The sequence below is a fragment of the Anas acuta genome, chromosome 1 (genome assembly GCF_963932015.1).
Source record: "Anas acuta chromosome 1, bAnaAcu1.1, whole genome shotgun sequence".
In the NCBI taxonomy this organism is placed as follows: Eukaryota; Metazoa; Chordata; class Aves; order Anseriformes; family Anatidae; genus Anas; species Anas acuta.
Genome location: NC_088979.1, coordinates 177,796,881 through 177,868,969, shown reverse-complemented (window position 1 = coordinate 177,868,969; position 72,089 = coordinate 177,796,881). Strand labels below are relative to the sequence as shown.

At 36.5% G+C, this 72,089-nt stretch overlaps 1 protein-coding gene across 3 annotated transcripts; it reads right to left on the bottom strand.

Moving 5' to 3' along the window:
- Window positions 1–18,903: 18,903 nt before the first annotated feature.
- MDFIC (MyoD family inhibitor domain containing) lies at window positions 18,904–69,540 on the bottom strand. Of its 3 annotated transcripts, none has more exons than XM_068669522.1 (5): window positions 69,405–69,540; window positions 67,201–67,356; window positions 56,261–56,392; window positions 33,083–33,358; window positions 18,904–22,474 (listed from the first exon to the last, which is right to left on the bottom strand). In XM_068669522.1, the coding sequence occupies exons 2-5, from the start codon at window positions 67,289–67,291 to the stop codon at window positions 22,227–22,229; spliced, it is 747 nt and encodes a 248-aa protein (XP_068525623.1). In that variant the 5' UTR covers window positions 67,292–67,356; window positions 69,405–69,540; the 3' UTR covers window positions 18,904–22,226. The 3 variants fall into 3 exon arrangements, with proteins under 3 accessions (XP_068525623.1, XP_068525624.1, XP_068525625.1); XM_068669523.1 differs by lacking the exon at window positions 69,405–69,540 and adding an exon at window positions 67,769–67,928; XM_068669524.1 differs by lacking the exon at window positions 56,261–56,392.
- Between the last annotated feature and the right edge of the window lie 2,549 nt (window positions 69,541–72,089).

Here is a 72,089-nt window from a genome sequence, read left to right as displayed (position 1 = left end):
TCTATTTACTGGCAATCGCTATGTAGGGTATTATATGGATTCCCGGATAGCATTAATGGTTCTGTTTTCTGCATGCCTCGGGCCACAGGGCTGTGATTACTTTTAATCAGTTTCAAGCCTCCCCACCCTAAGCTGTGCTTTGGTTATCTTCAGACTAGATCAGAACATTGCAGTCTACCTACCGTAACACTTGGACGTTTCCCTGAGGTTTTCAGGCAATGTAGCATGCAGCCAAAATGAAAGTTCAGGTCCTTTCCTTCCCCTTCCTCTCCCTACAGGAACTTCATTGGCTGTTCCCTGTTTCCCATTAGTAGTCCCAGGTACTACAATGGTCACTAGAAATCCTGTCCTTTCTTTTGTAATTCAATACCATAAGACAAAAAATAAAAATAAATACATATACATGTATATATATGTAAAAGTGATATAAAAACTTTTCCACAGGATCATACCACCTATAAGTTCCTTATGAATACTCCTGCAAATCTATGTAAATTTACTTTATATGCATTCCTGATAAAAATCAAGTCACAAATTGTCATTCTACATGATCAGGAATAAACTTTACCACTCTTCAAACCCCCAAATTCAGTTTAATATGTAAACGAGGAGAGGATCCTCAGTAGTCACCCATAAACAGGCAGAAACAGACTTGTCACTCATGCTCACACTTGTGTCTCTCTCTTTTGCTTTTTCCATTTCAGTGAAACTTATAAATTAAGTGTAACTTACCTCTGCCAAAATAACCAGCACACTTTCTGTTTCAAAAGATCTCTAATATAAGTTAAAAAAAAATGCTGTAACTTAACGCAAGACAGAATATTGTTGACAACAGCAAAATCATTTTTACTATCATGTGTTAACTATCATTAGCATAACAAACACCAAATTATCTACCAATGTGATAAAATCATGTCAGTGAAGGGGCTTGGAAGCAACTGGGAAGATGTAGTGACAGTACCCTGTGCATATGCAATTCTCATTATTCAGATAAAGAAAGAACAGAAAGTTAGAGGAAATGCATTTATGAAAATCCCTGGTGAATAATATATTAATTATCAAAACGGGCTCCGCCAAACACTCAGACAATTTATATAGCACATCAGACAAAATATGCCAACTATTCAAAAAAACAAGGCAGATGAGATTAGGCTTGTGCAGGTTGTCTCACTGACATGCAGTGTTCTAGACAAGCAAGTGAACATGCTACGAGACAAGCAAGTGAACATATTACACAAGGACCTACGCAAACTACAAAACGATCAAAGACTGCTTCAATATCATAATGTAAAATTGTAATGGGAAGGTAGACAGGATGATAAAAAGAAGCAGATCTCTTTGAAATGCAAGTCAAGGAAAAAAAAAAAAAAAGTGACAGGCTCATAGCATTTTCAGATGAGGATTTAAGATTATGGCACCTTACACAAGAGCAACATAGGAAGTGAACACCAAAACATGTAGCTTTTAAAACAACAAGACTAACACAATTTTTGCAAACTATTTAACTCCACTATTAGATAACTCAGCTAATTCCAGAAAGGAATTATCAAAGGAGAGGGGGACATGAGGTCTAATTAAATGGAGAAGTACGCTGCTAAATAAAGCCTAGGGTGTTTTTCTGCCTTCACTACAGAAACTGCAGTCTCCTATAGAACAACAGGAGTGGGTTCCACTGATTTCCCAGAAGATCTTCCAAAAGTAAGAAACTAAAAAAGTTATTTCTCTTTCAGTACCTTTGTGATGATCAGCCATTATCTCCAGTTTAACTGAAAAGAGAGTTTCACAGTTGCAAAACCAACAGCTGCAGTACCACCGCTTTTAAAAGCTGACACTTGCAGCACTAACTGCGGGAAGCCTACTGCAAGATTAAGACTCCAGCTGCAGGAAACCATGTGTTTTTATTTAATGTTGACTACAAAACTTCTCTTGCTTATTGTTGAAATACAGGTTTCAGGAAGAACAGTTTTGTCCTTCAACTGGAAAAGTACCCAAGTTCCAGTTAACTCCTGCTGGAGGGACTGACTGGCCAGCCATGCGGTGATGAAAAGAATAAAGGTAGAGGCTCTGTACAAATGGACAACAGACAGTCATGAACAGCCATAAAGAGACAGGCCAGAACACTTCACAGTGTGAGAAAGGGGAAAGAAAAAAAAATAAATAAATAAACAAGGACAAATAAGATAAAGAGGCACAGCCAAGTTACACTGAAAAAAAAAAAAGTGCAACAGCAATGTTAAACCTTCTGTGGGCAAAATGAGTTTGTGAATGATGGTGAAAAGCATATATGGCTGTCTCACAAGTCTTGTAATTTTTGTGTTTTCAAAATAGCACGATCTTCCTGTTAAAATCACCAGTAAAATCAAAGGAGAACTGGGGCAATTTCTCAAGTTTTGATAGATTCTCAGGTTGGCTACCACTTACCAAAGCAGTAGGAGGTTAAAATGCTTCTAGAAGTATCAGCCAACTTGGTCTTACACAGTTAAGACAGTCTGATAGATAAGCTAGATAAGCACAACACTATACAATGTAAATGGCAAAACAAGGTTTCAGGTTTTAAGATCTACTGATTTCATTGTTAGTAACAAACTCTTTTGGAGGTTTTTTTTAACTCTATTAAGCAGAAAAGCAAGTCAATAATCACTTGATGATCAAGCTCATGTAGACAGACCTGCAGAAAGACAGACATAAGCTTCTGAGAGTGGTCTGTTGTGTCCACAGACATGATTCAAATACTTCAGGAAGAACATTGGTTAAAGATGAAATATTCTTTGATAATATTTTTGTATATGTCTTTCTTGTCTTGCTCAAGCCCAAAATAGTTACAACAAGAAATCAAAGAAAAATAAAAAGCAAGTATTTATAAGCACAGGTATCAAGGAAGCTGAAGTGGGAGAAGATAAGATGCAGAAGACTTTCTCCTAGTGCCAGCTGGATGCATGCTGTAAGCCACATGAGGAGGCCAGCCACCTGGACCACAGGAGCTCCAGCATCCACATTTGTGATTATTGGCAGGAGCAAAACCCCAAGCAAATTAAAGAATATCAATTTCAGCAATTCATATATTACTAATAACTGAAAATTAGAGATAAAAATAATGATATTTTTAAAAAATGAATAATATTTTATTCCAGGGACAACAGCAATTAATTCTGGTGTGTGTTTGCTTTTTATGAAGGATGGTAGCTTGCTGCTGCATGGAGGGAGGGGTAGGAAAGAAAAGATTTCATGTTTTTAAAATTTATGTGTTTAGATTAATGATTGGTTTTGGCCTAACAGTCATTTTGTTTACTCATTCTGATTTTAATACAGTTCTAAGCAAAGTAGTTCCTACAGAAGAATGTTGCAACTCTACTGGGTAAGATTTGTATTTATTTGTTGACTTTTGCAGGAAAAGGGGAAAGGATTTTTGAATAACTGTGGGATTTTCATTTTTCCTCATTTTGATGTTTAAAAAGATAAATGTCATCATTCTTCATTTTTCTAGAATCCCTGGAAATGTTTTTCCTGCTGTTCAGCTGGTGCTGTGAATAATTCCTTAGCAGAGCTCCACAACCTGCTAGTAACAGAAGAACAAGTTAAGAAAATCATAACTGAAGTGCCTAGGGAAGAGAACACTGCACTGTATGTTCTAAAGATCAGAGGAAGCCCAGAAGCAGAAACAGAAAAAACTCTGTTCACAATATCGTATCGAAGAAACTCCCAGAAAATTCAAAAACCGTCATGGTCATTTTTGAAATCACAAAATCTGGAGGATAAAATATGCAGAATGGACTTGAGAAAACTACAAGCTAAAGAGTCACTATTATGGAAATATATATATATATATATATCAGTAATCTGAGATCCAATATATTAAGTTTTATTGAAATGATTTTACAGAATCACAGAATCACATAATTGTCTAGGTTGGAAGAGACCTCAAGATCATCGAGTCCAACCTCTGACCTAACACTAACAAGTCCTCCACTAAACCATATCACTAAATTCAGCATCTAAATGTCTTTTTAAGACCTCCAGGGATGGTGACTCCACCACTTCCCTGGGCAGCCCGTTCCAATGCCTAACAACCCTCTCGGTAAAGAAGTTCTTCCTAATATCCAACCTAAAACTCCCCTGGCACAACTTTAGCCCATTCCCCCTCGTCCTGTCACCAGGCACATGGGAGAACAGACCAACCCCCACCTCTCTACAGCCTCCTTTAAGGTACCTGTAGAGAGCAATAAGGTCGCCCCTGAGCCTCCTCTTCTCCAGGCTGAACAAGCCCAGCTCCCTCAGCCAGTCCTCATAGGACTTGTTCTCCAGGCCCCTCACCAGCTTCGTCACCCTTCTCTGGACTTGCTCGAGCACCTCGATGTCCTTCTTGTAGCGAGGGGCCCAAAACTGAACACAGTACTCGAGGTGCGGCCTCACCAGAGCCAAGTACAGGGGGATGATCACTTCCGTAGCCCTGCTGGCCACACTGCTTCTTATACAAGCCAGGATGCTCATGGCCTTCTTGGCCACCTGAGCACACTGCTGGCTCATATTCAGCTGACTATCAACCATCACTCCCAGGTCCTTCTCTGCCAGGCAGCTTTCCAACCACTCATCTCCCAGCCTCTAGCTCTTCTTGGGGTCGTGCGCCCCAAGTGCAGTAGTAATACTTTTAGTATTTTTAGTAATACTTCAAGATACTAATATTTTTAGTAATACTTCAAGATGAAACTTCTCTGAGTAGCATACCACAAGTTGGTTCATAAAGGTACAAAAGGATCCCCCCCAGAAGGTTGTGATCACTAAAACGACTGAAGTGAATCTACACCAATGCATGCAGCATGGAAAATGCATGCAGCTGGAGGAGCTAGATGTCATCGTGCAGCAGGAAAACTGTGATAGAGCTGCCATCACAGAAACATTCACACATGATGACTCACACAGCTGGAATGCTGCAATGGATGGCAATAAACTCTTCAGAGGGATAGGCTAGGAAAGAGAGGTGGTGGGCTAGCCCTGTATGTTAGGGAGTGTTTGGACTGTCCTGAGCTTAATGATGATGATGATAGGGTTGAGTGTTTATGGGTAAGAATTAGAGGGAAGGCCAGTGAGGCAGGTGTCATGGTGGGTTTCCTTTATAGACTTTCCAGACAGAATGAAGAGGCAGATGAAATATTCTGTAAACAGCTGGGAGAAGTCTTACAATTACTAGCCTTTGTTCTTATGGGGGTCTTCAACTTACCAGATGTCTACTGGCAATACAATACAGTAGAAAGGAAACAGTCTAGGAGGTTCCAGGACTGTGTGAAAATAACTTCCTGACACAGCTGGTGAGTGAGCCAACTAGGGACAGCACACTGCTGGATCTTTTGCTCATGAACAGAGAAGAGCTTGTGGGTGAAGTGAAGGTTGGAGGTTGTCTTGAACATAGCAATCATGAAATAATAATTTTTGACTCTTGGAAAAGGAGTGGGGTTATCAGAATTGCCACCTTGGTCTTCCAGAGGGCAGGCTTGGGCCTGTTTAGGAGCCTGATTGACAGAGTCCCTTGGGAGGCAGTCCTGAAGGGCAAAGGATGCCAGGAAGGCTGGACACTCTTCAAGAAGGAAATCTTAAAGGTGCAAGAGTAGTTTGTCCCTCCGTGCCAAAAAGTGAATCTGGTGTGGAAGATCAGACTGGTTTAGCTTTGGCTAGAACTCAGGAAGAAAAACAAAGTTGAAAAGTTTGAAAGAAGTGGTGGGCCACTCAGGAGGACTACAAAGATGTTGTGTGGCTGTGCAGGTAGAAAATTAGAAGGAGCAAAGCCCAGGTGGAGCTTAATCTGGTTATCACTATTAAAGACCAAAACAAAAACAAAACAAAACAACAAAATAACAACAAAAGGAGTAAAAAGGATCTCAATCAGTTATTTGATGTTGGGAAAAACAGTTTTGAAGTATGAGGAAAAGGCTGAAGACAAAGTCTTCTTTGTCTCACTCTTAAGCAATAAGACTAAACATTCTCTGGGTATACATCATCCTGAGCTGGAAGATAGGGACAAGGGGGCAGAATGAAGCCCTCATAATCCATGAGAAAATAGTGACTTGCTACACCCCTTAGACATGCACAAGCCTATGGGCATAGGTGGGATCTACCCAAGGGTACTGGCAGAAGTTCTCACCAAGCCTCCTAACCAAGGTGTTATTTAGCTTAGAGAAAAGGGTGCTAAAGGGGAGACCTTATCGTACTTTACAATTACATGAAAGGAGGTTGTGCTGTGTGGAGGGGTCAGTCTCTTCTCCCAAGCAACAAGTGATAACACATTCAAGTTGTGCCAGATAAAGTTTAGATTGGATATTAAGAAAAGTTTCTTCACTGACAAGGCTGTGAAGCATTGGAACAGGCTGTCCAGGGAAGTATTTGAGTCATCATTCCTGGAGGTATATAATGGATTTGTAGATGTGGTGATTAGGAACATGGTTTAGTGGTAAACTTGGCAGTGCTAGGTTGATGGTTGGACCGGATGATGTTGGAGGTCTCTTCCAACCTAGGTGATCCTATGATTCTGTGATTTTGTGGTAGGATTTACTCATCAGTGTACAAAGGAAAAGCAGTCCTCAGCTGGTGCAGGCACTGCAAATGAAATAAAGACAAACCTTTGTGCTGGTGGTTGGCACATCGTTGCAAATCATACATTCCAACTTGTATTGCCTTTTAAATGCCATTTATTTCTATATTAAAAAAAAAAAAAAAAAAAAAAAAAAACCAATCTAGACATCACCCTAATTTGCAATATTCTGCCATTTTATAGTTTTGAAGAAGGAAAAATAACCTAAGACCAAACAGCAATTGTGCTCTGGTTAAATTGGAATTACAAGGTCTACAAAAGGGGTGACAAATTCTATGTCTTAACTGCATCATTTGGGAAGCTCACATCAATGTAAATTTTGCTCTTTCCTGGATGGTTAGGTTTGTGATGTTACTATCATCCAGAGAAGTCCAACTTCTACATCCTTACATGTGATATTCCCCTGATGCAGTCTCTTCCACTAATCTTCTAAGTGTAGTATGTGATTCCTCCTGTGTGCAAAAGCTACAGGGCAAACTGCGATCAATGTGTAATTTGACTTGATGCCCTTTGAGTTTCCCAGTACTCTGAAACAGGCAAAATCACTTAAAGTAGCTGATTCAATTTGTCAGACAGCACTGTGTGTAACATGTGTATCAGCCCTAATTCAGCTGTAGCAGAATAGGGTGTCTTGTCAGTCATTCAGTACGTTCGGCTATTCACAAGAACATGGCAGAGAAGGATGTGAACCATAAACACTCCAAGCAAGAATATTTATTCAGAGTTATAAGATACACCTATAGGAATCAATGTGTGTGTACTATAACAGTATATTTTACAGAGATAAATTCAGCAAATGTAGATGTTGAAAGGAAAGTTCACAACACAGGGACTTTCCCAGCTCTCTCACCAAAGTTCTCTGAAGGAACAAAAGATTTCTCCCTTTGCCTGTTTTGGAACATGTTTTCCAGTTTTGCAGGCTGTCACCTTAGAAGGTTTTGTGGGGCTTTTGGCTTTGGGGCGTTGGGGAAGTTTGGGAGGTTGGGGTTGCTTGACACCATCTGTCCCAGCACTCTGAGGTACATTTCTGAGAAGGAAAAGGAAGAGACAGAGGGAGATTTCTCTGTTCAATAGTGGTTTCAGTGGTTCAAGCTTTTTGACACAAATCAATAAAGGTAGAAGCTCTGCTGTCAGACTTTTACATTTTTTTAAGTCACTTAACCATAGAAAAATATAATAGAACAAACAATGCATCTTTACTGGTTAACGTGTTGATATCAGGAAATAATCACTTACAGTAAGTGTATCTACATGCGAGCAAGCAGTTTGGTTGTTTACAGTTCAAAAGTCCTTTAAAGAAGACTACGTATTTAAAGAAGACTACATACATATCCTACCTTTGATTCCAAGGTTTACCTGAAGGCTATGGAAATATTCATGCATGTAGGCAGACAATGGACCTAGCAGATGCTGTTGGATATTTATAATTCTTTTTCATAAATAACAGTTTTTTATAATATACAAATGTGGTGTATGAGTTACATCCCAGGATTGGATCTTATCTTCTATTTGAAATGTGCTGGAACACCTTTGGCCTCTTGAAAATATAAGAAGATTTAACCTGAGAAAAAAAGTGAGATAGCTTACATTTAATTTAAGCCACACCACACTGAAGAATCTTTTATCAAAGATGCAGAAGCAGTACTTACTTTCTTGATACACTATTTCTTGAAATGTCAGGATCCTAGAGAATTACCATTAAGCCTCCAGACAGCGTGTGTTTTCCCTGATTGTCTTCTCTATTGTTTATCTGAGTTCAGAATTGGGTCCCAACAAAAGGATTCAACAAGCATATTAACCCAAGCAGCACTGGTTACAGTGTTCTGTATGTAATTAATAAAAAAAAAAAAAAAAGTATGCCTTTGAAATGCCATTACCACAGAAGACATCACAAACAAACAAAATGTGCGTTTGCCATTTTAGCTTTAATAGAAAGCTTCAACAATCATGCTTCAAAAAGTCTTTACGCTGTTGTGTAAATTGCATGTCCTTAGTGCATTAGCATCCTCACTGTGGGGCTGAGAGCCTACCCAGGGCACCTGCAGTCAACAGTGTCTTCCCTTTCACTACCCTGATTAACTAAGTAATGTTAACTTCTCTGGAATCCCCTATGGAGTAGCAGCATTCCTACATGCCTGGCCGTAGCTCCAGTAATGACTGGATTCTGAGAGAATTTGAAACCTCTCCTCAATACACTTATTCCTGTTTTTCAATCCATATTCAAAGCAATACTTCAGCATTGTTATGTGATTTTTGACAGGGTTACAGTATATTCATCATGCTAAACTGAAATGTTCCTGGCAGATGTCTACTCTGCAACAATCAAACTGTGTGTACAGTAATATGTGACAACCACAGTACCGCTTTTAGTTGTAAAAATTACACACATAATACTTTATTAATGCTAACTGGGAACACAAATATGCAGTATATTATTTATTTTTTCATTATAATTTTTGTTGCACAAAGTTGCTTCAGTATTATATATGGGATTAATTTTTTAAATTGAGTCTTGAGTCAAAAGTTGATATCAGTAAAAAGAAAATAGATATCAGCATATCCAAAAAAAATACAGTTTCTCTTTCAACCCTGGAGATTTTCTTAGTCCCTATCAAGTTATATTCTCAGCTCTTTCTAGTTTGGTACCTGAAGGCTACCCTGAAACGATGGATTTAGAAAGCAATTTGGTGGGGTGGGGGGGAAAAAAAAAAAAAAAAAAAAAAAGAATTAGAATGAGAGGAATACCATAACTTTTCCAAAAGCAACTGTTACAAAATGGGAGACTAAGAACTGGGATTTAGTTTGAAAGCAATTTAAACTATTCACATTTGTGGAGATCATGTTTAAATCACACAAAACAATTTGTTCCATGAGTAGCAGAATTAAGGAAACCTTGTTTCTTTCCATTGGTATGATTTAAGTCTCTCAGCTTAATTCCATTATATTTAATACAATGTGAGATTCAGGAGTAGGTTCCTCTACAATTACACATTTTTAGTTAAATCTCCCTTGTGCTGATTCTCTGACAGCTTATAAAAGCTGAGCAAATTCTGCAAGTTCCTCCTCAGTGGGGTAATAATAGGCCCACTGTCCTTTATCTAGTTACCTTTGTTATTTATTTATTTTTTTAATTGCTCTCATTTTTCATTTGGTTTAAATTGGACCAACAAGCTTAAATGGTATTAGTGGGGAATACGGAAATGAATGAACAAACATGCAAGCGTATATCTCACAGCAGAATATTAAGCCATTTTCACCCAGGAAATGAAGCTAAGAATAGGGAATTTTTATTTTGTTGTTGTTGTTGTTGTTTTTCTAATTGGAGAAATTCCATATGTCTCTAAACATAGTCTAACAAACTAATGATTTCCGTAGGGGTCAATATTCATTTTATTATTTGAGTAACTCAGGAATATCACAGAAGCAAAAAAAAAAGCAGCACAAAAACAAACAAACAAACAAACAAATAAATAAGATACAGTTTGTGAGTTAAATTTCTCCTGGAGTAGGGAAATACAAAACTCCTGCTGAATCAATGCAACAAAATATTGTATTAACCTCTAACTAAGGAGCAGGGAAGTGAAATATGCAGTAGTCTCTACACACTCCTGACCTTTCCACCTGCTCTATAATTTTCTGCGTTGCAACATGTGGAAGGATAATGTACAAAAAAAAAAAAAAAAGCCAGTACCCACTTCTTTTCACCAGCCCACAGGAATTAGAACTTTATTTTTGCTCTTTTAACATTTCAGAGTAGATTTGTGATTGTTATGATGAGCCTACTAACAGCTCACAACATTCCAGTCCCAGTGGCCCTTTTTTTAATATACTGGACTGCATTTTGTCTTGTAAATTTTCAGTAAGCTTCTATATCATAGATGAACATTCATGCTTTATTTCAGTGTGAGTGGACTATTTATCTTAACATTGCTGTTCATCTTCTTTTCACATTCCTATTTTATTAACTTTTTTATATTAAGTAAATTCACTCTTTATCTATGATGTTTGTTTTACAGGTAATTCATCTAATTTAAAGTATTTTCTTAGGGACTTCAATTTAGCTTTGCCCTTGAAATTAACATTTAATGTCTTACATTTTTTTTTGCAATAGAAATTAATCTTTATTTGAATTATTAGTCCAGAACTATAACCTACATTCACCATATTTTAATGTTGGTATTGAAAACATCAGTGACTGCCACATTATCCTAGACAGCTAGCAGGGAGGACATACGTCTTTCTGTTGTGGAGGTCTCAAACTAGTGAAAAAAGCAAATTATCAATCGAGTAGACATGTATCACATATAATAGTACTTCTCACACCCTCACCAATGAATGTGAGGAAGGAAAGAAAAGAAAAAAAGGAAAAGAAAAAAAGAAAAAGAAAAAGAAAAAGAAAAAGAAAAAGAAAAAGAAAAAGAAAAAGAAAAAGAAAAAGAAAAAGAAAAAGAAAAAGAAAAAGGAAAAGGAAAAGAAAAAGAAAGAGGGCAACAACAAAACACAGAGGCATTGTGGAAACTGTTATGGGAAGACAGTCAAGGAGCAATCGAACTTTTAGATCTATTTTTAAATCATTTTTTAAATCTATGCTTTATCTGATGAATGTATACTTGGAGAGCACGGGGCAGAAAACATCATGTCCTCATTAGACTGTATCTCTGAACAGAGGTGTGATAAGTAATCCAGAATAATGTTACTTTTATTCATAGAATCAGAGAATGATAGAACAGCTTGGCTTGGAGGGACCTTAAAGATCATCTAGCTTCACCTCCCCTGCCATGGGCAGAGACACCTCCCACTAGATCAGGTTGCCCAGGGCCTCATCCAGCCTGGTTCTGAACACCTCTGGGATGAGGCATCCACAACTTCTCTGGGCAGCCTGTTCCACTGCCTCACCACCTTACTTCTAATCTAAATCTCCCCTCTTTTAGTTTAAAACCATTCTCCCATGTCCTGTCATTGTCTACCCAATCAAAAAGTTGTTCTCCATCTTTTTTATAAGCCTTCTTTAAGTATTGAAAAGCTGCAATGAGGTCACCTCAGAGCCTTCTCTTCTTCAGGCTGAACATCCCTTGCCTTCTTAGCCTTTATTCATGGGATACGTGCACCAGCCCTCTGATCAACTCCATAGACCTCCTCTTGAACCGCTCTAACAGATCTACAGCCTTCTTGTGCTGGTGGCTCCAGACCTGGATGCAACGAGTGAGGCCTCAGAAAGGTAGAGTAGAGGGGGACAATCACCTCCCGTGGCCTGCTGGCCACTCCTCTGTTGATGCAGCCCAGGATGCATTGTGTACTGGTGGCTCATGTCAAGCTTTTCGTCCAGCAGAACTCTAATTCTTTTCAGCAGGGCTGCTCTCAATGAGTTCTACAGCAACTCTGTGTTAATGTCTAGGATTGCCCTGGACCAGGTACAGCACATTACACTTTGACTTTTTGAACCTTATTAGGTTCACATGGGCCCACGTCTCAAACTTGTCCAGGTCCCTTTGGGTGGCATCCTTTCCTTCTGCTGTATCAACTACACCGCTCAGCTTGGTGTCGTTTGCAAACTTGCTGAGGGTGCACTTAATTCCACTGTCTACATAACTGAAACAGTATTGGTCCCAAGAAAAACCCTTGAAGGACACCAGCTTCCACCTAGACATAGAGACATGGATTACCACTCTCTGGGTGTGACCTTCAAGACAGTTCCTTATCCACTGAATGGTCCATCCATCAAGTCCATCTTTCTCCAATTTGGAGACCAGGATGTCATGTGTTACTGTGTCAAAGGCCTTACAGAAGTCCAGGTAGATGACATGAGTTGGTTTTCCCTTGTCAACTGATGCAGTCATCACAGAAGGTTACCAGAAGGGCATGCTTTGCCCTTGATGAATCCATGCTGGCTGTCTCACCTCCTTGTCCTTCATGTGCCCTGACATTGCTTCCAGGAGGATCTGTTCCATGATCTTTCCAGGCACAGAGGTGAAGTTCACCGGTCTGTAGTTCCCTGGGTCCTCATTTCTACCCTTTTTAAAAATGGGAGTGATGTTTACTTTTTCCAGTCACCAGAGACTTCACCTGAAAGCCAGGACTTTTCAAATATGATGGAGAGAGTCTTGGCAACTCCATCAGCCATTTCCATGGGATGCATGTCATCAGGCCCCATAGACTTTTACCTGTTCGTTTTCATCAGGTGGTCTCAAACCTACTCTAGCTTACAGTGACTTTGCTCCCCGAGCCCTCATCTACAGGCTCAGGGAAATGAGAGCCACAGGAAGACTGACTGGCAGTGAAGACTGAGGCAAAGAAGTTGTTGAGTATCTCAGCCTTCTCTATGTCTGTTGTTACCAGTTCTCCCTTCTCATCCATCATAGGAGTTATGCTCTCCTTGGCCTTTCTTTTCTGAGCAATGTACCTGTAGAATCCCCTCGTTACTTTTTGCATCCCTTCCCAAGCTCAATTCTATCTGTGCCTTCGCTTTTCTGATCCCATCCCATTACAGACCTAGAATATGTCTATATTATGCCAATGATAGCTTTACAGAAAAACATTGTCTTCTATTCTTTGAAATGTCTGATGAAAGAAAGTCTACTCATTCGGCTGATTAAAATAATTTATTAGTGCTGCTAGACAACAAATACATGAGGTATTACTGCATCACCTCATCACCTCCAACATGAAAGGAAATTAAATTTCATCCAATTCAATACTTATTGCTTATATGTACTCTATATATTTTATGTATATATACATACATACATAAATGTATGTAAGTATGCATACACACACAGACTTTATAAGGTAAGCATATGTTCCAGAAAAACATTCACTTGTGTACTAAGACTGTCAGGAGGTAGGTAATCAAATGCTGAGTTTAGTAGTTTGCTCTGCTCATTACTATCTTCACAGTTACATTTAGGTATGAAATTGGACAAGTTTTGTTTGCCTTTGTATTTTAGTGTTTTCTGCTTCTCTCTGGTAGAATAAGAACAGCTTTAGAACACAGTAATCTTTGTCTGTGAAAACACCAGTACAGTGCGATAAATCCCATCTCAGTCTCCTGTCTGATCAACTGACTAGATTAAGCTCTGCAGTTCTCTCTTTTTAAAGCAATTTCATGACTCTAAATCATCTCTGTGGCTCTATTTTGAACTATTTCTGTTTTTCAAAAGGCAAAAGCCAAGCAAAAGTGATCTGAAACCAGTTTCCTAACCACACTCTCTTCCCTGCTCCCACTCACTGCATCGCCCATTTAGAAATATACCATATTTCTAAATATTTCTAAATATTTCATGTCACCATGAAAAGCTACAGCATTTCAACCAAAAACCATTGCTCAGTGCCTTCTTCATCGTGGTCCTCAATATTTTTCAAAGTGCTTAAAAATAATATTGTGAAGAATCTATGAAGAAAACTCTAAATATTTCTTTTATCTTTCTTGGAAAAAAAAAAATAGGTCCCACCTACTAGATCCAGATTGCTTATAACAAGGTACACATTTAATTCACTGTTCTGCCAGCTATTGATTCATCTATAAATTCTGCTAGAAATCTTTCCAGATTGTTGATGAAAATGTTGAATAGTGCCAGGCACAGTGCCAATCTCTGCAGAATCTTTCTAAATTTCTAAAATCACTGTTTTAACAATGACATCCTAGAAATTTTAAAAAGGATTCTACAAATCCCATTAAAAATTTTTTAAATTTTTCAATTTTTAAAAATTTTCATGTGTTGCATGCAGAAGATCAGGTTGATTCTTTATACTGTATCCGTTAGAGAAGTTAAGACGCAAATGAAATACTGTCAATTCTCTTGCCACAAAAATGCACACGTTAGAGACATGAATATATGTATTACCTCAACACTGCATGCAACAAGTATGTTTCTCATTTCCAGAGAAAGTCCCTGCACAAGTCGTTCCCTCAGTCTTGTGATACTTTGAAATAAAAAGTATAACTCATATAGTAGATAATGCTTTAAATGAAAGTTGTACTGAAACGCTGTACTGAAGAAGAAAGGTTGAAGAAATCAGACTGCATTTCTTTGGACTAGTTAAGAGAAAATTAGGCAGGAGTACACAAACTATATGAAAGGTTAATATATGAAAGGTTACGACAAGAGAATGGTGATTGTTCTACACATCCACCGGGAATAGAACATGGATACATCGGTCTTGCAGAAATGAAAATACGATTAAATGGGTTCTTCAGGAAAAAAAAAAAAAAAAAAAAAAGCTTTTTCTCTGAAGTCTACTATAGTGCTACTGTGGATCATTTCTACAGTGTCCAAAACTCTCTTTGGAGGTTTTCAAGATCATGTTTATAGACACTCTTACTCTTTCAGCTTAGGCTGCTGAACTAGAAGTTTTCTAGAAGTTCTTTCCAGCCATACACTCCTGCATTTCCACAGTATTTTTATGAGCATTTCGGAATAAATGTTTTGTGGTATTAGCTTTCTTTATACAAGTGATTATGGAAAGTAATTTGCAGCAAAAGTTAGAAGTTAGCATTTCTCAGAAAGACAATATATTTTTGTCCTTTCCAAACAATGTGTGAGATACAAGTTCAGTATTATGTAATGTTTCCATTAACATGTATGTACACTATAAAAAATATTACAGTTCTGGTTTCAGATGCTGTAAAAATTAATATGAGTTTTAAAAGGATTTGTAAAAATATCAATTTAACACCAAGAAAAATCATTTTCACCACAGGTCTTTGTAGCAATACTTGCATATGCAATACATGGAAAAATTTAAAAATCATTTTGATGCATTATGAATCACCTGTAAAAAAAATAAATAAGTGAAGACATTCTCAATTTTGGTAAATATTTATAGAGCCAAACAATATGAAGTATATGTAACAATCAAATTTCTAGTGAAAATGTGTGCAAGTAGGTTTATTTTGAAAGGAAAATTCCTACTCCCAGTGTCATACCCAATTAAATTCTCCAGGTAATGACCCCATTTGCATAGAGAGCTGAACCCACAAGTGGGAATTTTAATGGGCACACCACCTGAGTACATTAATTGAGAGTGACACTACTTGAACTAGTTTTGTGCTTACCCCACTGAAAATTCTACTCATATTATTTTTAATGTCAAGCTACAAGTCAAATTTCAAGATGATGGATTTGTTCTTTTTTAAGCATTGAATTTGAATAAAAGAAAGCTTTAATTCTGTTATGAATTGCATAGCTTTAACTAATATGTAGTTCTGATTCTCACCATTGCTTCATTTTTTTCAGTGATTGGAATTTAATTTTATTCATTAATTTGTGACGAAATAGATAGCAAATAATGCCTTCAGCAGCTAAATTGCTTTTGGATTGCTGTTGAATATACTTTTACTATGTGTTACAGTTAAACTGACATAATAGTTTACTAAAATGTAATTTTGTAAATATCTCTAATGATTCTTTCTGAAGAAACAAGACTGAATATAAAACTTCAGTCATGGCTGCCTTAATTTTCTTAAACTTAACCCCATGAAACCTTGGTAGTTGCAAAGCAGATTACTGTTGCAGAGACAGCAGTTGACAACAGCAGTAGAATCCTTGCAAGGTGTTGCCTTTTATGGTTCACATACTTAGAATGACCTTGAAGTTATTGTACATTCTAAACCATTGCTGTTAGTCTACATTAAATATGGAATCAAGGTGTTTCCTCAACACAGAAGAAATAGACAAATGCAGTTACATTTCCTAGGGAGGAAAGCAAACCCATCTTGCTTGATACACTTCTTTATCCAAGCTTGTTCCTATTAGTCTTCAATAACTGAAAATATCACAGAGTATAAAAGCTGGCACTTGTATGACATTGTAAAATCTATTAATATTAAAATAATGTACTGGTCTTAATCATATGAAGAGAACTATTTGAAGACTGCCAGTTTGCAGGATTCTGCAGAGTACATCTCAACTAACAAACTTTCAGTTCTTTATTTCAAAGAGCAAGACAGAATCACTGTATTTTGAAGTTCATATATTCAAATGTAAAATTCTTGAGTTACAGTAACGGATATATATTCCAAAGTTCCAAACATACACTTTCACAAGTCTTTTTGATTAGGAGTTGCAATGACCAATGAACACAGAAAAGATGAAGTAACTTACAACACAATATACATCTTAATATCGTCCTGTAATAAAAGCCCTTTCTGTGCTCTCCCTTGAACAAAGATTTAAAAACCAAACCAAACAAACATATAACAACAATACACTATGTCACAGTGGAAAAAGATTGCAATGTAAAAGGCATACAAACTGGAGTACAGCATATTCACAGTGTGGTCACTCTGCAACTTAGAGATGAGACAAATTGCACAAGCCTACACCACTGATTGAAGAGGAATTGTATAGTGCTTGGGCACCAATTACATACCCTACTGAGATGATATAAAGAGCCTCAATTACAGTTGAGTATTTCGTCAGTTAAAATAGCATATGCATATCAGAATAAAAATTAGTAAGATAATACTAAAAGGTGTAAAAGGTATTATACAATCTTTTATCTAACATCGCATTTTTATGAGTGCTGAATGGTAACATACTAACAATTGCTATAATAGACATATAAAATATACATGAAAAAAGGTAAACTGGATTGTATCTGGTGTTTTATTAAATTATTTTCAAGTGAGGTGAGCTGATACACTAAAACCTATATAGAGATTAAGATCACCTAATCAAACTCAACATCTGCTGTTTTGCAGAATGATAATTCAGAGAAATTCCTGTCTATCTACAATAGAAATAGTCCATCATATCACAGGTTTGTAAAGCAGAGAAAGGCTATCCTTTTATGTCACTAACACTGAATCACCGGTAAATAGCATAAGCATGTGCTTATGAGGAGGTTGAATTTGTACAAGCAATCAATTCATATTCCATTATAATGAGTACAGTGAACAAGTACATCATGGAAGTGGGTGCAGGGTACAATTTTTATTGAATTTCTTTCAAGACCCTGATGCTAAAATTGAGCCAAGGTCCCCCTGCTCTCTTTAGAAGAGAAAAAAAAAATTGGCAGAAGGATTAGAAGATTAAAAAATAATAAAGTAAGGTTAATGCCTGAAGGATTCAAATCTTTTATTGTCACCAACAACCTTAAGTCTTCCAACATATGGTGTGCACAGCCACGTAATTGGTAAAGATGGACAGAAGAAGTTGTCTTCTACAACATTACAGGGCTAATGATAAAAGGAGCTTTACTATGAAAATGCACCAATATAAATGGCAATGTGCTCCAAGAATGTACATCAATTATTGCAATCATTAAGATTAAAAAACAAACAAACAAACAAACAAACAAACAAAAAAAAAAAGCGAAGAGCTCAGAAATGTTTTTCATTCAGAAGATTACACCAAATGATTCAACAAAATTAAGAAGCAGTTCTTCACTAAAGTACTGTAGTTGAAATAGACATTATTCAATTCAGAAGTTCCTGTATGCTGATCACGGTCACTTTTCATATAAGTCTTTTCTTTCTAGAAACATTAGGTACTACAAACACTGCCTAGAGCACCTGTAGTAAGTCTCAGATAGTAATTGTCCATATTTTTGTTAGTGTTCTTACACAAACAATTATTTACAAAGAGAATTTTGGCACAGTCTCAACAGCAAGATCTCATGGTACACACTTGAGCACAGAATTTCTGTCAGTTTAAATACACTACCCGTGTAACATCCACAGGAGACAAAACAGCATTATTTTAAACCCTCTAAGAGCCCATGTTCCATGGATATAATTCAATATGCAATGTGTATATACATTACATAATTTTAAATTAGATGTAGGAAAGTTAGTGTAAAAGACAACAGTTTCTGTGTTTTTAAAGTAGCATAAGCTTTAAAATAGTGGTACATAGGCCACAAATAGGCCATAGGCCACAAATGCCATTTCATCTTTATCTATCTACTGCAGTGCTATGAACCAACTGAACACTCTGTTCAGCTTGCTTTTAGAAAACCAGACTGTTCCAACAGATGCATTGAAATTATTCTCATTTTGATCAAATTGAATAATGACTAGAGTTAATACAATTAATTAAAATTAATACAATACAGTAATTAATACAATTGCACTCAGACACAAATTTGTCTCCTTAATGATGAACTTTCCATTGTTGGGCTACATGGTGGAGATTCATGCTAGCCCAGATTCTGGCACCCAAAATGGCACAGATCCACCTGTAAGACAGCTCACCTACTCTGGCTCATGCTCTCTGTGCAGAGTACCTGAAGGTCAAAGCCTTCAGGAAGTGTTATAACAGAAAAATCACAAATAATACAAAAAATTACTATTCAGAACAGTAACAGGACAAAACTAGAAGATATACCGAAGTTTCAAAATAAAGATCTTTATTTCAAAATAGTGTTTGAGAATAGCACATCCAGTTAATAGAAAATACAAATAGCAAGTTACCATTTTTTCCAAAATGGGACAGTTTGCAGAGATATATACTGAAACACTGTACAAGTTCACAAGAACTCTTATAAAATACAATTAAGTTCTGATGTTTTAAACTATATTTTCACATTTGTCTCCTTCTAATTATGATTGTTTTAATGACACAAGGTGCATATAAGATTGTCTACAGAGTGAAAATTACAAAACAGAATTTAATAATATAAATATAAAAAGGAAATCCTTAAACTACATACTAATATTCTCTGCTACAAAGATACATTTTACAAAAGTGCTAATATCTCTATGACAAATAGTAGCAGATTACACTTAAATGTCAAACAAATCACATAATTTTTTTTTTGAACTGTAATAATTTTATAGTTCTAATCACTGTGTTAATAAACACAGTATTTTCACTTTCTTGTATTTCACAAATGAAATGGGAAAAGAAATATATCTCTGTGTGTGTGCACGTGTAGGAGAGTGTACACATATGCATAGGTGCATCAACAGAGCTCTTGTATCTAGAATTTGTACTGGACAGTACAATACTAGAAATATGTTCTTAATAGTAAATACATTCCTCAGATTTTCATAATTTCAAACAATCAAAACAAAATCTGAGTTCATGTAAGAAGAAACAAGGGATTGTATAAATTGTATAATTCTTTTACACAGACGATACTCCCTGGATTAACATTTTCGTTTTTTATACTATATCATCCTGTGGTAAAAGTAATTTTTACATCCAGTATTCACTGAAAGCTTGAAATGCAAATGTGCAGTTTTCCAAACACAAAGTTGGAAATGCTCGGGCAGGGATGTCCTAACAGGACAGGAGACAGGAAGTACTTTTCCCCACCTCCAGAAGCACAATCAGACAGGAAACAGCCATAATTCACCTCTCTGTGGTGACAAGGACACAAGGAAGGACAGACAGCTAGTGGTGCTACCTGGCCCCAGAGAGCATGGCCCCACCACCACTGTGTCAACCATAGGCCTACAATGGGTGAAGCACTGTCTACACTTTTTCCAAGGTGCATCAAGTCCCAGTGCTCACTGTGATGCCCCCAATTTCCCCAGAGGCATTATGCCTTACAAAGGCAAAATGCCTCCAGGCACTGCCACTCAACCAATGCACCTCTTCCCCCTTCCCAATGTGGTTCAGACTTTTAGGAGTCATAATTGAGCCCCATGGGCCTGATTCTGAGCTCAGGGAATTTATCAATTTAGCTATATGATTGCTTATTAGCCTGCCTATTACCATAATATCTTTGTGCTCTCTAACTGGAACTACACCAATGGAAAATTCTGACATTAATGGAAATGTACTCAGTTTATGCAACACAGATCTGAATCTGGCCCAACATATGGGGAAAACAAAACAAAACCAAACCACCACATATGGATCACTTCTTGTAGTTACTATCAAAAAGCAGATAAGACACCCTCTGAGTAAATCTGCATTGCATCAGAATATACCACAATATGCAGATGTTAAGGCAAAAGGTAACACCTCCCAGCTCCCAAATATAGTTGAGGATTTGGCTATTTTACCTTCAGTGATAACTTGCAGTAGTAGGCACTACTAGTCAGTGTTCACAGGTAGAAGCTTGGATTAATATAAGGCAATTTGTTGACTTAGCTTCACATTCCTGTGATGTTTAGTTTGTCACATTTGCATAAACTGAATTCACTCCAGTGGAAAGAGACATTTATGATCAATTCACTTAACAGAAATATGGTATTGGCTATTGATGACTCTTTAACAAGGTATAAATTTACTAGATCCAACAATCTCCAAATAGGAAATCTGAAGTGTAGGTAGGAAAGATTCAGTATGTGAGATCAAGATGTACAGGTGGTTTTATGCAGTAAAGTTAATGAGCTACAGACATAGAGGGGAGAAACTAGCAAATGGGAAATAAAATGGGTACCATTATTCCCTAAATCTGGGAATGTCGTAAACCTTTCTATGCATTGGACTAAATTAATTTCACAATTGCAAAGACAAAGACAGATTTTTCTCAGAAAGTCTTAATGGTATAATAGGGAAAAAATTGCCAACCAAATCCTAACTGTGTACTTACCAACTTTTCAAATTATATTATTTTTATATGAAAAGGATATACTTTTAAAATATATCCCTTTTTTACATAGCTTTTTAAAAAATATCACTTAAAACATATGCAAAAAGCAAATGTAATATTCTCATATATGATGACAGAATTCCTTGATTGAGTCGTTTTTAATTTGGTCTTTATATCCAGTTTAAATGGTGCAATCTTGTATGGATCATGCTCACACAATGAATAAATATTAAATTACATTATACTAACTGTAAAGCCACAAAACCTGGCAGGGCCTCTAATGTACAGATTTAGATTCTTGAGTTAACTTTTGATATATTCCCCTTAATAGCCAAATTTTTAAGATTTGTTAATTTATTAGTCTATGGATATATTTCATGTCTACACAGATTTCCAAAGTCTGTTTCTAAAAAGAAGCATTTCAACTAATATTAGTAATGAAGTAGAACAAAAGTTCTCTATTCTGTCTTGATTGATAACAATGAAACCTTGGTACTCTAATTGATAGTAAAATTTACATTGACTCCAGATTGCCAAATCTACATGTATTATTAACATAATACGAGGAATATCTTTCAAACAAATGAGATATTCAAAACAAAAGAAACATTGTCAGTGTGACCATGGTAGCAAAACCAACAGTAGGTTAGTGGTGTTGAGAACTGAATTTAGTTTAAGATTATAGAACAAGGTTAGTTCGAACCCAAGCAGACCGAAACAAAGACATTTTGCTTTTAAGAATTCCTGTAATGGAATGTTATGTATGTAGGCATTTGAGCATTTAAACGTTAAAGTAGGTAAAGGCAAATACTTAAGGCTTTGTCCTGTAGTCTTTACTCCAACTAAAATCTGTCACTAAATTCAAATGGCAACTTTGCCCTCATATATTGCCTGCAGTATCAGGCCTATAATTCATTTTCATTAAAATCTTCCATTTGCAAAGCCAAAAGGAAGCTGGAATGTAGCTTGAGTTTCACATACAAAACTATACAACTTGTGTTAGAAGATAGATTTGAGGACTGCTTACAAAAAATATTTATATATAGGGAATGAACAGTGCAATACCAGTTGGTTGTGTGAAAATCTTACCTTGTCTTTCTTCAAATGTATTTAAAGAAAAGCTCTCCAGTTTTTAAGAGATTAGAAAGGGATAAGTATTTCAGGATGGGAAGCAGATCCCACAGCATTCCATGCAGATCTCCAAGCAATCTGAAGATTCACAACATGCATCCATTATGCCACAGTCCATGTCACAAGGGCAGTTACAGTCATCTCCCATCTCGTCCCCACAGCAACAGCAGCAGGCCTCCGATGTGCAGATGCCACAGGATGCTTGTCCCAGTACAATGTTACAGAGAGTGAGAAATTCACAGAACAAGCAAGCCAGGATACAGTGAACACAGCAATCTTCACATATACCAGTTCAGTAGAATGTCACATATTAAAAAAAAAAAAGAGAGAGAGAGAGAGAAAAAAAATTTAAATGTTATTCTGAATACAGATGCATAACAATGTCAGATAAGTTGTTGAAAGACAATGATTCACAATAGACATAATCTTAACACCATAAAGAACATGTTTCCTATCTTCAAGGTCACTTATGTAGCCTAACATCTCCTATTCAATTACCAGTTTTGGTGTAAGCTTCTTTTCTCCAATTCATTTCATGAAAATTCCAAGTACTAAACGTCCACTTAAATTTATTTCTCCAGTCATTTATTATGTAAAATATCCATATCCATGATCCTCAGTCCCAATTACTTTGTTTCAGGAGAATTCACACCTGTACCTGAATGTCAATACTCATCTCTCTCAAGTACTATTAAATTACATAAGGTAACCGGAAAGGCAACTCACAGTCAAAAAAAAAAAAAAAAAAAAAAAAGCACCAAAAGAATTAACTTAATGGAATTTATTCAACTATGGAATAATTTCAAACATTTGATAAGTCCGTGAGACAGGACAGAAAAACACAAACACTGGAATTAAACATGTGCCAATGAAATTGAAACTGAAGACTGAGGGATTTGTTTTCACTGTCATATAATCACAAAATGGTTTGGACTGGAAGGGACCTTAAAGATTCCAACCCCCCTGCCATAGGAAGGTGTCTCCCACAAATCCCATTACTCAAAGCCGCAACCAGCCTGGCCTTGAACATTTCCAGGGATGAAGCATACACAGTTTCTCTGGGCAACCTGTTCCAGTGCCTTCCCCCCACCTCAGAGTAAAGAAATTCTTCCTTATATCTAATCTAAATCTTCCCTCTTTCTGTTTAAAACCATTACCCCTTTTCCTGCCCTCTTTAAGTACTGGAAGGCCACTATAACGTTTCCCTTGAGCCTTCTGTTCTCCAGGCTGAACAACCCCAACTCTCTCAACCTGTCTTTGTAGGAGAGGTGCTCCAGCCCTCTGATTATCCTCCTCTGGACCCACTCTAACAGGTCCATGCCCTTTGTGCTGAGGGCCCCAGAGCTGAACGCAGCTATTCAGGTGAGGTCTCAGAAGAGCAGAGTAGAGAAGAAGAATCAATCTCTCCCAACTTGCTGGCCATTCTTTTGATGCAGCCCAGGATACGACGGCTTTCTGGGCTGCAAGCACACACTGCTGGCTCATATTGAGCTTTTCATCCATAATCACCTCTCAGATCCTTCTCCATAGGACTGCTGTCAATTCACTTATTGCTCATCCTGTATTCATGCTTGGGATTGCTCCAACACAGGTGCAGGGTCTTGCAATTGGCCTTGTTGAACTGCATGTAGTTCACACAGACCCACCTCTGGAGCCTGTCAAGGTCCCTCCAGATGGCATCCCTTCCCTCCAGCATGTCAACCACACCACACAGCTTGGTGTCATCTACAAACTTGGTAAGGGTGCACTCAATCCCACTGCCCATGTCACTGACAAAGATGTTCCATACTGGATCCAGTAAAGATCCCTAAGGAACACCACTCATCACTCATCTCCACCCAGATATTGAACTGTTGACCACAAATCTTTGAGTGTAACCATTCAGGCAATAGTAAGTATATAATGTCTGCGAAGCATATTTAATTTGTAAGAGGCAGGGTACAGCCAGCCCAGAAAGAAAATGAAGACTTTAAAATACACAAAACATTCAGTTGGAGAATATTGTTCTTTCATAAACAGCTTTTGTTTTTCTTCTTACAGCTTGCAAGCCTTTAACTCCTTTATCCACAGATATTTGAAGATTGGGAAGTTGTTCTGGGGAAAATATCCTGCATCATCTCATCCTTTCTGTTCCTAGAGTCCCTCACAGGTATCTGCTATGAGAGGCCATTAGCAAAAACAGGATATTGAACTATGCAGACATTTCCTCTGACCAAGTACTGAATCTTCATAGAAATCACAGGTTGGAGGCTGTTATTTTTGAGGAAAGCCTGCAATTATTTGCAGAAGTAATACAATTACCAGGACTCTAAAACATATTTATAATATCTAAAATGATGGAGTAACCCTGGCAAGTATCTTGATTGAATCAATGTGTCACTAACACTGAAGAAACTGACTGCAGGATAGAACAGAGCTGATTTTACACTAGCAAGCTGTTGTGATTTAACCCGGCCAGCAGCTAAACACACAATACTCACAGCAATGCAGCTCACAGTTCAACACCACTTGCAAAATCTTTCCCAAGAATGAAAGCAACTACCTGAATCCTTAGTTCACACTACCTCCACAATGCTGCAGATGGATTTCTCCTAATTATTACGTGAGTTAGATCCAAACTTATCTTGGGAATGCCTGTACTGCAATGTCGTCACAGTCACAACATACATAATGAGCATATACACCCAAGTGAAAAAGAAAATTTAAACATCAAAAAAAAAAGAAGAAAAATGCAGGTAAGATTGAGCTATTTTTAAAGACAATTGTTGCCTGTACTAAAAAGGCTGCTTTTTCCTAGGAAATGCTGTCACTAAATAAATGACCTTCATAGAAAACACAGAAGATATGTGAAATAAAGCTGGGGAGTATCCGTTCACGGAAGAGGACCAAAGCCATACCAATAGCGATTAATTAGCTGGTTGTCATGGAGATGGTGTTAAATTTGTTCAGGTACAATCTCCTTTCAGATTTTCTTTTAATGCAAAGGAAAAAGATAAAGAAGCCAAGAGTTGTATCTAAGAAGCCTTCATATTTGAAGAACTGAGATTTTTAGTATTTTACATCTTTAAAATACAACTGCAAGAACCAAGTACCATAACAAATTTTGTTCTACAAATAACTTTTAAACAAAACACCTTAATAAAACTTTATGAGTATCAGTATTGAAAACAAGATGCTCAGACAAATCTTGCATGCTTCATACAGGGATATGTAAAATTGAAGGGTAAGAACTAAACATTTATATAAATTATAACATATATATTTTTTGATGGACAAGAGAAACAATTCATAAATTAAACCAAAAGGGACTGCACTTTCTGGACCCAACCCCCCCCTCAAAAAAAAAAAAAAAAAAAAAAAAAATAATAATTTCCCTTTACACTAAATCGATACTTAAACGTAGAGGCCATGTTGGTTTAAATTATGGTATTTCCAAGGTAACAGCTACCAAATATGGCCCAAGATAACAGAAAGAAATAATATTTTTTTGCCTTTGCCTTTAATGCTATAGCATAAACTCAGTGAGGATCTTTCCATCTCTTCTTCACTGACTGAAACGCTAAAAGAATTTTGTTGTTGTTGTTTATTTTAATTTCCTTGTGTATTCAACACTTGGTAAAACATGCTGTTACCTAGCTCTGCCTGACCAGCTGAATTCAGAATCATGACTCTAAAAATCAGCAATACCTTTTTTCTGGATGGATTGTTGGAAGAATGACTTTCATGTGTGACTCCTACTTCTTAGCTTATCTCCTGATGCAATTATAAATAAGATGAAAAGATGCAGTCGTGGTGTTTTTTGTAATAGCAGTGACACAAGACCTTAATGTCTCATAACATAGCTCCAGGGTCCAAGGTTCAGGCTGGATGTTAGGGAAAGGTTATTTACTGAGAGGGTGGTTGGGTACTGGCACAGCCTTCCCAGCAAGTGGTCATGGCACTGAGCCTTCCAGGGCTCAAGAAGCATTTGGACAATGCTCTCAGACACAGGGTCTGATTTTTGGGTAGAGTTGGACTTGATGATCGCTGTAGGTCCCTTCCAATTCAGGATATTCTATGTTTCTATGATTTTATATCTATATATTATACAAAACATTCTTGACTAGTACCCATATTCATACCCCAATCTGCCAGTTTCAAAGAAAAATTTATAGAGTTTAAAATACTTCCTTTGGTTGTTGTTGTAGGATGCCACGGTCAGAGAAAGCCATCTGTGAAGAAGATACTATATAAAACTCCCAAAGAGAGAATACCAGGTTTATCAATACCGTGTTGGATACCACTAATATATATTCTACTGTTTGCACTCCCTGATAATTCTTCCCTGGTACCCATACCAACTAATTTAACATGTTAAGACTATACTTAATATCCTCTCTTTGAACTTACTACATCAAAATCCTAATAGTTTTTGCAGATAAGTGAATAGTGGAACAAATTATTCCAATTGGAATTAAATGTAATTTATATATTTGGAAAAAAAAAAGTAAAAAGTAAATTTGATGATCTTAAGGCCTGATAACATGTTTTCTAGAAACTTTGAACATATTTTAGCCTTTTTTGTTAAAGAAATGATACAGCAATATAAGTTGTGACACAACACCTATGTTACCTTAAAAGTAGCTAGTTTAAAGTGATATAAGTGGTATTTTTATTTTATTTTATTATTATTTTTTAGGATAAAAGTTTTTTTTTTATTTTTTTTTCCCCATTAGAGATAGTCATGAAAATGAGAATTAGGGGTGCCCTTTTACTAAGGACCAAACTTCATCTTCCTTGCTGTTCATGATGCAGCAATGTTGATAAATAGTTAACTTCTAAGTTTCTTGGAATTTAAGTTTTCACTTAAATACTTTCACAGAGAGAGAAGAAACTAGTCTATTTCTCATTACATAAGACCACCATTAATGAAGACTTTCCTCCAGACTTCCAAACTACACCATGCCAGTCAAAACATTGTATCACATTTGTTGAGTAGGATTCAAGCTCCCAGAAACTATGCTGGATGACATAAATTATGATAGGGTTGGTCTGTAGGCGCTGAGAATATATCTTATTAGACCAGCCCACTGTTAGTGGAAAAAAACAGATTCACTTTCAGACACACAATCTCATCCACAATTACCCTTTCATTATTATCCTGGGATAAAAGTTCAACCTGAAGTTAAAAGGGTCATCTCATGCAGCGTTTTTAAATACCAGTGTAAGTAAAGCTGTTTCCTTAGACTTTTGGCACATCCCCAAAAGTCACAGATTTGTTAGGGAACTTCATGAAAACTCTTAAAACAATGCCAAGGCAAATAGAAGCTCAGCAAACTTGTCCAAGTTTTTGTTGCTTAGATCATACATGTAATTCCAGCTACCTTGCGCTGATGTAGCCAGCGTATATGTTACAAATAACACCTACTTTAACTGGGCTATAAACGTTATCTCAGACAATATCCAGACTAGCAGCTTAAAATCTCTTAAAACTGTTTATCCACTGATACTCAAAGCCCAGGGAGCCCCACATTATATCTTATCATGGTTATAATAGCTATGTTCAATTAAAGAAAAGAAATAATATTAGCAATGAAACAGCTTTAATTTTTGTCTATGTACATGTCTTCAAACATTTGCACGTTACTTTTTATTTCTAAAATCTTTCCATACACACATTGTTCTGATATCTAATTTCTTGTAAATACTTACACATATGTTTCTTTTATTTCAGCTTCCCTTTTATCCCCTCCTTTTCATTTTTATGAAAAGATGCAGCTTTGCTTAAGAAACAGATTTTAAGAGAACTATCATCTAAACTGTACAAGATCTGCAGAAGTTAAACTGAAAAAAAGTGTACAGAGAAGCACACAGGCAGGCTGATCTGTGCTGCTTTTGTAATGTTTGACACTAACCTCTCACAAACTGACCCAATAAGCTTTCATACCAAGCAGGCAGGTCACATATGATAAAAGGTTTCCCTGTCTGTAATGGTAAATAAGCTCACTTACAGCATACTGACCTTGGTCAGCTTTTTACTAACTATATCTACGGAGTTCAGACAACTCAAAACAAATCTCCAGGCACTCTGCTGTCTCACAGCAAGAATCAAAAAAGGGCAAACCCGCAATCAAAGTGCCGGTTGAGGTCCTCAGCGGGTGTTCGTGCCGGGCCCCCGCAGCGCCCTGAACAGAAGCCCCAGCAGGCGCTGTAGGCTTCCTGCCACCGGCGCAGGCAGGGATAAGCCATGGCCAGGAATAATAGCCCTGGCCAGATCAGCACAGCACTCAGCTACAAACAGGAGGTGAGCCATGGAGAAACTGCCCCAGCCCACATTTCTAAAAGGTGTGTGTTACCCAGAGGTGGGATGTCAGCTTACAGAGCAGCTGCACGTGCGCTAACACAATGCCATGCCCATACTATGTGGAGCTCCTCTGCAGCTTCTGCTTCCCATCCTCTTTTAGAAAATTCACCATGTCCACTAAAATTCTGAAATAAAAAGAAGAAAAACAGACAGAATAAACTGACATGTCAGATGGAGTATAGCTATCCCTGGAAAACAGAGCTCCATTTATTTAGATAGGGGTCAATAAAGTTACAAATCATGACAGGTGATATTTCAGCTTTTTAAAATAGAAAATGATCGTCTCTCTTGATCAAGAAAATTAAAATATTGCCTGAACAGGCAAAATGAACAGAACACTGCAAAATCAATAGAAACTTTCATCAAAGCCTATATTCTAAACTCTTAATACAGACGTAACCTTGGAAGAAAAATGATCCAGGTTCTTTATGTTAAACATATAGAAATACTATGAAACGTGCCAATTTACAATACCTAAGACTTCCTTCAAATCTGCAGCTTTCATTCCCATTGTTCATCAAGGCAAATACTGACACTAGTTAGATGCCAGCTGGACTGTGACCTTATAAAATGGATGCTGTGGAAAGATCTTTCTTCATTGCAGGCCCTGTGTTCCACTCGCTTATTTAACACAATGTGTAAAACATACGCCAAGATTTCTATGCAAGCAAAAGTACAAACCATGCTTAAAACACACTGCTTTTCAAAATATTTTTTTAAAAATGATAGTTTTGACCATATGATAATGTTAGTTGCCTGACTGACAACTGCCTTCTGACACAACCTTGTCTAACAAACAGTTTAAAGTACTAAAATACTTCTTGCTCAGACAGAACTCCAGTTTAAAGCAAGTTCCAAAAGATAACAATGGAAATTTTGGCACAAGTAAAGAGATTTGCAGGATATTGATTAAGTAGCTGTCTAAGGGCTGATAGGGCCGATTTCAGAAGTGCATGTAAGAAATAATAAAAAAGAAAAAAAAAAGAAAGAAAATTAAAGAAAAAGGAGGGAGAAAGCAGGAGAGAAAATGAGAAAAGGAGAGAAAGAAAGGATGAAAGAGAAGGAAAGAAAATTTGAGAAAGAGAAAGAAAAAGAGAGTGGGAGAAAGAGGAGGGAAAGAAAGAGAGAAAGAGAGGAGAGAGGAGAAAGAAAAAAGAAAAAAAAAAAAGGAGAATGGAAGAAAGGGAAAGGGGGAAGGGGAACAAAAGAAAGGGAAAAAGCTCCTTTGCACCTTTGTATATGCACATACACACACATGCTGCAAGCTTTATCTACCTCTCTCCTGCATCCAGCTATCTAGCTTTATTAAACTTCCAGTGACCTATTTTGGGGAAAAAAAAAATAATAATTGGAAAGAAGATGCCTTGTCCTGCCTCTCTGGTTTAGGGAGCCTGAAAAGGAATGAAATAAAGATCTGCCATACATAAAGGAGTCTGGCTCATGATCTGCTTACAGTAGTTTAATGAGCTATCCTGTTCAGATGAGCACAGTAGTTGCATGCTCTCAACGTTTCAAATATGTGAAGTGCTAAACTCAGTGCTAATCTAAACTCAGATTATGACAGGTTGTCAGAATTTTGGTTGCTACCCTAACAATCGTAGTAATCTGTGAGGTCACAGCAACTTGACCACAAGTGAGAACTCCATTTGAAAACTTGTGTTCCTTCTCTCCACCATTAACTTCTTTTAAAAAAATGCTTTATTTAAAAAAAAAAAAAAAAAAAAAAAAAAAGTTTATCATCAAGCTTCATACAGTCTTGGTAGAAAAGCTCGGCTTGTACATGTATTTTACAAAATAATTAGTGTTTATTTCATTTTGCCCCTCCTTTCCACCTATTCTGTTAATTAAATTCCTCTTCCATCCCCCCACTGCCCAGTTTCTTTTCACCTTTTCTTCTCCAGCCCTGGGTACATCGTTATTATTTGTGTCCCACCATTCTGATACACTTGTATGTATGTACTCAGTTACCTCTCTCTCTTCATTTCCTAACACCTAGATTTACTGTTCAGCTGCCTCTTTACTGTCTCCTTTAGATTTCCTTCCTTCTTTAAGTTGCTTTTGACTGTTCCTCCTTTCTTCTCTTGTGTGTAGTTAAACAGAAACTTCCAAAAGCAGCAACTAAATTGTCTCATTTTTTTTTACTCATTTTCAATTTCTTTTTCAGGTTTCCAAGGTTGCTCTGTGCTACATATCATAGGTGCAAAGTGACAATTCACTTTGCCAGTAGTCTACAGACCACAGTCTTGCAAGAACTGTGACACTTCTGACACAAAACATGTTAAATATCATTAACATTATTATATAAATTAAAAAATATATATAATCATTTTTTCACAACATGCAGTGAAACCTATCCAGTCCTTTTGAAAAATCCTTAGAACTGAAACAGTGTTTAAAAACTGTTTTTTAAAAGAGAAACTCCAACTCTTTCATAATTCCTTTGTGTTTTTTTGTTGTTTGTTTTTTTGTTTTTGTAGTGTAAGTCATGGAGCTGAGTAAGATTTCTTCAGGGATGATATGGATTAATAATAGATGCAGAGGAAGAGCAGAGTTAGTGAATGCACTTACACCCTCCTAAGCCTCACTGGATGTGAAGTGTTTCTAAACAGCATATATTGGAATGCTGACTTGACTCCATGGTCTAGATCTTCATATAAAAATGCAGATGGCAGAGGGAGGAGAGGGAAGGGGAGGAAAGGGAAAAGAGACAATTTCAAATCGTTTCCTATCTGCTCCATCTTTCTGTGAATCTTTTCAATAGTTTCTACAGAAATGTCATTAGATCAAGAATACAAAACTGTTCACAAAAAATACCTCTGCCTACAAAAGATTCAGAATATGAAGTTGTAGAACTTGTGTCCAAATTAATTTGTGTATACCATCTCAAGAGTGTCTATGAAATCCTCAGTCACAGTACTTATTAGTGGTACTAATTAGTACTTATTACTTAATAAGTGGTACTTATTAGTACTTATTATTGGTTTAAATGCAATTAAACTGCAATTTTAGAAGAAAAAGGAAGTGTTAACCATAAATAAGTATATAAGGGCATGGACAGAACAGAACCTATCTCTGTATAATGCTAGAATTTGTTTCTCAGAGTTTGAATATCTTAAATTTAGCAACTGCCACTTTGTATCAGCTCTGTGAACAGATCTATTTTTCTTGACTTCCAGTTTTTTGATATTGCATGAATGAAAAATATATAAGAAAAATGCAAGGCTGGAGGATGAACTGTTTTTCACATAACGGGAAGAGAGAAGGGGAATATAGCAAGAATGAAATCTCAGTTTTGGAAAGAAATTTTAGAACTGAAAGCACAAGTCAAAAATAACATTAGGTTCTTGAAGATATATATGAAAATAAACCACAGCAAGGAAGACCAGCCCATGGCCCAGTACAAATGAAGCTCTACTTGATATTATTACATAGATGCACGCAGTAGGCTTGATTGAAGTAGTAGAAGCCAAAAGAAGTCAGTCCACTGAAATCAGTGGGTTTCACCCAAGCCACTACATACATACAGTCTTTCTGATCCCTTTTGCTTCCATCCACACTGAGAATCCTCCCCATTTCACTGAACAGTACAGCCTCCTGTTTTTCTGATAATCTGTGTCTTTTCTTACCCCCCAAGATGTTTTTATTTATTTTTTTTTTAACTAGATGCACCTATGGATCTGACCTGCATTCTGAAAGAAAGCCTGCCTCAAACCAATAAAATTTATAGAGCTTCTGCACCCTTCCTGTAATGGGCAGGAGCAAAGCTCTCTGAGTATATTAGTGCTAATGGGAAGGCAATAGATTGAGTAGAGGCTCAGGAACTCTGGGACCATTAGAGTAATTGCAAGCAGTGAAAACACACACAGAGCTGAAAAAAATATGGCAAAATTATTTACTTTTGTTTATTTAAGCTGTGCATAGGGAATATGAAGCTTTTTCATTAAAGTATTTACAGCCTAAATATAGCATAAGACACATTTATCATCAAAGCACATTTCCAAATTTTATTATTTAGTGTTCAGACCTCACAGCTAGTCAGAATATCTCCTAACAGAACATTTTTAAAAACAAACTACTGTCATGGAACCTGCCATTGTTAAGTATTAACAATGTAGTAGTTACTATGTATTTAAGCATACAATTAAGTATACAATTAAGTATGTGTATGTTATGTGTAGTATGTTATGAAATAGTGCTTTAACATTTTTCTGGTCTACCCGTTACGCCGTTAACTGGAATTTCTATCAGTTCAGGATACTAACTACAAAGAATTAAACATCACCAGACTATGCTGGCCAAATGTTTGAGAGCAAGAAATCTCCCATTGCTTCAATTTCCTTCAAATACTTAATATTTTCCTTTGGGGAAGTAACTTATGTTTTATCATAATGATTTCTATTTGCTTCTGGAGCATGAGTCATGCTCTTCAATTACTTTGAGTTGATTGTGTAATTATTAGTGAGAATGGAGTTTGGCTAGTCTTTATTCAGTTTTTTTTTTGGTTGTTTTTTTTTTTTTTTTTAATAAAAAAATCTACTTACCTTCAGGTGAAGTACCTGGCTTTTGAGAAAATGCAGAGCTTATTTTACTCTTCTTGCTGCCGTCACTGTTGACAGACAAGGTGGACTGAATTTTTCTGTGCATTTTTTCTGAAACAGGAGATGAAAGTTTTCTGTTGTCTGCAGATGCATGCTTGACCCCATTGTGAATTCCACTTCCATTACTCAGGCCCACATGGCCATTTTGTACTTTGCCACTTTCTTCCTCACCCCTTTCCAGTGCTGAAGTGTTTGGCTGAGGCAAGCGTTGAGGTTGTGCTTAAAATGAAAGGGAAAGAAAGCGTTAATTAAAACTGTAAATTGATAACTGAACATTTCAGGCAAGACTGGGAATTCTTTGTTCTTACTGTTCTGAGAACAGTTTTAAAAGTTAACATCTTCCATCAAAACAAGAAAGCAAAAAATATCCCTAAATTAAAAATGATTACAATTAAATTATTAAATTTAACCATTATTAAATTATTATTATGTAATTAAAAAAATATATGCTGCATGTCTAGATGAGATATAGAATCAACACTGCACTGTTTCATAGGTTTCTGAACTAGACAGAGAGAACAAGATAACCAATGGGAAGAAGTAAAAAGTCAGGAATGGGAGCAAAAAAAAGTATTAAAACTGAGGTAAAGTTGGGCTAAAGAAAGCCAGATGAAGAATGGGAGGAAACACAAACAATAAGGAGAAAATTGTACAGAAAAGAAGATAGAGACTGCAGAAAGAGAAGTGAAACTACCAGTTAGCCAGTCTGCCAGTCTTCGGAAAATAACGAGAGTGACAAGTCTGAAAGGCTACCAGTATATTAGATATGAATAGGAGTATTCTGGTAACTAACACCAGATTGAGCTTAAACTCATGGATTGCTGGGAAGAACAAGAACAGTCACAATGTTCAAGAAGCTTAAAAAACAAAACAAAAAAAAACACCACCACCAACAACAAAAAAACTAAGTTCTGAAACGAATTAAACTATAAAGATAGTAACACAAGATTTCATCATCATAAAGCATCAGACCAATCACATCTCCTAATCAAAACACTGTTATCTTGCTTGGACATAAAGAGGTTTTCAAGAAGGCCTATCTTTGACTATTTATAAATTTAATGTCAAGAAAAAAAAGCCATCCTCCCTCTCCCAACTCCCCAGTTTTTCTTTAAGATTTTCACTGAACTCTCAGAGAGATTAGACAACACCAGTAGTAAAAGCAAACACTGTTCAGGACTGCAATTCATTATCTCTTTAAACAATTCATGTAAATTTTCTGATGATTTCACAGTATAGCTTTGTATGTATATTATATATATGTAGTATATTATTTTACATAAAATATACATTTTTAAAAGTGTAGGTAATTTTAGTTTCATTTAAAGGAAACAGCTACACTGTTCACTTCAGATACACATGATTAAACTTTTGGACAAATACTAAAATACTACCAATAGCCACAAAGATGATCAAGGAGTTGGAGCACCTCTCCTACGAAGACAGGCTGAGGGCATTGGGGTTGTTCAGCCTAGAGAAGACAAGACTCTGGGGAGACCTTAAAGCAGCCTTCCAGTACCTAAAGGACGCCTGCTGTAAAGCTGTGGGTGGGACTCTTTGTCAGGGGGTGTAGTGATAAGCAGTAATGGTTTTAAACTGAAAGAGGGTAGATTTAGATTAGATATAAGGAAGAAATTCTTTACTATGAGGGTGGAAAGACACTGGAATAGGTTGCAGATGCCCTGGAGGTGCCAGGTTAGATGAAGCCCTGAGCAACCTGATCTAGTGGGAGGCGTCCTTGCCCATGACAAGGAGGTTGGAAGTGGGTGATTTTAAGGTCCCCTCCAACCCAAACCATTCTGGAATTCTATCAGGACACACAGACCAGTATGGTCTTTAAAAGGACTCCCAGTTCTGAATTTGCCTAATAAAGCCTCAACACTTCCCTTTTATCAAGGACACTGATATCATATACACATTGCTTCCTCCAACTATCATATACTTGTCCAGATTAAACTTTAGATTAATCTTAAACTAAATCTTGGTTTAAATAAAGGAAAGGAAAGGAAAGGAAAGGAAAGGAAAGGAAAGGAAAGGAAAGGAAAGGAAAGGAAAGGAAAGGAAAGGAAAGGAAAGGAAAGGAAAGGAAAGGAAAGGAAAGGAAAGGAAAGGAAAGGAAAGGAAAGGAAAGGAAAGGAAAGGAAAGGAAAGGAAAGGAAAGGAAAGGAAAGGAAAGGAAAGGAAAGGAAAGGAAAGGAAAGGAAAGGAAAGGAAAGGGGAAAAAAGGAGGGGGGGATGTTGTTTGTTTTTATTTTCCATTTGACATTTTTAGTCAGAGCAAATAAGACTTTGAAAATATTACCCTACACTGCACAAATCAGTCTAGGCCAAAGTAACACGAACTGTAAACCTACTTTATAAAAGTGAAAAGTTTCTGTTGCAGGTAAGAAGAGAAGGGCTAGAGGAACATTTATGCTATTAGACTCCCCAAAGATGCGGCAGTGACAAAGATTATTACATTCCATTGGCAACAGTAACTGCTCGTGAGCTTCCAGGCCAACAGAGCAGGAGTACAAAGGTATCCTTACACTTGAACTAACTTGCCTACAAAAGTTTTCAATGGCAATACCAAAGCTGCTGTTCATTTCAGTTTTGCATTATTGCTTGAAAAATGTATGAGCAGAAGCATAGGCAAGGTACTTTCTTGCCTCTGGAATTCAATTCCAGCACATATTTGCTGTTTACATTTCCAGACTATCATGGGAGCCCCAAAACAAGTTTTTTAGTTTTCTCTTGCCTAAAATAGGAGCAGACTCATTACCAGCATAAGTCTCTAAAGCTTCTAAACTGACAGTTATGATCTTTTTCAAGACAGATAAATTGGTGGTAGCATTTTGCACTTGTTTATGTATTTCTGGTGCTTTCAACAGCATAAAACCATTAGAGAGTGTCCAAAGGCAGGCTATAAAGACCGTGAAGGGTCCAGTGGGGAAGATGTATGAGGAGTGGCTGAGGTCCCTTGGTTTGTTCAGCCCAGAGCAGAGCAGGCTGAGGGGAGGCCTCATGGCGGCCTGCAGCTCTCTCAGGAGGGGAGCGGAGGGGCAGGCGCTGAGCTCTGCTCTCTGGGGACAGCAACAGGACCCGAGGGAATGGCATGGAGCTGGGACAGGGGAGGGTCAGGCTGGGGGTTAGGGAAAGGTTCTGCACCCAGAGGGTGGTCAGGCACTGGGACAGGCTCCTCAGGGCAGTGGTCATGGCACTCCTGCTGGAGTTCAAGAAGCATTTGGACAGTGCTCTTGGACATGTTGTCACCCATTGATTTTTGGGTAGCCCTTTTGGGGATCTGGAAGTTGGACTCAGTGATCCTTCCAGGTCCCTTCCAATTTAGGATATTCTATGATTCTATTCCATGAGAAATTATCCAAAATTCAATCTACAAAATTACAAGCTTTTTGTGATTTTCTGTCAAATTGTGGGTGAATGGTAAGGCTTGGGGAATCTAAACAATTACTGTTTTTGCTTTTATTAGTATTTTTACTATGGTAGTGGGGGTTTTGTTTGCTTATTTTGGGGGGGGGGGTGGGGGGGAGGGTGTTAATAATAATCCTGTTCCCAAAGTACTCATGCTTCAGTCTTTCAGCATTACCATACAACTTTTTAGCTGACTGGCTTTACAGTATTCACATATGATATGCAGGTCAAATCAAAATGGAATAAAACCCCAAATGGATTAGTTATCTCAATTTAAATTTATTTTAACTTTATTGATAATTTTGCACTAGGGAGACTTGAATCTTATGGTTAAAACACACTTGAAACCAATTAGGAACCATATGACCGCATTCTAGCATAAAGAACAAAAGCAATTGACAGTTCCAAGATTAAGCTACAACCACTCAGTTTAAAACAGAAATATTTTTACCTTATTTTTTAAAGGTTGTGTATATCTTAAAAAAAAAAAAAAAAAAGAAGTGTAATATGGGGAACGACACAATGCTTCTTAAAACATAGTGATACCCAGGGACTCTCACTCTCTCTTTAATGATCCACTGCTCTCATTCAGCTGTCTTTCTTTTTTCAAATCTTTACATATGTGACAGCTCTCAAAAGTAGACCATAGACCATCTGGCATTTTCAGAGGTGTAACTTGTGCAAATTCAGCTCTACTGGGAACACAATGCTATCTTCTGCCTGCGTTATAAAAGATACAATAGAATGTAGAACTTATGAGTTGTTTTGAATTATTCATTTTTTGCCTGTATATTCAAGAAATTTTACAAACTCTGCATTTTGTACTACATAATCACATGCGTTAAAGGTACAAAGAAACTTTTTGACACCTCTTTTCTACAGAAAGATGGCATTTTGTTTGATATGTGAACATTCAGCGCCTGTTATATCATTCTAAACAGGCCGTGTGCTGCTACAAAAGATCCCATTTTGCACTCTATGTATGAGCAAAAATTTTATTCTTGATATTCAGTAACTAATGCAATACACATCAAAATTTCAAATATGAGTTGTATGAACATTCAGCATCTTCAAATCAGTATGGCATTGGTCACTTACTGTATGCCAATGATTTTTAAAGAAATAAAAATCATTCCTCACACAACACAGAAATATTGTCAGTTTAAACATCCAGAATGAATAGTTTCAAATGTCCTAAGAAATGTGCTTTTTAGGTTAATATGTTTTTAATCTTTAGCAAAACCAGTACATTTAAGTCAATATTTTATATAGTACTAACACTAGTGGATTTTCAATAAGAATGATAAATATTGGATTAATGATTCAATAGATTGAATCTTTTTTGATAGAAAACTAGCAGATAATGTAGCTAGTAATAACTATACATGAATCTGCTGCCTGTGGAAAAGCAATAAAAAGCCAATATATTGCTATAGCATAAAATCTATTAGCATGTTTCACTGCTTCCTTGTCATTGGTTTCCTTGCAAAGTGGGCCTTAATACAGTAACTTCTGCTGTTATTTAACTGGCTTTACATAATAATTTAATTGTAATGTTACTATCTGGTGAATAAATATTCAAGTACTAAACACTTGCTATGATTCCGATGGTTTTAGATGAAGTTACTATGCACATTCTCCTTTGGACTGTAAAATCCATAGCACATATATATTCACACTGACAATACATGGTTTACACCTCTAGAAAATAACAGCTATTCTTATGAGAAAAGTCCTGATGTATGCATTTAACAGAAAAATGTATGTAAACACAGGGAAATACTCGACAAAAAGAGGACAGTTTAAGCTATCATTAGGGATTTTAGACACAATACAAAAACAAACATCACAGAATACAGGCTCCTCAGAGTCAAAGTGAATCAAAAGAAAACATCAGGAGGGAGATAAAAATTGAGACAGCTAATTAGTACCCTAATCACATCAAAAGCAATTCCAAGGCATCTGATACAGATGCCTATGGAGTTTGATAGGCTGGCCAATGTCACTGATGAAAAAAAAAAAAAAGAAAAAAAAATTTCCACTGACAGCCTGGATCATCTGACTACATACCTGGAGAGGTAAGAGCACTGTTTTTCTTAGCTTATGACACATTAGTTCATGACATCAGATCAGGCCATAGAAACAATATTTTTGCAGGTGGACTAGGGTGGAATAAAAATGCAAAACTGGTGGGTGTAAAAAAAAATATAACCTTTGGCATTCTCACATATTGAGAAAATACGGAATAGTACTTCAGTTCAGAATATGCTTGTCAATTCTCTGCCTCCCCCAAAAAAGTTGCAAAAACACTAAGTGAATGAATTTTTTTTTTTAGGAAATAGAGAGGTCCTGCTTTGGTCCGTTAATGTTGAAAGGCAAGATCTGCATGCTAATTTGAGCCTGGAAAATTGTTTGATCTCAGCGGTAGCTGCTTCTACTTGCTCTGCATGGATCATGCTGAAGAGACCACATGGTAAGAAGGTAAGAATCAGGCCTCTGTTTCTTATCAGTACTTCATAACACAAACCCAGGCTTGAGGGGGAAAATAAAGCAAATGACAGATAGTCATGGATTTTACAGTAAAACTAGGAGCTACTTGTATTCTAGAGTAAAATTAAGGTGATTCCACATTGCTTCTGGAAAAGACATAAATTCCTAAGATATAAAAGGTGACAGTTCAAACTGACTAGCAAAAAATCTTACCTTTTCAAAAATATTACAAATTGTATGCATTTATATGCTCAATAAGCATAAAATTTCAGTGAAGCTGGAAGAACTCAAATATCTCAATCTCTCTTCCTCACCACATTTTAACTAAAATCCTGACTAGTCTCTATGCAGATCTTCAAACTACATCAATAGTTTTCTCTGCCTAGCTATCCAGAATATTAACAATCAGATTACAAGATGTACCTCTGAGTCAACCTGTGAAGTGGCTTTTGTCAGCAATTATTTTTGAATATTTTCTAGGACATAAATAGCATATAGTGCAGCTTCCATATCATAGAAAGCATACATTAACTAAATAACAAGGTACCATCAAGGTACAATCTATCTTTTAAAATCAATTTTTTACACTGAATTTTTTATACCATGCTGACTTTACAAGGAAAACAAAGTTCCAACTAACAGCATCAACTACCTTTTAAGAATTGCTTCTTGTAAGACATGGGGACATCTTCAAATGAATACAATAAATTATTATGAAACAGGATGTTCTTTGTAAAGAAAATACTGTAGTAAAATTGCTGAGTTTTACAAGACCCACACTGAGAACACTTTGTTAAAAATATGTCTGAGAACACATCCAGAGAGCACCAGGTATAACAGCAATGGGGCTGTAAGGGGACAAAGGAAAAAGACATTTTAGCTTGTCAGCTCTCAGTCCATGAAGGGCTGACAAGAATGGCAAATACGTGTGTGCATGTGTGTTTATGGGTTGAGAAGGCGACATAAGTGTACAAGAAGGTGCTAAGAGTACTCTTAAATCTGTGCAAAGACACCTGCAGTGCCTTCCTCTGGAAGCTCTGCGGGACCTTACACATTGTTTGAAGGGTTGCAGAAATTGTTTAAAGATGTCTTTGACATACCCCAAAAGCAGCATTTACCACAGGGAAGCATGAAAAAGGCTGGTAGCCAGAGGTTTACAAAGTTGATAGGCATTTCCACTGAACATGTGGAGTGAATTTCTGTATTTACAAATCCTCTTCCCTGAAGTGTTTTTGGTTTTTCTTTTTTTCTTTCTTTCTTTTTTTTTTTTTAAATGAGGGAATGACTGCTTTTTTTTTTTTTTTTTTTAATAACAGCAACAGCAATTTTTTTTATCATTGCTGGATTGAGTGAGACTAACTTTTTTCAGTTACCTGTCTTTTAACGGTTATCTCAAAATACAAATATATTTTTGTCTTCTAATTCCCGTTAGAAAATACTCTTATCATACACAAATCTTGCCATCATTAGCAGTAGTTGTGTGAGACTGAAAATATTGGCATCTATGATAAACTTTGCAAATGATATGTAAACTTTGCAAATGATATGTAAATTATTTCTAGACCACATCTAGAAATAAAAATGATTCACATAATGTGGTGGTTGATAAGCTACATCTACATAAGGTGGAATACAGTTCTTACTGCAGAATACAGTTTTTGACTTCTTGAGAACAAACAAATGTAGCTTGAAACTAAAAAAAATAGAAAAACAACAACAAGAAGAGAAGCACCCATTCACACACACACACACAAAAAAAGGACATTGTAGGTAGCGGGAAATAGATTTCTATATAAGGCTGTATTCAAAAGTGGGAATTTTTTCTCCAAGCTTCCCACTTACAGTATTTTATTTTTTTACCTCATATATTCTGCTAGAGGACTGAAAAAGAACTTCAGTGTATTTGCTTTTATGTTTCACAGCATTAAAAATACTTACAGTAGCAACTGTCATTGCAAAGATATGTGGAATGCCAGATTAATTTATGATCAACATTCCAGAATTCCATGTGCATGTTGTTGGTCATTTACACTTTAATCAATGACTTCTGAAGGTGATTCTTTTTGTATTTAAGGTGAATTAAATAGTTACTTAACTATTATGCTTAGGTATTTCTTCCTATGTTTTCCACATAGCATGCTTATTAAGAGAAGTATTGATCTACCTGATTTTTTTTTTGTAGTTCTTGTTGTTAAATTTTGCTTTATAATACACAGTGACTTGTAGATATTGGATATGAAAACAAAATAACGCACAAATTAAGAATCGGAGAATTAGGCTTGTTAATTTCTGAAGTGGTGAAAGTGATCTATTCCTAGACCATTAATAATCGGTCATTTAGTAGATGTGGAGACAGTCCCCAGAACTGTAAAGCATACAAAGGTGTAGAAAAACAACACAATCCCACCTCACTGAGGAACAGCATGGCTTGCTTCTGAACTTCCAATTTTAAAAGGAAGGGTAATTAACCAGTACATGCAAAAAAGTAATCCAAGCTGTTGGCATGACAATTACAGCACTTATGCAATTAGTGCATATTACAACATATGGTTATACCACTGCATAAAGACACACTGGAGTCCCATGAATCTAATACATTAACTCAATCATTTGGAAGATTTTCGATGCCTCTCACCATTGTGTTACTTGTTCCCAAATCAAATAAACTTCAAAGAAAAACTACAAATAACAGGATATCTCTTGCTGGGTATTGCCTCATAAGCGACACAACAGGATATACCGGCTAGGATAGATAACCTCAGTGTCATTAACAGCCACAACCTGTGCGAGTGCGCAAACAGGTCCTCTTGGCTCCACCATCTTCTGCTCTCTTCCTCAACAAACCAACAAGCATGAGCTATAGTCACTGTTGCACTGTAGCAAAAACCATGAGATGGTGAGACAAAAAGCAGTCCTGGCTTCTCAGCCTAGCCCATTCACCATTCACCTTTGAATGAGAAAACAGCCAAAGGTCAGATTTATTCATTACTGATCCTATATACAGGGTTCTCAGATATTTCAGCATTCTTTTAAACTCAAACAAATACATACAGAAATTGGCTGTTCTTTTTTGTTGTTGTTTGTTTTGGTCTGGTTTTGTTTGTTTTTAAAAGGGGCATAAGGGCAAATGCTTGAAATTTATTAATTTATTTATTAAATTTATTAATTAATGCTTGACATTTATTAGTTTAACTGTGAATGTTAAGATTCACTGTTCTCTTGATTTTAAGTCCTCCAGATTTCTGAATTTCTGCAGACAGAATTTCTGAAGATTCCGAAGTGTTCCACCTCAGATATCAGTCTGCCCCCTGCTCTTATCACTTTGTCTTTCATCATCTCCATAATTCATAATTGCATAATGCTGCTATTAACAAAACCAACAACATGCAGAAAGAAAGAAATAGGAGTAAAAACAGAAGGACAGCAACAAAGAATGGAGTGTGTAAAAAGACAGTGAAGGGAAAAAAAAAAAAATTGGTACAAAAATAGAAATACATAAATTGATGCCTGAGTTTCTGAACCTTTGCTGCATTCATTTTCTCTATGCTATTCTTTCTAGCAATCTAGAGTTGATGCTAGGTTTGGCATCAGCTATCAAGTACCAGAAAACCAAAGGAAGAAAAGGGTACAGCACAGCTGCAAGAAAAATGGAATAGGAGAAGCAAATGGGCACTAACAGCAAGGAACAGGCTAAAACTTGGGTTTTTACATTATTAAAACAATACTAGGGCAAAAATATCAAAAGAAAAAAAGAGCAGATAGCAACCACCCACAAGATGAGAGCACTGGAGGGGAAGGAGATAGAGAAGGGAAAAATATAAAGTGAGCTGAGCCACTTCAGTTTGTGAGGGCAGAAAAGGAATAGGAAAGCAAAAAAAAAAAAAAATAATCATAAGTAAAGTCCACTACAGCTGAAGCATTTGCTACAAATTTTACAAGTAAGGAAATAATTAAATGATAAACCACTCATTGATAAGCAATGAAATTAACTGAAGACAAACATGTTGTATTTGCACAGTAATCTAGAGTTGGAGCAACAGCTTCCCTTCTGCTCTAGGTCAAAGAGACTCAAGGAGCCCAGGCCAAAAGTCAGCCACATTCAGCAATAGTGGAATTGTGGAAAATGGAAATTCTGTGTCAGAAAGCAGGGATTAGACATGAGGTCCACAACAATGCCTACTTTGTTGTTACTGCAGATTTCTACAGCGTGGGTGATTAATACAATGACTGCCGGTGGTAGAAAAAAAGGAGAAACAGAGAGAGTGCATCAGGTACCACCTACCAAAATAAGTAAATAAATAAATAAGAGAGTAGATGGAGAAGCAATAGGTATCTACACAGACATTAAAGACACTGAGAGGAGTCTCTTCTGCTACTGATGTCCTCTGGCTATGGGCATTCCCTCTGAGTAAGCAGGGCCTAGGAGATGGGCACAGGACCATCCCACCTGGCTGTTGTGCCCATGGGTGGGATTGGCAGGGCCTTGGAGTAGAGGCAGCCCTCCATCTCTGCAGCCCTCCTGTGCCCCACAGGCAACCTGACTTTATTATACACTGACACAGCTAAAACAGCAGTTTCATATGCTGACAGGAAAAGCAATGTAAAAAATTATAATCTGAGAGATTTTTACGTTCATTTCAAAGCTGAATGTGCTTAACATGTAATCATTGTCATGAATACTTAGCACAAAGGAAAATGTTTGTGGTTATTATTATTATTACTACTACTATTATTTTATTTACTCCTTATTAATTATATTCTACCAAAACATTCTAGGAAGTCCTCTTTCTGACTCAGCTTGACAATACACACTCATCCTGGCCAAGCTTTTATATATGATTTCCATTATATGAATTCAAGAAAGAAAAAGAAGAAGAAGAAAAAAAAAAAGCTACATGCATTTTTTCTTTCTGCTCATGCTCACACTCCTTACTGAAGTGCAAGAGTCAGACCACTCACTGTGTCTGGTGAAGACTGAACTTCCTGTAAAAATGGTGTGCATAGTTTCCTGAAAGGAAGCAAAGCATAAGCTGCTCAAACAATGCACAAGAAAATTCTGGTATCTGAGCCACACAGTTACAAATCTGTGCTGCTAGAAAAATACAGTGTTGTATCAGTGACCAACAGTAACAAGCACAAAAAATACGAGAAACAATCGCATTAGGGCAAAGGAGAAAGTTACAGATCATTTGAAAGAATAGGTAAATTGTCTGTCTTAATGGGGTGAAATTACCCATACAACTTTTTTCTTTCACATCCTAAAATTCTGATTCTCCTCTCAGGAAAACAAATATAAATCTTCATGAAATTATTATGCTCAAACTATTTCAGTATAGTAGAGGCCGGTAGCAGTTGCAAATCCTTCTACTGCAAAATTGATTGGATAGCAGTAGAATATTGCTTTTTATCTCTGACATACAGAAGGGGAGTTTTCTTATTTCAACGTGTTCAAAACCATTCAGCATATATGTGGAATAATTTTAATTCTCTTTTAAAAAAATTAATAATACTTCCTCTTTAAACTTATAAAATGACATAATTTGACCCTCTGAAGTTTATTTAGTTTACCTACTGTTTACCTACTCCTATAGCATTTCAATTTGAATGTTTCTTGCAACAAGGATCTTTTTTTTAAAAAAAAAACAAACAAACAACAACAACAAAAAACTACAACAAAAAATGTTTTGTCTCTTACTTAGAAGACATATTTTCCTGTATTTTTTTCTGGGGAAAAAAAAAAAAAAAAAAAAAAAAAAAAACACTTCTGTGCACTAATCTTTTTTTTTTTTTTTTTAAATGGAGTACAAATATAGGAGTGAAAGCTGTGCTATGTCAATGTTACTCACTATACTGAAAAATATTTGCTCTTACATTTTAAAAACTCTTGGTTGTAAGGTTTTGCAAATAAGCTGAAGGGTTTCATAGGAAAGAAACAGCATGTTAACTAAAAGTATAACAATTTACATCTGTGTTCATATTTTTTGTCCTTTCACAATTCAAGAGCTTTAGCAAGTCACAGCTGAAGCAGGAACCCTCTCTTATCCCCAAAGATCAGAAGTACAGAGGCAACCCTCACCTCGTAGCAAAGACAGCAACTAAATCACATGCAAACAACCTTCCTTTGCTGCCTTCAGCCCCACAAAAGCATTCATGTCATCATCAGCAACAGCAGCTCAAACAGGCTAGTGATCAGCAAACCAAACTGCTGCCCTTTGTGCCGTGCAGCTGTTTCGTAGTGAGGAAACATCTCAGCCTCCCTTCTTGCATTTCTTGGCCCCTAACAGGAAAGCTCTTAGGAAACCATTCAAGTAACTGCCAAAAGGACACAACTGCAGAGTTTTTGACACATTCGTACCCACTCTACCAAAGTTTTGTGCCATCTGCTATTTTATTTGCACTGCTGCCACAGCTCTGCCAGTTGGAATTAATTCCAGCACCCTTTTCTTTATTGTGCCTTCAGCATAACTAGTTGCATTTTATTGTGCCTATTCTTAGGTTGAGGGAATTAACAACACACAATAAGAAAACCTCCCTACCTTACACTTAATTAGTGTCCTGCTTATTTAGACAGAATTTCTGGTTTTATTTTCAGTGCAGTACTGCTACCCTAAATTACACAAAAACTAGTAATCATTTCATTTTAAATGTCCTTGCTATTGGCATTCTTAACTTTGAGTCTTTAACTTTCAGCTTTTGTTAGAAACTGCAAAGACTACGGCTGGGTTTATTTGTTTATTTTATGAAAATTTAAATCTCATGCAATAACATGACTCCAGAAGCTAAAATTTTCATAGCCTGTTGTTATGTTTAACAACTGGTCTTTTTCCTGAATGCACCATACCTTTTCATAAATTTTAATCTACTGTTCACTCTTCAATAGTCAAAACACTGATTCTAATAAGAAGGTTCATTGCTACTTACAAAATAGGTTAAATGTTGATATTAACACCCTAAAGTTGAAGTGAACAGGCCTTTATACCGAAGCACTTCAAAAAAAATTCCAGCCACCCTCTAACCACAACCCTCCTGACATTTCTTACCATCATGTTATTGTAATAGAGAAAGAACTAGGGAAACATGAAAAAGGATTGTTAAAAAAAAATAAAAATAAAATGTGTGGAGGGCTAGAGAAAGCGATGCAAACATAAAAGAGAAAAATGCCCTAGAGACAATAACTACAGTAGGAATGGGTCAGTCTTTATCTTTTTAATTTATAAAACTAATATGGAAAAGACTGAGCACAGTTTATTCAGAATGCAAACAAGCCTCCAATGCTCCTCCAACTTTGTCTCCACCATGATAGCCTAGACATCTTTCTACTATATCAAGAATCTATATCCTTTGCTTTCTTTCAAAAATACCATAATTTCTAAAGAAAGGATTTTTTTATGAACAAAACCTTGAATTGTCATTCCTTTATAGTCACTGAGAAGTAGATTTTTAATTCCACATTTAAGTTTTGAGAGCAAAACGGATCCTTGCTTGTACAAGGGCTAAACAAACAAGCCGTCTTTCCTTTTCCATAAGGACTTGTTCCACTAATATCTGACAAAATATTGATAATGTGGGCTAAAGTTCTTGCCCTATTCCAGCAGAATCCCTGGTGTGGATGTAGCCATGTTAACAATAGAAAGCTTTTGCTATTTTTTTTGCTGTTGTTCAAGAAGTGAGCATAACACAGCAGATGAGGTTTCTCTATTACACTGTTTTTCTCACACAGGTGTAGGAGCAGATGCCTACACAAATGGTCCAAAACAAACTGTGTTTTATTTAAAATTGATATTGAATTTATCAATTAAATTATGGGGAAAAGATTCCTCAGGCAGAACATTACCCTATAGACGGGAATCAGAAAATCAAGTGGATGGATGCAGAAGTAGCTGAACTAACAGTTAAAGGAAAGGAACAGGAGAAGAGAGAAAAAAATAGGTAACTGCTAATAAGATTCTCCTTTAAGTCTGTGTTGTGTGCTGCTTTTTTCCCTTCCATATCTTTTAAAAGTTAAACAGTGTTTTGCTTGCTGTAAATATTAAGCTCACACTGGATGCAAGTTTCCAAGTCTTAATTCAGAACAAAACAGTTTACAAAACAGCTATGACGAAAACTTACGAAACATAGGGAAGATTTTTATGACTACTTCAGATGCGCAAAGGTACACTGAGAGACACTTTCTAGAGTGATTAGTACATACTGTTGAAAAGTCTATTAACATATAAAAATGTTTCTCTATACTTGATTTAATGACATAAATATGGTAGTGACTTATTAAAAAGTCAGCATATACTAAAGATAATATATAGTTAGGTAGGAAAATATATATATTTATAAGGTCAAAGTTACAAAGCAAATAGCTAGGAAATACTAAATTGTTGAATGAGCTGGTGTAATTCAATAAAATTGCATACATAAAAACTACATGTGCTTTACACAAACTTAGCTCTGTATCCTGCCTTACCATCCAAAAACTTTTTTTATATCACCCTTACGAAAAATTCAATCTGATCACTCAGATAAATGTTCCCAGCCAGGCTGACCCAAATCTTCTCAGCAAAACTTAACATTTTCCTTTACTTTGTAATTCACGCAAAATAAGTATTATTCAATTATCTATAGAGACCTAAACGTATTCCTTGATCATCGGATCTCCATGGTCAATTCTGGTCAATATATAATGCCTTCATTGCTTTTCTGTTAAATTGTGCATTTTAACTTCCATCTTACAGAATAGCAGTTAAAATAAGCATCTCTCTTAATAAAGAGATGGGAGATGGGAAAAGGTACGTCATCTAACTGGCTTAGAGATTTCACTGTTTAAGATGTATTTTGTAGCTACCTAGACTTGAAGACAGACTTACTCCTGCTCCACTAAGGAATGAGTAAACAGTATGTACTGTCTCCCTGGGGCAAAAACTTGCCCTGAAGGTCAAAACTGACTCACAGGACACATATTTTACAGGTTTGCCTAACAGTTTGCTCTACTTGACTTGTCTCAAAAGCAAACTTCATAACATTTTATGCAAACATTATACAACTGTAAGTCTGAAATATAAATCAATAATATTCACTTAAACTTGAGGAACCTCTGCACCAGGAAATAGTTTCTTATTTGAAATTCTGCTCTAATTAATATTAGCATTGCTAAATCTTACAATTATCTCTAAACAAGTGTCATAATATTTATAGCTTTAGATTAAAGTAAAAATGTGATAATCAAGATTCTGCACAGAATTTGAGGGAGGCAGGTTTTAAAGTAAAAATTGTCTCATTTTCATGGACTCAGACAAATAGCTTCACATTTGAAAACTCTTATGTTAGAATGTTGTTGTTTGGTATTCGATGGTCACAAATTTCAAGAGCTGTCTCCATACAAAACCATATTTCCTACTCTACAGCTCATTTAAGAATTGTTAAGGTTCAGGTGGCAAATATTTCATCATTCTCTTAAATCAAGCCTCAATATTTCTGGAAGCCTACCTCACTAGTATAATGAGTTAACAAAACCGATATTAGAAAAAGACTGAGTGACCACAGCTGTTTGACATTTGAATGTTTTTCAAAGAGATCCTTTGGGTCTGGGTCATGATTTCTTTTTTTGTTAAAAAATAAAAGGGTAAGGGAAACAGAAAACCACCACCACCACCACAGCACACAAATAGGCCATAAGCCCCTGTTTTTCCTTATCCTTTAGAAAAATACTTTCAGGGAAAAGGTACTTGTGGGCACTTTTGCACTGCAGATATTTACCAGAATGCAGAATAAGTAAGTAATATTCAGACCTTTCTTTCCTCTGGATAGATATAAAGAAGAAAAATATTTAATCATAATTACTTAGCTAAGCCTTCTGATGTGGCCATAAGCCCCTCTTCATCTTTCCCTTTTCTATCAGTAAATACAGAATTCAAATATTAAAAATTAGTTTGGATTCTTCTAATTCTTCTAAATTTTGAAGAATTAATTTCAGAATTTTGATGTACACACAATACTCACTATTACTTTTAAGCTATATAAAATAACTCCAAGTGTTCCACAAATGATAGCAAATATATAATAAAACATATAAAAGAGAAAAAGTATCCAAATTTTTGCCATGGTTTACATACAAGATATATATTTTTGTTTTTTGCCAGCAAACAGGTTCCTAAAAGTACAACTTGTATAACGATACTTTCATGCACTTTGTAATTTGGTGTTTTCTTTGCTAAAACTGGCTAGCTGAACACTGTTATTACTGAAAATAACAGACTGAAACCACACTGACTCATTCTTTTTGTAGTATAATATTTCATGCAGAACCCACTCAGAGTTTTATTACTCTTCCTCTTTAAGGAACCACTACAAATATATTGTACTTTTTCCCGATATGAGGAACTGATCAGGAAAAGAATATGTATTCTTTCCCATCTGGCATAACAGCACATTAATTCTGAGACAGTACCAATATAACAAAGCAAAATATTCTGAAATTAAGATACAATTTACTGCAGGCTCAAACACAGCAAGCACGGTAATCTTTACATTACTTGAAGAATTTCACCTTTGTCTGGTACTGATGATTACTGCCATCCAAGCCTTCCCAGCCTCAGACCATATATTCAGATGATGTTCTGAGAGTCAGAAGTAAGGTAAAACAGAAAATGAAAAGCTCCAGGTAATTCTGGCTACTAGTGATATGCAGAATGCATGCATCTATCTCATGGTCATCTGGCACAGTTTAAAGTTCTCACTGAAGTTTAACTACTTTTCTGCAAATGGATCAACAAAAGCAAGTTTATTTCTCCACATGAAGTCACCACAGACTATACATGTACAAATTCCTTACTTATCACAGTTCATCGCTAACTACCTTGTTTCAAAACATTGAACCCAGAGTTGCAGGGCAGAAGCTACACAGAAAACATTTGCATCCCACAGCACCTTTTTTTATATAAGTAAGAGGCTACTAAAGTTGCATCAGCAACACTCAAGTCATTCCACAGATGAATTAGGAATACACTGAAGGCAAGGTCTTAAATTCTGAAGACTGTAATTGTGAGGATACAACTATCTGTGAAAATGTCTCTCCAACCAGGACAGAATTAAATCAAAATTAAACAAAAATGCTATGGTTGTGCAACAATGAGGTCTGAAATTTCCTGGATACAAAATTTTCTCAGCTAAGAGACCATCCCAGAAATTCCTAGTGGAAATCAAAACAGCAAGAAAATGGATACACCTTCAGCAAGAAAAGTCCAGGTAGAGACAGGGAAGAGGACGTCATTGTTATCCATTAAAAAAGTATCAGGGAAATCTAAAGAACCCCAGCTGAATCGTCAAGTCTCAAGTGAATAGATCATAAGATCCGGCTGCATGTGTGTGCACCATCTGCAAACCCTGATTTATTTGGAATGCTGAAAATTGTTGGTCTCTTGTTATTCTAATAGTAGTTGCTTATGATTTCTTATTTGTATTTCTCAGGCTATTGCAAGAGCAGTAATACTTGGTCTCCTGCTCAGCCACAACAACTACATCTTTAAAATAAAGTAAGTGTTCTACACAGGCCCTCTTACTTCTGCTGCACAACACAATGGCCTGCCTCCAAATGGATTAAATTCCAAAGGTTTGTTAAAGAGTGTAATTTTCTCAAGCACCTTCGTAAGATGCTTCATCTTGACTGGCATGAGTACCCCACATGTGCTGTACAATTTGGCAGGTAGCTTTCTTCCAGTTTATATAATCAAAGTTGTATTTCACTATTTTGTGGCTGAAAACTATTATAAGAAATCATATTGTACCTTCTGTGTGTATTAAAAGTAACAATTGATGCAAAGCATTTTACTTACTTATTTTTAAAGTTTTTTTGTTGTTGGTTTGGTTTGTGGTTTGTTTGTTGTTGTTGTTTTTTTGTTTGTTTGTTTTTGTTTTTCTAAAATGCATGTTTTGTTTGCCATCTTACAACAGGTTGGGAAGAAGTTAAAAAACACATCAGGATAATCCATACATGTGAGCAGAATTTTCTGAGGAATTTTGGAACAGAAGTAGTAAGAGATCTGCCAGACCACAGGGGAGAAAGAGAAAAGACATGGGATAGTTGTCTGCTGGAGAAAGGATTAGAGCATCACTCTGGGAAAGGAGCTTGTAGGGAGGTGCTTCACACCGCTATTCCTTCTATGGGCCAGATTTCTTAAAGACTTGTCTTCTTTTTCTTAAAGAAGAATCTAAATATCAAATACTGCATTCCTGTATTTCAGTGTTTAAGTACTGAACTGATTAAAGTTTAGTTCATCCACAGGCCCCCACGTTTTTCACATCCAGATGGAATGAATACCTGGATATACTGGGAACATTATGCAAACCCTTCAGACTCAGCAAGATATTCTGAATAATTTCCATTAATCTATTTTACAAAATTTCTATGTTCACACACTCAGTTACACTAGAAGATGATGGTATGTGTCATGCTTTCTAACTTTTAAAAGAACCATTTAAGTTATCTCAAGAACTGGCACTATTTTCTAGACAGAATGAACACAGTCGTCTGAAATCACAGTAACTGTAACATGACTATGCACTATAAATTATCCAAGAAAAGGTACTTTGGAAGATAGAAAGAACATAGAACAGCTCTAATGACAAATGATCTTCTTGTTTGCAAAAAAACAGTCCCAAACTCAAGCTTGTATAATGTAAACTGTGGAAAACAGCCACTTAGCCATCAGGAAAAGGGGATTTCCACACATTATAGTTAAATAAATAACCACGTAAAGTAAAAATGTCAACATAAACATATAAAACCAATATATATATATGTATTTAAATCTAGTTTTAAATTTCAATTAAAAAAGTAAGAATATACTAAATAAAACAGGGAGCACAAGAACATGTAAAATTGTTTAATCCCCACAGAGCTGAATGAAGCACCTCTTTCTCTGAAGACCCACTTTTATCGGGAGGCTGTTTCATGGAGGAGAAAGAGGCAATTGAAGCTACGAAATGATGGATAGCAATGACCTTTCTATCTGTAAAACATGGGCATATTTTAGGTATTTAATCTTGAGAATTGGATTATTATTAATCAATTATTCATGACAATTTGAATCTATGGTAGATGTTTTTTGTTTTCTTAAATATCACATAGCTAAGGTCCATCTTGAGAACCAGAAAGGAGATTAAATCCTCACGAGTAAATAGTGTTGGCACTGGCATTTTCTTCCCTCCTAAAAATTTCTTCCCTCACATAACAGGGCATATTGACAATTACCTTGTACTCTATGTAGAACTTTTGCCTAAATATTCTGAAATCCGACTTTAGAGTTGGGGGCAGGGGGAGGGGGAGTTGCTTGTTTGTTTGACTTTCTAACAAGGGAAAAGATAAGCTTTCCCAAAGAACAAGGCAGGGCATTGCGGTAATGCAGAGCAGCAAAAACTGTGATGGCTTCATTCCTATGGCCACAGATTATTCTGCTGTATGGTTTAACATTCACTTTTTCTCATTTGCCAAAGGTGAGTGATACCAGAAGCAGAATGTCTCCATTAAAGGCCACCAGATCATATAATGAAAATAAGCAGAAGGTGTTTGCAGATATTTAAAATGCATTGCTGAAGACGAAGGAAAAACAGATGGAGCTATTAATGCTAAACTCTTTTTAAAAGCAGAACCTCTACATCCTTAAATAAAATGCAAGCTACGTGTGCTTCTGTGAAGGGTAGGGAACAGATCTTAGCACTGCCTTGAAGAATACCTCAGATTAAAACTCTAAAATTATTCCAGTTTGGGGAACTACAATTGGAAAGGAGACTCTCCCTTACTGCAGCTGTAAAATTGAAGTATCGGGATAGCAGTGGTCACCTTCTCAAGAGTAAAATCAAATTAATACACCTAAAAATAATTTAGCATGCAGCTCTACCTGTTCTCAAATACCCTATTTTATATATATATATATATATGCATATATATACACACACACACCTTACTTCCAGTTTAATTGAACTTCCAGACATTAGATCTAGTTCTTCCTCTGTGTGCTACAGATAGAGAACTTATCAGATTTCTCTTCTTTGTGGCATCACGCTTCTTAGGGACTAAGCAAGCCATTCCTTACACTCCTTGCTAACACTGAACAGATTGAACTCCAGGAGTTTTTCCACAATAAGGCATGTTTTCAACTACTCTAATCATTCCTGAGATGTTTGTGGTTCTCCATTGACCCTTCTCCAACAGAACACAGTATTCCAGTAACAGTTATGAAAAGCATTAACAATCAATACAGAAACTCAACATAAACTTTTCCTTCTTATTTAGCTCTCCCTTGTTTACATGCCAGTATACAGTAGCCTTTTGAAGCACAGAGTTGCACTGGAAGTTAATATTCATCTACCACAATTCACAAGCTCTTTTCAAAACAGGCTAATTCCCTGGTTAATTAAATCCTTAACTCTTTCCCAAGATTTACCCAGGATATTATGAAAGTTTTCATTCTAGGGAGAGGGAGTGCTCCAAAGGAGCTCGGGGAAGAGGTAACCTGGGGGAAATCTCATAATCTAGAAAGAGTTTTAAAAGTGGCTTGAGAAAGGGTCTGCAAGATAAAGGTGAACTGGAAGTATCTTAGTGTGGAAAATGGGTGCAGCATTTTAGTTTATTGATGTTGCCTGGTAAAATGAGTTTATAAGTGCAAATAAGAAATCATACATAGTGAAGTCATTACAGAGTCTCTAACACTGGACTTCGTTGTTGGTGTGCCAGTAAAACTGACTGATTAATCTACTTCCATACAACAGCAGGGTAAAACAGCTGCAAACAAGAAGAACCTTGGAAATTATATGCTGGAAACATTTATACAGTGAAAACAAACTAACACAAATGGATTATGTATCAGCTGTGGGGCTGGAAAACAATCTGTATGGGAAAAAAAAGAAACTGGATCACTAGGATAGTGGTGAATAGTTGTTAATACTTAGAACACTAGTGTGTCTTGTCTAAAACAATTTAAAGAAATGGTTTTAAAATAGTTCTGAATAGTCAAAACACTATTTATTTCCAACCTCAAGTTTCTTTCAATATGCAATATTCCACAAAATTTAGTCTAGCAGGGTAATAGATTTGGTTAAATCATAGTCATTCTGATCTACAATACCAGTTATTTAAAATGAACTGTCTAAACAATGTTTGTGATAAACTCCTTTTTTCCACTTGTTCTATTATTCATATTTTAGTAACTATGTAGATCAATTTGTAGAATTTACGAACACAAGACTTGGCAGTGAGCCAAACACTCTTCTTTAATTTTGACTTTTTTGACTTTTTGACTTCTCTACTCATAGCTATATTAAAAATAAAAATAAATAAATAAAATAAAAAAAAGCTAGAAGGTTTTGTTTGGCCATTTTGTTTGGTAATGAAACAAAAAATTATGGATTTGAAACAGAGAAAGAAGTGCATAGAAACAACTACGCAATTGTATCATAATAAAGCCACTAGCATACAAAATTCAATTATCAAAATTATCAAGGTTAGGAGTTTTAGAGACTTCCTGCTTTTACCTAAGCTTGCTTTCAACAAAGATAAACTGCCACAGACTCCAGGAAGAGCACATTTATGCACAGGAGGGCTTCCGAATTTTACTGTATCTCTACCCTTTTTTCCTGTTGTTTATTTATTTATTTTTAATTTGTAGACAGAGAACCTTCCTGTCACAGAGACATATAACTGCACATAACTGCCAAGTCACTTTACACTTACTTCGCTGTCAGGGACTTGCAAAATCTGCTGCAATTTCTACCATACACTGAAAAATTTGCCTTTTTCTCTCCTACTTCCCCAGCCCAAGGGTTGCAGTGAGGAGCTTAGAGGAACCACAGCGCGAACCATCCTTGGACCTTTCTTCCATAGTTAAGGCATGCTACTAATTTGCTGCCAAATAAATCTTTTTTCCCACAGGTTCAGGAATAAGGAACCCTCTAGGAGGGGGCAATTAGAACAAGACCACTCCAAAAGCAGCTGACTCTGTACCCACCTTCCTACATCCACAACCAAAGTACAAACCAATTGCTTGTTTACTCGGTCTAAAGTAAACAATATTTGGGGGTTAAGAAGACTATCAAATCATGGAAGCGAATTCTTCTCCTTTATAGCCCATGAAGAATTATTTTTAAATTTTCAGATAAATATCTGACATGCTAAATTCAAGTTCTCCTATTAAAGATCTTGAAAACTATTCACTACATTAAGGATGTAACTATTTACCAGGATTAATTATTTATATTTATTATTTAGGAGAAGAAAAAAAAAAAAAGAAAAAAAAAAAGATTAACTAATATTTGAGTTTCTTTGCAAATCTTTACAGAAAGTTCAGGAGAAGCTGATCAAGAATATCCAGCCTAAGAGCTGGAGTACAACTAACTCAGTATTGAGTCTATTTGCTTTTTGAATGCACCCTATGATTAGGGAAGTTTCTCCTGCTGCCCCTCCCTTGAACATCTAGTGTTCAAATATGCACAGAATTTTAAATCAGCAGTTAACAGAAATATTTTTGCCTCAGGAGGGTGCAATTATAGATGATATTTTGGATGATCTTTTGGACAGCATGTGATCCTCAAGTGAGAAAACTGGGAATAATCCTGCACACCCTTTTATGTTGTAAAGCATCTAAGACATACTCTAGGAATGTGGGTTTGTAAAATTCAACTTAAAAAAAAAATAAATTAAAAAAGTCCATAGCACTTTAGATCTAAAACCTTGTCTTACAGCATTCTTCTACTTTTGAGAGGACTAAAACTACTTTCAGATTCAAAGCTCTGTATAAAATTACATCTGAACAGTCCTTAGCATATTTGGTAGAAACTTCTCAGTATAGTTTATCACTGAAACATATAACCTGAGAAATCTAAGGTGATGACATTGTGCACAGTTGCACAATGCAGCTCATGTGCCTACTAAATGCACAGATCATGAATAATATTATGAATATTATATTATTATTATGAATAATAATAATATGACATAAAGGGTTAAAATGTAAGTACCATAAAGGTCTACAATATACCACACTGCTCAAATCACACCTTTATTTCAATTTGTTATTTATAGATGCTGACAGAAGTCATTCCGGGAAATAAATTCCAAGACACGCATTATAGTTGCAACACAATTGCATTTGACACACATTTAAGGGAGTCAACAGGCAGTATCCCCTTACACTACTAAAGCAAGCCTAAATGGCAGCAATTTGTTCTGGAAATACTTACTTCTGATGAGGTCACCATCAGTGCGATTTCCCCAGACAGACTGCTCTTGTATCTCTGGCTGTACACTTTGGTTACTGGAAGGCTGTTTTATGTCTTTATCTCCTGCCGCAGGATTTTGTTGGTCAGTTTTTTCTAAGTCGAAAGAAATTTGAGGGTATTAGTTTCTTTGGTATTTTTCCTCTACATGAGCAAATCTCATATTTGAAAGTTAAAAACTAGAGAACATAAAATATAACTTTTATTGGCATCTCATACATTGTCCCTAGAAATAATTCCTAATAAAATCAATTTTCAGTTTGTTTTCCTTTGTAGATTCTTTGTAGTTCTCTCTTTAAAAAAGTCTTTAGTCTTAGTTATTGTTCCTTTAGTGATACAAAGAAATACTCAGCACCTTTTGTAAGAACAACTTACAAGTGAATTTATGTTTAGTTACTTTCCATGACATTTTCAGATAAAAATTTGAATCTGTCACACAGAAAACATAGTTTGTCCGTAAGCATGTGCCTCTGGCATATAAAAGCCACAGAAATTCCACAAAAGTCTGCTTTCCATTATTTAGAATTCAACATATGATTAAAGACAAATATTGTTCTAACATCAACACTGATTAGTACAAAGATTTCAGTATAGCACAATTTTCTTGTCTTCATGAAACAGCTACACTTTTAAAAGCCATTCATGGAGTCAACTTTTAGCCTATGATGAAGGGAAAAATGATTTTCTCTCTCCAAGTGTATACAAGTTGCAAGGAAGTTTCCATGGTAAGGTTTTTTGAGGGATTCTTAACATTATTTTAAAAGAGAACAGATCTTGTTTTGATGATTTCTCCAATAAACTCATGTAGACCTGTATTTTCTCAAACCAAAGTAAGCGACAGCCTTCACTTTCGCTGTTGTTAATGTTCTAAGTTTGTTCGTTTATTTATTTATTTTTACTGGCATTCAAGGAAGCATTTCCAAATTACTTTGTTCATTATTCATAGTCATAGATTATTAGCTTATATCATTTACTTGAAGGATGTGTAGACCACTAAATGTTTTCAGTTTGGAGTATTTTTTCAGAGTATTTATAATATCTAATATTTACAGTAAAACTAAAGTAAATGAGCAACTGCTGAAAAGTCTGTTAGCTCTCTCTTTTTTTTTTTAACCTATAACATATTTATAAACTACTTATCACAACGTAGTGATTTCATATCCTCTACTAAAGCATCAGTTTCAGTCTTCTGACATAGAGAAATTGCTTAGTGCTACAGCGACATTTTAAAGGTTAGTTTCTTTATGTAACCAACAGCAGTTTGAATTTAAATCCTAACTTTCTGCCTTTGTTATCCACCCTATTAAACTGAGCCATTGAACATCACTCAAAATAATATATGCCATATTGTATGTATAGTAGCATGTGCCTTCAAGCACTGCTGCTCCCCTTCTATTAATTTCCACCTCTGAAACATCTGACCCAGCTACCTATATGGTACTTATCTCTCTGCACTCCCTCACACCACTGTTTCCTCAACAACTTGTCAATATTTCTTCAAGCTCATCCTGAGATGAACAGTTTCACTGTGATTGGTGTAGAGTTACTTAAGTGATTGGAAAGATAGCTATTGACTTCAATGAATTTTGCACTTCGCCCTGTATGACTTAATCTCACCTAGATTCTCATCGTGTCCAAAACCAAAAAACAGCAAACAAACAGAATACTGGAGGATTATCTTTTTTTCCCAAGCCCTTTGACAGACTTTAGTCACAAGTTATTTATCCCAAATATCTATCAGACACAAATATGACTGTATTGAAGTATGATGATTTTGCTTCTGCAGTTAGGCATTAGGTTCAAATGTGTCTCAAAAGTGTTTGAAAAGTGCTCTGAAATAGGCTGAATGAAAATAAGTAGCGTCCTGGAGAGAGCTAGTGTAAAAGAACTGCAAGCACTATACAATCCGCTTTTCATACAGAGTAAGCTCAAATGAGCTATTTTAAGACATTTGGCTCTTAAATTACTTTACTGAAGTAACAACACTAAGATTACAGCAATATCTACCCTGCAGTGGTAGTGCAAAACTGAAGAGCTGCTGTATACATTTTTCTTGTATATGATACAACTTTGCAGAGCACTACTATTTCATGTTGTAAACAACAAATGAACTGTAAGGAAAGATTAGTATTAATATTACAAGGCCCTTGGCACTCTAAATTACATTTTTATCTAATAAATTTGAAGAAGTGCTGAATGCAATGAAATCATCATTATTTATAGGAATTCAATTTTCATTCCTCTGCTTGTTTTCTGTTTGGTATATACATATTCTTTACAGCTTGCATGTGCATTTTTCATGTTTACTTTTATTGTTCTAGCTGGATATAATGAACAGCCAGTCAAAACCATGTAAACAATATTAACAGTTAACAAGAAAGAAGTAAGAGGTGCTATTAAGAAGCAACAGCAGTGTTGCAATTGAATACCAATTTTGATAGGAAATTTGCAGGAATTTACATGAATTGAGTAGCTGTTCTTTGATTTACTGCATTTATATAAAGTCTTCCCCAAGAATGTTCATAATAGAAACTTGCAGCAGAGACATTAAGCATGTATTTGCTTAATTTGCAGTTCTAATCACCCACCAGAGAAATTTTTCTCCCAGCAGATGCTACTATAACAGTGTGGTGGGTTGACCCTGACCAGAAGCAAACACCTTTTCTCCCCAGTGGGGAGAGAATAGAAAGAGCAAAAATGAGGAAACTCATGGGTCAAAATACACTTTTAATATGTGAAAAAAAAAAAGTCAGAAATAAGTAAGTGATACAAAGGCAATCGCTCACCGCCTCCCACAAGTAGAATGATGGCCTGCCAGTCTCCAAGTAATGGATACCTCCCCAGAAACATCCTCCCCTCAGTTGCTGTTGCTGAGCATGAGGTTACATGGAATGGAATAATATACCCTTTGGTCAGCTCAGCTCAGGTGTCCCAGATGTGTCCTCTCCCAGCCTCTTGCCCACACCCAACCTTCTCCCTGTGTGACATGCTGTGTAAGCTTTGTTCAGCAATAGCTAAAACACTGGTTTGTTATCAATGTTGTTTTAGTGATGAATCCAAAAAACAGAACCACAGAGGCTTCTACGAAGAAACCTAACTCCATCCCAGCCAGACTTAGCAAAATGGGCCTTTAGAAAAAGTGTTCAGTTATGTTTAAGATTTTTTTTTTATAGCCACACTACTAAAAAAATAATACAGCAGAGCATTGAAAATAAACAAACTATGGATTCCCGATTAATGGGATCATAGAATTTCTTTTGTTATTATTATTATTATAGAAATATGGTGATAACATATCAACAACTGATTACACATGAAAACAGCCTCAAGAACACTCGAGTCTGTATTTTGTTGATGCCATTATTTTTAGTGCATAAAAATAGTTATGCATTACCTTTCATAAAATAAATTCATTCATGAAGCCAATAAAAATCCACACAAAGACCTTAACCTCCTCTGAAGTGCGATGCTTGTGGCAAATAGGGTTAATAAAACCTACAGCAACTACAAATACTGATGGCTGGATCTGGCCATAACCAGGCATGTCATTTTTCCACTGTGTTTTCAAATAAATTAGTAACACTTCTCTGCTTTAATTAAGCTTAGCCTTAGGAAATTTTTGTGATATTTCTTTGGTATGTTAGCTGCTGCTTCCTCTAGTACACTCTTCCACTCTCAAGTGACTAACGTCCACAACTGAAAGCCAAGAAGAAAACCAGATGCTCTGCTTAGCAGATCAAATAATGGAAGGAAAAGTATCATTATGTTCTGAGTCTGGCTGTATTGAGGCAGAAACCCAATCTCTTCAAAACCATTGCAAGTTACTCCAGGTCATGTCACAAAAGCAATGTAGTCTTCTTACTTGTGTACTTGGTACTACTCGTGTTCAGGGCCCAGATCAGCAACCTGGATGGTTGTGCTCTCCTAAAGGAATAGTAGTCCCTAGGCTTCTAGCCAAAACCCTGTGGCAGTGATACTCAGACAGATCACACTGTGATTTATCCTGAAGTTAAGCATGGGCAAAAATTCTACTTGCGTAGAGAATAATACAAATTTAAGGTTTAAATAAGGAAGAGATAAAACATGCACACAAAGTATAGAATTGAGATGGTTAACATCCTAGATCATATCTATATTATAGACAACTGTTAAGTTAAAAATTAAAAATTTTATTCATATATCAAAATGATCATTTCTTGAAATAAGTGAACAAAGTGAACTCCTACTTTTTTGTTACTTGGAATTATTAAAGTATATATAAAATCACTTTTATAGAACATTAATTTATTATACCACAATATTTTTAAATTTATTTTTGGAATTAAACTGTAGTACATATATTTCATAGAATAAATCCTTGTTTTCATAGCTGAAAACTACTGCAATATTGTTAACTCCTGTTTTGGTTTAATTAATATGCAAAACTGATAGAAGAGATAAAAAAGATGGGTAAAGGATGTGCATTTGGAGGACACATCTCAGAGAACTCAAGTCTTTGACAAACAATTGTCTTTTCTTCTTCAAGTGCTTGTCCATTTGTACATTCACACTCTAGCTGTATCCACACACGCCCTTATGTCTCTTGAGTTTACTAAGAAAGGGGTCTCAATGGCTGCTGCAAGACCAAGATAGCAAGCATAGTATCATGCTTTACTACATCAAGAACTGCGTAATGTCCGACCCATCAACATGCAAAAAGATGAGAACAAGCACCTATATATTAAGTGGGTTGGGCATCTTCATCCTGTCAAGGGCAGCTGATTTCTATTCTTTAGATGACATAAAGCCATACACTGACTCAGTCATCTCTTCCAAAAATTTGAACAATGAAAGTGCTAGACCAGCAACATGACAAACTGGACCTGAGAAACAGATTCAGATTTTGCATATTGGCACTGTGGACAAGAGTTAAAAATCCCATGACTGTAACAGTAAAAGGCTTTGTTGCTATGACATTCATTTTCTGTTCACCAACAATGTGGTATACAGCACCAAGTAGCAAGTAAAGCAAAAGCAGCTGCTGGGAAAGCTTTCTGGAAACCTGAGTGCATGATGATGAAACCTGTCTCATCAAGGAGACAAAAACCAGCAAAATGGACTGGCACGGCTGACCACCACAAAAAATGTGGAGACAGGAACAGTTTGACTCTTTCACTATTTAAGGACAGAGGAACAGTGGAAGCATGGGGCAAAGCTTACTTAGGCACCTAAATTTGACACAGCTGTGGGGATGTAAACGTGAATCCTCCAAAGGCCTTAGTTATCTCTGAACAAGCAGATGTAGATTTAAAGACACATTGTGCAAAGATCATAAGCCATCCCAAATGGAATTTTGTCTTTCAAAGCAAAGAGATATTGATTGATTGATTGATTGATTGATTGATTGATTGATTGAGAGAAAGAGAGAGAGTGAGAGAGAGAGGAAAGGTAGGTCTATGAGGAAAAAAAAAGTTTCAGAATGTTTCCAGAAGGAGCATTAACAAAACATTTCTTTGTCTCAAGCATGCAGCAGTTGAAAGAAATTGAAGCGCATACAGCAAATGCTGTATTTTAACACTTCTTTGTTCATTAATATCCTAGGTGGCAAGAAACCACTGAGGATACCATTCCCTGCCTTTCACAACAGTAATACAATGGAACAGTGATAATACCAGGTTGCATAATGCAACTATTAGCAATAACCCCCAGTAGTTACTTCATGAGCTGCCTAAGACTTTTATGCATTTCTCATAACAAGTTCAACTGTGCTATTTGTGGAACAGAAAGCCTATTCCAGTTCATGGTTTGCCTGAAATCATCACATTTCATTAATGACTGGTTCTACAATCTAAGTGCAACGTTTATATTGATAATCCACAAATTATCAAGTCCAAAGTCCTCCAATGGAGTTAGATGCCTCCGTTTAGATGTTTGATTTTTTAAAAAATAAACTAACTTGCTTTTATTTCATTTCAGTGCCTTTCATTTAAATGTCTCATTACAACTTTCATTGGCCCCAAAAGCACTACTGAAGAAACAATCTCTTAAAATTAAAGCAATTCAACTGAACTTGGAAAGCTCTTCCACAGAATTTTCCAGGTACAAACCATAGAACAACTATGGATATACTTCAAGTTTGACAGCCTTTGCCAACGTTCTGTCATGATAAATTAAAAATAAATATGAACATGCAAATAGATACCCTGCACTATTAAAAACACAAAGTCCAAAATCCATAAGTGAAAACGTATTTTCATAAATAATCATACTACTTGTCATGTGGTTGGTTAGAAATTTATGTAATTCATCCGATGATGTTTCAAATGTACAAAACTTAAGTTTCAGGTAAATGGTGAGTGATACTGAGCGCAGTGGCTGTCTTTATTACCAAGTAGCACACTATAGTAATGGTGGACCTGTACAGTGAACAATTTGATTTAAAGGACACTTATTATCCCAGATACTTGGATAATACTTTGGACTAACACTCCAGTCTCAAAGACTGAGGGCTCTTTTCTGGCTGGAGTGCATCCAGCACATTCCTGCAGTGCATCTTCCAGATTATTTTGTTCAAAATGAATCTAGTCCAGGTCACTCCCCAGAATCACTCCAGAAAGTAAAATAAAGCAGGGGTGAACAGGAGGTTCATTTCAAAACTTCATTGCTGATCCAAATGAAAATATTACCATAGACATACTCAATTGCTGGATGCTGCTTATTAGGAAAAAAAAAAAAAGTGTTTAAAGCAAAGAGAAATCTAACTTCTGAAGGTCTGGAATGGAATTTGAGAAGAATGATTGTGATGTAAAACTAGCCTATGAGATGGAACGAAAATATTTCAAATTTGATGCAAGATCTTTACAGTCACCTCTGTGAAATACAAGTCTATCACACTCATGTGGACATGAATCACTTTACTGGAACTGCATGCACATGAAACTGAAAGAAGAAGTCTATTATTATGACTAGCTCGAGTTAGACATTTGTGAAAGTTTCAGGCATTCTAGTCAGTAACGTTCAATTTAGTGCTGACAGAAAACTATAAAACAAATTAACACTAAACTCTAGTCAGATTGAAAGCGGAAGCACAAATAGAGCAAGAATTTGGTACATTTGAGCAATTTGAGTGTATGGGTTAACCGTTAAAATAAAAATCCATTACTCATAACACTGAGGCACTGCTAGCAAAGTGCAACAATTATGGTGATAGTAATAGCTGTTGCCTCAAGAATTTCCAGACATTCCCACTGTGAGTCTTCTGTCATCCATGTCTCATCTAGTGCTGTAGCACTCCTTGTCATGAGAACAGTAAAGCACACAAATATTAAGGGGGTTGAAACATGCTGTTGAAGAGGAGCACGTGTTGAGTGCTTTTATGAATGGAAGTTCTGAATGAACTAATGTGTATGGTTTCTTCAGACACCAAAGTAGATTGTATCTCCATCCAGCAACAGTGATATGATTTGCACCGGGAAGAGTGGCCACTTACAGAATTTGACCCCTATTTCTACTAGACTTCACTATCCACTCCACCAAAAGATATATTTATAGATGGCAGTCCAACATTTTCTAAATGTTGTCTGATTCTCTAAATATAGTTCCATGTTTGTTGAACTTCTCTCTTGCATTCTTTGGTTTATTCAAATGCAGAGGATTTAATGGAAAAAGTCTACCCATATTGCTTGGAATTACTGCCCGAGTAATAATCCTGACATGACCTCTAACTTGCAAAATATTTTCCTTAAAGCAGAGAGGCTGATGGTCACAAATTGTCACATTCCTTGTTTAGGGACATTGAATTATTTCGGTACGTGCCACTGCAGAAAATACTTGACCACAGTCAAATTACAGGAGTATAGACATGACACTATTCACTCTGATTATATTGCATGGCACACAGGTAGAAGTAGTCATAATTTGATTCCAAGGAGCTCAGGAAAGCAGAGACAGTATGAGCAGGATCTCGAACAACAGTCCACAACTAGACTTAGGCTTTTGGAAGGATGTGGCAAAAAGTGGGACATTTGCAGAAATTAGGTTAAATCTTTCTTCCTCTCTCAGCAGCAGACTCTGCACAGATAATAGTCTAAAGACTGAAATGAGTTGCTACAAAAGAAGACACTGATTAAATCAACTCTCTCTCAGCACACTAATTGTGGAAGGGCAAAATCCAATAATCTGACAAATAGTTATTTATGCATTAATTCAAAAACGAAGCAAAGAATCACAGTGAGAGCAGGGATGTTGAGAGAATATTGGTTAAAGCAATGTAAGAAAATTCTTCTGAGTTGCAGAAGCCAGAGCATGACACATCTTTAGGCCAAAGTACTTCTCAACCCAGTTTTATCATCTCCAGAACTTATGTAAATCCCCCCATCTGCCTGAAGTTTTATTTCTTCTGTTTTGTTTTTGTTTGTTTGTTTGTTTTCCTTAGATTGTAGGATAGCTATTAGTTGAATATTCATAATTCAGTTGAATTTACTTTTCCTTTTATGAAAGAGAAACAATTAGGTTTCATCATCTGAATGTTTATGATGGCAAGCAAAAGGAGCACTTTGAAGATCTGGATTTTTTGATGATACCTCAAAGAACTACCAGAGAGAACAAAAGACTGTTCTCATAATGTAAAGTATCTGTATCAGTTATAAAATATGCAAAGCATATTAAAGTATGTCATTAACAATCAAAATTATTTTTCACCAGAATGTGTTTAATACTTTGCTATACATACAGTATAAGCCTTTTTTTTTTTTTTGACTGAGGGAACTTTATTCCTAGGTGGACACAGATTTAAAGTATCTATTGTAAAGACAGAGAGTCATCAATTATATATTAAAAAATGAGTCTAAGTAAATTAATAGTTATTTCAACTTACTACATATTTTTCCAAATACTTCTAACCTACTTCCAGAGGTAATGTGAATTTCAATCACAGCTGTTACACTTATCTCCAAATTCTACAGAAGTTGGTGTACTTTTGGATGTCCTGTGGGATGGTATAGAGAGGGTTGGAGGGTTTTGAAAGTCCCAGACATATTATCTTATATCTTTAGCCCTGGAATATCTGGACTACCTTACCCTGTAACTACACACTGCAAAGCTGACAACAGAAATGCTGGAATATAGACTGGAAATGTTATGAACTCACCTCTTCCTCTTTCCACCCCCATTTCCCCAACAGACTTATGCTAGAAAAAAGCATCAAATATCCACAGTTATCCTTAAATCTAAGTTCACTAGAATTCAAAAAAGTCTTTCTGCGAACTATGCATATGCTTTAAAATTGATCACGTGCCTTGAAAGGTGTGGCAAGTGAGCAATCTTGAATCAACACGTTATACTTGTTTGTACCTTAATGATCCCTGAAAAAGTAACTCCAAAATCCTTCACCTTGACAGCTGTGTGCTGTAATTGTGTCATTCAGACCTTCTGCACAGAGCTTGTCTGTGAGAAGACCAGCGTTCCCTTCCTTACTTTTCATAAAACAGAAAGGTGGGTATTGAAAAATCTTACATATGACTTTATTTCAGAGTAAAAACGTAATTCAAAGTGGGACTGTAAGAATAAGACTGCTTTCCAGGCTAGTTAGCTCACTGGCTTACAACTTCAATAACTTTGATGTATGGCCTACGCATAAAATTTAACCAGTGTGTCCACTTGATCACATGGCAGACAAAATCAACAGATTGAAAATAAACATGTATCACAGATACTGATTTTTTCTGGCAAAAACATGATTTTAACAGCTCAGTTCTGCATGCTTATCTTCTGTATCTAATCTTTTTTATTATTTTGTTTTACTGTTTAGAAGTTCTGAGTCATTCTCAGAACTTCTGAAAAAAAAAAAAAAAAAACAATTAGAGAAGTATAAGCCAATTTTATGTGTCTCCTTGCCAATTTATTTTTTATTTTTTAAAAACTTTGCTACAGATACTTTCTGGTTTCTCAAACAAGTCTTCAACTTTGATTTCACATAGTTATTGATTTTCCAAGTTACAAAAGCAGAGACTGCATCTTTAATCCACAATTGCACAACTATGCTCTCAGTATCTGCTAACAGTTAACCACATAGATATAAAGTTACAGTCTTTGAACAATCTTATTTGTCTGTTCTTCAGGGACTTTTAAAACTGCTCTCAGAATTGTGAAAAGCAAAGATGTAGCTCTAAATGCAAAAAATAATAATTAAAAAAAGTCTCATCTTCACAGACCAGAACTCAGTAGGCAAACACACTACCCTTTTTGAGGGTAACCTACAGTATACCTTTGTCAAACTTCTGTACATGAAGGTGATCAGAATATAAAGATATCTTGTGTAATTGCAAATTTCACATAACTGCACATCATTTAAAGAATTTATTGCTATGATGAATGAATGTACTTTAAAAAAAAAAAAAAAAAAAAACATTAGAACAGCAAATATAAAACAAGTTAATACTCTCAGAAACAGGTTTTAGGTGTAACATCAATGAGTGGCCTAAGAAAAACAGGGAAGTGACCTCCAACCTGAACAACACTCCTGCTCCAGGATCTACCTTTCTCAGTGTATTGCAAGACATGGAAAGAGAGAAGCTTTGCGGAGAAGAGCTCTTAAACACAAACACCAAGGCTGAGGAACAAGAAGGCAGTTTTTAAGGAGCAGCATCTGCCTCTCTGTATGACTGCAGTTTTTCAAGGAGTGAAACGCGGTGCTGACATCAGTGCATCTTTTTTCTTCTTGTTCTTCCTTTACACGTTTTCTACATAGGAATTTCTAGTTAAAACAATAAAGGCGTGGAAGTGAAAGTGTTACAGAGTTAGACCAACTAGGGGAGGCCAGGGGGGAGGGGAAAGAAGAGAGGGGTTAAAACCCACAAAACAAATCAGCAAATGTATCATTCAAATAAAAGGCGCAACAATTAGAGAGAAACTTTAAAGCAACTTACCTCGAGGGAGAGAGATCAAAGCGCTGCTTTCAGTCGGAGCTTGCTCTGGCCCTTCAGGCCCTGGAGGAAGAGGTTCTCCCACTTGGGACATCTGCCAGCTTTCTCACCGAGTCACGCAGAGCCTGCGCCCCCCTCCAACAAAACTAACACGCGACCCTGAAGGAACAAGCGAATGAAAGCACTCGTTAATCTATTTCACACGTTAAAAAAAAAAAACAAAAAAACTCGCGGCTCGGGGACGAGGGACCGAGCAGGAGGAGGAGAGGAGGAGGGACGGCAAATCTGAGCGGCAGCGACTCGGCGGGCACCGGGGAGCCGGGGGCGGCCCGGGGGGGTCCCGGGGCGGCGGCTGCGGAGCCCCCCGGCGGCTCTGAGCTCCCTCTCTCCGCCTCTTCTCCTGCTCCTCCGCGGTGCCCGGCCCTAATCTCAGCGCCCCGGCCGCCCGCAGGCTCCTCGGCTCCCCTCTCCCGGCCCGCAGGGTTGGGGGGGGGGGGGGGGGGGCGTCTTCCCCCCAAAACGTCCCCCCGACCCCCCGCAGTCCCCGGGGCGGAGGCGTGCTCGCACACACCCGCACTCGCCCCCGCTGTCCCCCCGCGGCCGCAGTCAGTCCTTTTCCATCATTTCCGGACGATGAAACATCCCGCTGCGGCTGGCGGCGGTGGTGCAGGTCCTGCCGCCCGCCAGCGCCGGGCCCGCGGGCTGGGCTGGGCTGGGCTGGGCTGGGGCTGCGGGAGAGCATTGCTGCCCCCCGCCCCCAGCCGGGCCTCCGGCCACGGAAAGTCCCCGAGGAGGCTGAAACCCGTCAGGCAGAACGAGGGAAAAAGGGAAAAAATAAAATAAAAATAAAAACACACCACCCTTGAAAGGCAGGCTTTCATGCCTGGACAGGGTTTGCAGCTGTAGCCTTTGGCAGAGGCACTGCTCGTGGGGCAACAGCTGGCGCAGAATTAATTGGGCCGCTGTGGTGGTTGTTTGCCTTCAACCAGTTGTGCCTTGGAATCTGGGTAGCCGGGCACGTGAAACGCTGCAGGCCTGCACTTTCCACCTTTCTCAGAGACCAGTTCCAGCCCAACCCAATGCCCTAGTGTACCTCCCCTGCCAACATATGGATGTGTACATTAAAAGGACTCTAAAGTGTGTGTACAAAATTATTCAAACGAAAGTGAAGGATAGAAGTGTTTTTCAAAAGTAATACCCTAGAGAGCAAACCACTTCCTCCACCAGCACCTGCCAAGCGACCTGACCTACCTGTGGTTTTTCTAGATAAGAAATACATTTCTTCCCCATTACAGGACTTGATTTGATTGTCAGTCTCTGTTCTTGCCCACACCATGCAACATTGCCATTACTGCTCATGTACACACTAGCGTCCATATGCTAAGTGCTTGACCTTGCTCATGCTACCACAACTTTGCACACCTCTCTAATAAAGTGTGTTCATGTTTACTCTGTAATTTCCTTAAAACTTAGAAACCAAATTTTTATTATGGTTGAGTAAATATGCTCTACTGGTATGTCCCATCATGGTGTGCAAACAGTTATCTTCTGGGAAGCTGAAACTAGGACTTAGAAACAGCCAAGTTATAAAACTACCTATGTCCTAACATAATAGAAAAGAACTAATGGATATTTATTTTGATACAAGTGCTAAGCAATGTGCTTAGGTATTAAAAGTAAAACTTCATTTCTTAAAGTTTAATATTTCCCAGCAATGCTTGCAAAACAACCAGTATAGAGTGTAAATACCTGAATAGGAGCCATTTCATATACGACACCACACACTTTGGGGCATCACCTGATTTCAACAGCCATCACTGTATAGCTTTATTATTGGTTACCACTGGTGTGAAAGAAGTGTGATGCAACTAATAAGACATGTTATGTACTTTTCTCTGAAAAATACAATCATTTTTAAGTATTTCAGTAAGCTGAGATGTTCTTTGGTACAACATAATATTTCTTTAAACCTTTTAATGATAAAATGGAAAAAATATGTGCTATGTTTGGAAGAAGCCAAGTAAAAATTCCATTTGGGGTACGCAAACTTGTTATTGTATTGCATAATAATAATATGGATATCAATACCTATGCTTCTCATCTAAGAAAACATTGCATAACTTTCCATAGCTCCAGCATACAACAGCTCCTTCTCTCCTCACTGCCCAGGGGGCAGAGCAATTGAGACTTAAGGTAGAAGGACTTACCTCAAACTCGAAAGTGAGTCAGTAGCAGAAGAGAGGTTATGACTCATACCCAACGGACAAGCTTGTATTTTTCCCTCTGAAACTGGAAGCACAGCACAGAAGAGTGGGAGGAGCAATAAGTTAGCCAACCACACCCTCCCTTCAAAACCTTTCATTGGGTAATACATATCGAACAGATACTATCCTTTTTTTTCCTTTTTTTTTTTTTTTTTTTAGGCGTGGTGTTTTTTGAACCTTATCTATGAAATACACTTGGTAACCTTCATGGTGTTTAGTTTATCTTCTTCAAAAAGATGATGGGATGAGCTCAGCCTGCCAAGGTTCAACTATGTAGATGCCTACATACAGTTTAAAACAACTAAATCAATGGAAGAGAAACTCCAGCTTATGTTGCCATATTGCAATTGATGATAGTGTGAGATAACCCCAACCAAGATCAGATAAAACAAGATAAGGGAATCTAGTATTAAAAAAAAAAAAAAAAGTGTGACTCATTGAAATAACATATTAAAAATATCGTGCAACACACTGCACTCTGTTTTAGAGTACACACTGTACTCTAAAAACCAAAAACTGTGATTACTGTAAAAAGATAAATCCAGATGTGGTCACTGTTAATGAGATACCACAGATAGGCAAAGTTCATTGGCATAGTACTGACATCCCAGCACAGCAAATCTAAAATAATTGTTTTATTCTTTTCCTTTAAAATACATATCATTCTAAAATGTTACTGATTTTTTTCAGGAACCAGGTTATAGGCTTTGTGCATATGTATTGCGATATAGTCTTCCATTGCTAGATCATAGCATCACACTTTCAGGTGTGCTCTTCTAGACCATAATGGCAGAATCAGGGATGGATGTGAAAGGGAACTCAAAACATTTATATATAAAAAAAAGCCTTAGACACAAGGTCATAACAGGGCAACCAATCCTTTCTATTCCAAGGAAATCCAGCTCCAAAGAGCACAGAGAGACAAAGAGTAGGATACCAAAATGAAATTAGAGGCATGCAGATTTAACTCCAGAAATGGAGTCAAGAAATGCAGAGAAGCAATTTTTTCCAGTAATGCTGCACATTGCCCTTTAGAGAAAGAAGTCTATATACTGTAAATGATTCTTGCCCAAGTCTAGTGGTTTTCTGCCATGGGATGGACTCTGTAGTGGAGAGGGAATATGAGGCTTAATTGCTGCTTTGCACTAGCTCAAATTGGCATTTGAGTATTAGACCTCATGTAAATCTGAATTTAAAATATGAAACACTATTTTTTTCTGTTTTAGTTTTCTGTTTATAGTGAACTATTTTATGTGAAATATTTTAAGACAGTGAAGATTTCATTAAAACTGATAAATTATAGAGTGAAACAATATAAAATATTCTAAGAAGAATTATTTCTGATGTAACTCTAATGAAGCCAAAGCAGTCACATGAAAGATGAGTTGAGCTCAACAAGCTTTATCCATCTTAGGGTGAAACACATCACACGGCATAGTTTATGGCAGTTTCAGCTATTGCTTAGCAAGCTCAAGCAAGTAGCTCACTCAGGCAGGTAATAGATCTCACCTGAAAAAGTAACAGATCATATATTGAGGCATGCAAAATGACGTTTCATCACAACAAAATGTCAACTAGTAATTCATTACATTCCTACAAATAACTCAGGAAGAAATATTCAATATACAACTAAGTGTGCTGGATTGTTATTATTAAGTCAATTTATTTGCATATATTTTTTTCAGTTACTCAACTTTTCACTCTGCATTTAATCTTACACCTTAATAAAAAACTTAAGTCTTCAGAATAAACTTGAAATTCAGCAGAAGTGAGTGTTTTAAACACTTCAAAGGTTATTCAGACTTTTTAGTGAATTCAAGATTATTTGGAATTTCTTTCAACATTAAAGATCAACTCAGCAAAGAGAAGAAATGGACAACAGCATCTCTTGTGTTAATGGAACAGGAAGTTTAAGTGAATATTGATTAACAATTATGGCTAGCAAAATACAAACGATTGCAACATGAAATATATAGAGACTTAGTAAATTTATTTTAAATTTGGGATAAAGATATCTTGCCTGAACCACAGTCATAATACCAGAGACTGTATTTAAAAGAAAACCAAGACAAATATTTCTGTTGCTTGTGGTTATTGGAGTTAGCAAGGCTCCTTTTGCTTCTGCAACCAAAGCAGTGTCTGGATCTGACATTCTACATTAGTATTTTATGCACATTCTTAACAATTGTGGGTATTTGTGAAATTGACATTACTTTTTCTCATCAGTATCAAACTAATTGCCAATATTAAATGAAGTTTGCAAAAACATTATGTATAGAATTCCACAAAAATAAAAATGTTTCTATATAAAATAAATAGTTACTCAAACATTCCCAAATAAAATTTTTTACACATAGAATAAATAATGCAGTGGAACAGAATACTGTATAATATTTTGCTATGTGATATCATGAAATCACATCCTAATTTCTTTACAAATTTTGTTAAATTTGTGAATTTTCGATATCAGTTCATAATGCACAGGTGCTGCTTTTGAGCTCTCAGTACACAATGAATGGGCATTAAAAATACTGTGCATTTTGTGTTATAGTTTCTTAATATAGAACTCTCTTAGTTACATATTGTGTTCCTAATACATATTCAGAGCATATCTTATAACAGCTCCTT

Excerpts from the sequence above, each read along its gene's own strand:
- MDFIC (XM_068669522.1), bottom strand. The coding sequence starts at position 67,291 with ATGTCCCAAGTGGGAGAACCTCTTCCTCCAGGGCCTGAAGGGCCAGAG. Across the intron at positions 56,393-67,200 it reads TTTGATCTCTCTCCCTCGAG|AAAAAACTGACCAACAAAAT; the intron begins GTAAGTTGCTTT and ends CTTTCGACTTAG. Across the intron at positions 22,475-33,082 it reads GCCAGGTACTTCACCTGAAG|ATTGCTGTGTTCACTGTATC; the intron begins GTAAGTAGATTT and ends GTATATGTGAAG.